Raw genomic sequence first — 72,089 nt, forward strand, 5'->3', positions numbered from 1 at the left:
TACAACATTTAATTTTGATACTATCGTACTGAAGAAAATTAAAGGAAGTCATGATAGTGATGAATAAAGCTTACAACACTATTATACGTTTTGAATATATATGATATTAAACGATTCCTTCTCGTTTTATTTTGGCCAGTGAAATATTGAAATGTATCAGTTTGGGAAAAGATTATATCATCACCGCAATGATAACATAATATTTATTATGTCAATATTAGTGATAATATTACATTTCCAGTGATGATATTACTTTTTATTGATGATAAAATTTTCGTACTTTTGACCAACGAAAGCAGTGTTCTCAATTCACTTCATTAAGAAATCACCGACTTTCATGTTTGGATGCAAATGAAGCGAAGGTTGAATGAACCACATATCTAAGGCCGATCCAAACATAAAAGAAGCCAGTGTGTTCAAATAGGAAAGTCTGCGTAATTCAATGACTCTGATTGGTCAAAACTGTTTAAGTTATATCTTTACTGTTAAAGTTATATATTACTGCAGTGATGATATACGTCTTTCATAAACTGATATAAAGTCCTACATTTCACGGTAAAAGAGTAAAACAATTATGCATTACTGTTTCTTTATCAATAACGAGAAATCATACCAATTTTTATGGCCGCCTGTTTTCATATAAACTTACATGATAACAACTGCAATATATAATGACCTTTTATGGGAATTCAGTTGGCACTTTTTCTAAACATAATGTGATACTTAGATTATCTTCAAAAACGAAATTTCAGACAGAAGTTTGTCACAAAAATACCTGTAATAATAATATTACAGGAGTGGAATAGTATATATATATTGCATGTCAGTTTTCAAAGCATTATAACACATACAGTTCACAATTTCTTTTGTAATCACTCATTTTTATCAGTTAGAAATCACAAAGAGACAGAAACATAAAAAGAATTTTTTTTCGAATTAGTTGTCATCTTGGTTTTCTATGTGTTCCTGTACAACAAAATACCAACAAATTCACGTTTAAAATTGTTCATGCACTTCTTCAAAGTTTTCAAAAGACAGTTAAAATTATATGATGATAAATCCTTGAACCATAATTTATCATAGGAAAAACTTAGATGTTCACAATAATTCTTTGTTAATCACATGCTTTGATAAAATTACAGATATCATATGACCGGTCTCAACTGGGTTGACCTTTCTAAAGCGTACCAGAAATGGCGTATGTAGAGTACGAGATGGTTCGGAATCAGCTGTGTTAAACACATTTTTCGCTACAACTACATTACATCTTGTGTACGTGTATCTATAATCCCTTTACCATTTTGTCACACTAGTTAAGCTTATATAAGATTAGGAAAGTCGATCTATTCACTACTATTTCATACACTGCACCAGGCATGGACGCTTTTCATCGCCCATTGGTGATGACAATGTGACCATCGAAACTTCAAACTTAATTTCTACTGGTTGTGTTATATCAGCTGCTATTTTGTTTACAATAAGGCGTAGTTTTCAATTGCAGTGTGAAATAAACAAAGGTAGTTTATATCAAGACACAGTATTAGATATAGTTGAGCCAAAGGATTAGACAAACTATATCATGTAGGTATTTCGTCTTTTCGGGACTCGTCTGTGATGCGAGTTTTGATACCTAGAAGGAAACTAAGGACCATCATAATTGGTCGCAAATCTAGATGTAGGGAAACATCAAATTAATCTATTACAGATTTTTAATGTTTTTAATTATTTTTCAAAAGAGCTTCAAGTACACGTATATATTCTGTACTAAGTAACTACGAGAATGATATAAAGACTGGCATGCAAGTTATCTGCATCAGAGGGTGGCAAGTTCCTGTATGGAACATGAACATTTTGTATGAACTAATGTTTTGACAATAAACTTGGAACTACATTTGGTGCAATAAGTTAACAATGACTTGTAAAGGCACAATGGTTGACAATATTGAGTGTAGTAATTTTAATACCAATCACAGTTGTTAACTAAATAGGGTACTGTAAAACACATTATATTTATATAGTACATACCAATATTCGGTCTGTGTATAAAATAATACACGATAATCCGATAGTTACTTATTTCACATACCTAAACAATGTCCAGAGTCTTTATTACAGAGGCTGTCTTTACAGTTCGTAGAACAATCCATGTCACAAGCACTGCCATACTTTTTCGGGAAACAGTCTTAAATGTAAAAGATATATAGTATCGATAAAGTAATAACGACAACACGGATCAATTAATTGTCATTTTTTGAGGCAGTACACACCCTTTATTAAGTTTGGATTATTTTTTCATTACGCCCTGCATGTATTAACAGTAAGAACCGCCCGGTGTAGGACGTGTCAGGTTTAAGTGGAATCTGCAACCCAGAGGGGATAATAATAAAGACGGTCAGACGCCTTAAACACTCGCCACTTCGGCCCCCTTTATAAAATACAAACTATTACCAAAATTTAACAAATACAGAGAACATAAAACAGAGACAAAATCCCATTGTCTAGATAGTATATAATACTAAGAATCAAAGAAAGAAAGGATCGAACGTGCTGCTATTGGGGCAACAGATCAATTCTGGTTTCAATGTTTTGTAAAAGAAAAATAAAGATGAAACCCCTTGATTGTGCAGGGGGCCTCATAATTCGTTTCCTCTTACGACATTCAGTCGGATACATCAATCATATAAGTCATCCGCATTCGCACATTTATCAGCAGTATGTGATACATAAAAAACTGTCTGTAACAGAATGACCTATAGAACTTTCAGAAGGAATCGCAAAATGAGATCAGCATATCTTTGAGAATTCATTACTGTACTGGTATGTTATTTTATAAACTTACAAAAGCAGGAGCCAGATTTCGGGTTACAGTTGCCTCCGTAACAAGTTTCTGGGCAATCCTTTTCACAGTTGCCATCACCGTAATGGCCTGCTGCACATCCTAAGGGTGAACATAATAAAACGTTTCGAATACAGGTTTGATTTTCAAACATATTTTTACACTATATGCCTAGAAAAGATTAGTAAATATTATTGTTTCCCTCCTATCTTTCTTTCTCTATTGCTTTCTTTCTTTCCTGCTTTCAAGCACTCAGAAGCTAAGATTCTTTTATGCTTTGGAATCTATTAACATCTCACATCATAAAAGAGTGTAAAAAGTAATTGGTGTTAACAGCAAAAAGGCATGGAAAAAATAGTTTTAAAAAAGTCACGCAATGGAATGGTAGAGAGTCAGACAATAATGTGGACTTGTGCTGACTACCTCCAGCCTCGAAGGGCACATCTAGAGTGTGACTTTGGTTAAGTACCAGTAAATAGCAAGAAATTAATGTCCAAGGGACATATATGGGAGTAGAAGAAACAGATAAGGAAGAGAGGTAAGATACATACAGAAAGGTAGAAACAGGATTTTAGCTATAGAGACGCCTAAAGAAAAACACAGATCGACACAGTCGGAGTAAGACGAGAAATAGGTAATTTAGAAGACAAAGGTGGACAGATAAACATACACACAAAACACGCTACACAGAGAACAGATAGAACTGCACAAAAAGACACATATAAACAAAGACAGACAGTGAGGGAGAAAACGAAATAGTGGTAATGACAAAGCAGAAATTTTTTGCTAGAAAATGCATTATAAAACGCTATTTAATTTTAGTTCTCATAGGACAAAGGAAAACGTCCTGGCATGGCATTTGTATATAATGAATTTTCTTCAGTATATCTAATGTAGATTTTTTTGTATTATTTTAATAATCTTTACTAAAAATAAAGATAATTTCGAAGGATTAACAGATGTACTTACCAAGAACTATAACCTCACATAACTCCAGCACAGCTACAGCATCATACCAGGTGTATCGTGGTGGAACGTTTCTGTAGTTGTATACAGTAACATACCGGCCAACATACGGGCACTGATGTATTATATTCAGTTGTACCGTTGCTTCAGTAGTACTCGTATCCTCATAACAGCGGACACCGTTTGTTGGGGAATCCGTGTTATTAGATATATAAAGGTGGTAACCTCCTAATCTTTCCCCAAATCCAGCTGAAAATATGTCAAATGTAAAATAGTAATTATTCAGTCTATACAACTGCGTTATTATGTTTTTGCCGCAGGTTGTTTTCTCGGAAGAAAATACTGCAATCTTTAGTTGACAGCAGTATCATCACTAACATCAGTATTATTTTCTTTGATGCCGACTCCAACATGAACAGGTTTGAAATAAGGGCACGGATAGGCTTTTCTACATCAACCCATCCCGCAACCCCCACCCCCGCGTATTTTAAAAATGTTTTCCTGCTTTACAATTTTCCAGTTTTCCAGTTTTCCAATGTATCTTCAAAACGACCTTCTATAATATCATGCTGTACAGTAAATATAATATATAAAGGCAATAAGGCAGGGAAGTCAACTCGAGATAAATTTTCAATCATATCATATTATTTAAGGATTTCTTGGAATTTAAGTGAATTGAAGTTTATTGTGTGATTTTTATCTAGTGACATGAGATGCGATTCGACGGAAGCCGTACGTTTAGCTAACAACTTTAAAATTAGGTACACATAACTATAGGCCATGAAGGCTAGGAACGTAAGCCAATAATATTTCGCAAATAACTGTAGTAGAACTGTCACATGAAAACGAGCGTACCTTCTGCAACTCATAGACATTATTTAATATTTAACATTTAATTACAATCTCCAAAAATTCGACCTCCAAGCATATCTCATCTCCATTAGAAAATGATTTTTGACTTTTAGCTACAATGTTATCATGGTGCGGTCAGATCAAGTGTTTTTTAAACTGTCTGCAAAGGCATGTTAAACAGCCTTTCCATGTTCTGCAATTGAAAAATATTTGTGACCATTCGAAAAAACAAGAATTTGAGTGACTGAAATGTTCGGAATTTCGTCAAAAAGTGTAACGTCAAATATAGAACTACCATAACGTATTTTCGTCACAAGATTACTCTTACAGCATTCAGTCTGGGAGACGTGAGATGTTTTATCCGTTCTGAGCCTAATTGCGTGTTAAAATGAGGTCTTATCATATTATTCAGCTTGTAAAAACAGTTGATAGTGTTAAAACTGCCAACAACAACCAATGACATTAATGGTCTGGTCATTGACAAAAAGATATATCGATATACCGAATGAAGATTCACACCAAAACATAAGTGGCAATCGATCAATATACCCTCGGCTATGAACAACATAAACAGGCAACTTGTACACCAAAAGACAAAACATCCCTCCCCTCCCATAAGCCAGACTAGCCACTCCTACAAATGGGCACCGTAACGAGTGGCAGTCATCACTGGGCCACTTGTGGAAAATAGAAAAAATTCAAATTACTTGTTTTCAGATTTGACTGACATCACTAGAAAGAATTCCTGTGAAATTATAGTCCTTTTAACAATCACGCCGGTTCATAAGACGATAAAGATCATACATGAGCGATTTCAACAAGACAAAACAAGGAAAAAACAGCGAGCCTACTTTGGATGTAGTCAGGAAAGAAAAGGAGAACAACCTTACATCTCACCAAAACCAGGTTAATACACCATAAATTTTACAATTGAAGAGGGGACAGAAAGAAAATTCCTTTCTTCGATTCATTGATCTTAAGAAGGTCGGGTACTGGTAAACAAGAAAATATAAACATATGAACATAATTCTAATCCAAAATCAAATTCAATAAAACTAGTGCATAATGTTAATTCATAGAAGATTTAGAGAGACTCCTGAAAAAAGCACGTGGAGAATGATACCATGTGTTCAGAAAGAGTAAGCGTCTTCTGCTTAATCGATGACTCCTCTCGTATCAAGCACTCAAATGGGAACTAAACGTTCAACAACAGAACCAACTGGAAAGCTAGCGACTGTCAAACATGTCCAGCTTGGTATCGAAAAGAGATCAATGGTGACCGTAAGACTTTCCCCTATTTTCCATCAACCTGCATCTTTTAAAAACCTTTATTATAAGTTTGTCATTTATCGTTCTGCACAAACACCGTGAAACTGAGAAAAGAGCTTTGAGTATCGAGTAAACTACCATGTACATCCCATAGGTTGGGGATATATGAATCTTGCTATCTAGATATAGAGAAATCACAATGGCAAAATTGAAATCATTACTATTATCTTACAGGATACTCGATAAGCGGTTAATGTAAGAGAGCCTGTCGGTTCTTCATCTTCAATTGTGTTGAGTATACCAGATAGAAGTGGTTAATAAATATCTTGTTATTTAAAGACAAGACCTCATCAATATGTCTGAACGTAAATCCTAAAGACCTTGCAATGCCTTATTTTGCCTGTTTTAATTAGCCTTTCGATAAATTTAGCCTCATATGAAAACCAAAGCAAGTCAGGCAACAGAGAGTCACAGTTACTCCTCAACATAGGTATGGTAATACTCTGTTTAAAGATAATCACTCTAAACTTCCCGACGATTGTTTCTCCCGGAAACTCGATCATTTCTGTTGATGTTGTTTTTTTTTTTATTTTATTTTCATTTTATTTTGGGGTATTGTTCATGAAATACATTTAAATATAGCCTACAGCGATACACGTATACCGCCCCTCGCCCTTTTTTGGAAAAGAAAGCCCTCATAACAAGAGAACGAAGGAATTGTTTTACTTTAGAATGGACCATGGTGGTGTACAGTGTGACAGCATCAAATTTAAATGTTCTCTTAGATGTTTTTGGAGAAGTATGTTGATGATTGAGTTTATTGGTCGGCATATTGATACCATTGAACAATATTCTATTTTTTGTATTACATTGGAGTTTTTGATTCTCGTTTGTATGTCTCGTTGTTGATTACAGAGTTCTATTAACTGACTCGAATTGTCCAAGATATACATGTTAGATGTCGACGGCGAAACAGAAGAAGCTTACCATCACCGAACATCTGAACGTATTCTCTTTGTATTTTTGCGACGGTCTCCGTGTTAGCCTCTCATGTATTCGTATTTGCCTCCGTTATATCGAATTTCATTTTAGATTAAGTCTGTTGGCAAGACATTACTTTCTTTGTTGTCTTGATAATCCTTTACATAGAAAGTATAAATGAAATATTTGTAGCATATTTCAATAATCAGGTGTATTGATATTAAAAATTTAACAGTGATACTGTATTTCTTACATTCTAGTTTCATCGGTAGGGGTTTGTCATAACAACATAACTATAGTTTTTAATCCAAAATGTCAAGCTGATAACGTGTGCAAAAATATTCATTCTGAACAGCAGACAGGAAAAAATAACAATTCGAAAGAATGTATTTTTGCAGACCACATGTAGGTGTACATTGTTAAAAAAAACTTAACATAATCCCAAGCCTAAATGGAGGTCAAAGTATTTAAAGTAATTACAGCGAATTTCCTCATCGACAACTCAATCAATTGGCTCATTCACCTGAGAAATGGAAAAGCTGTCAATGTGGAGAGCATTCCTTACCTTTCAGAAGGAAATAAACCTTTTTTTTTTTATTTTGCTTTGCAGTTTGGTACAGAGACAATTTTTAAAGAGTCTTATATCTTGAAATTCCTAATGCGATTTTTTAATAACAAATTTTGTCGATTGGTTTGTTGAAGCAATGACATCGTGATGCACTTATTATGTGATGTATTTTATTTCCAAATCAGAACATAAATTATTACCTATCTTACCAGGGACCCATTCCATCCCAACCCTTTTTCGAACATCGCTGATATCACAGTTTATCAATATTATACTTAATGTTACGTAAACTTACCTCTGTAAATTATTTGTATTGTGTCAATGGTGCTCATCTGTCCTAGATCTACACGCCACCAAACGGTTTCAGGATCCCCCGCTACAGACGTGTGTGTACAACAATCAGAGGCTATATCTGTATTTGTGCAAGTATCCACTGCCGCTCCTGCTAGCCATTTTCCCGTAAGTTGGTTGCTGCTTTGCTTGGCAGACTTTAAAGCAGCTATATTACCTGTAATTCAACACAATAAATATAGGTGATCAAGTAGGGCTTGTAATTCATCATGACAATGGTAAACTGATACTGCAATTTAAGGAGCGATTTTATCAGACTTAGAACACAACAGTTAAAACCGTATATGTGCTTAAATGAACAGATGTCAATTAATATCATGTGAAAACGCATGGTTTATCGTGGTATATCCTGAATGTATGTCTTCTTTAATTTGTCACATAACAAATATATGCCTGGTGTAGTCTAGATAATCATTATGACACCAGAAGAACAATTGTTAATCCTACTAATTCAATAAGATTTAAAATACTTGCACTACAGAAAAATGAATGCCGTGCACAAATGCTCACAGAATGTATCATTTAGCTTGAACAAATATACAAGTATCCAAACGACTAAACAACATGTAAAAACTTCTTGACGTGTACACTTTCTGGAGAACGCATGGAAATAAATCACTCGACTCTTGTCTATAAATGATGACTTGATCGGCTCGTAAAGGAAACATTTTTAAAATCCCCGTGATAAATACAGCCATATTACATTCCATATCAACAGAATAAACAACTTTAAGAGGTTCAATCGCTGATTTGATTAGATGCTGAACCTCTCAAAATTTGGTTGTCCACGATATACACGAGCTGCTGTGTTATATCGTACTGTGAAAACATAAAGTCATGTATATATTGACCAATTGAAAATATTATCACAATGTAAACCAAGACACAGCTAACATTAAAATGAAATACAATGATCTCATGGTTCACGTTTTCGCATTAATGCATTTTTCGGTTTAGTTAAGTTTTTAAAACCGACCACTGGTAAATTCAAGGAAAAAACATATGCCTCTGTGCCATGAAATGCTTCTATACTATAGCATCCCCAAGACTGTAGACCGAAAACCCAAAATGATATTTTGTAATCAGGAAGTACGTTGTATACGGTGAGATATTTATTCTGTCTATGTGTTTATGTTTAATGTTTTTGTTTTCTTACTTATAGTACATACGTTAATTACTTACCTTCTGGTCTGCAGGTGTTGAACATCAGGAACAAGACCAGATATACGCCTCTGTTTATTACTTCTCTTGTCGCCATTTCTGTGCCTAATGGCGAATGTTCAGCAACAAGGAAGTAGAATGCACAGTGTCGTGGATTATTTTTATACATATGTGAAGTGTGTATAAAGTCTGGTACGTGACCTGTTCTGGTAGAGTGAGATCCACTAAATGGCTATAATACCTATAAATACCTGTGTTCACCTTTAAACAGTCGGTGTGCGTTACAAACTGTGCACGGGTATCAACATCAACAAATACATATACACACATCAGTTTACGTCGTTGTATGCTATGTTACAGTATAATTGATGACTATATTATTTTTATGGACCTTTTTTTTTAATTTTTCATAAATTTAGTCCGTGGAAAATATAAGACTTACATAGAAATGATGAAAGTAAAAATGTAAACAATTGGGATTTTTAAATCACAGTCTTATTTGTTCAAATAAAACCACATCCAGCTCTGATAGTAAAAGATCATGTTCCTTTCCAAACAAGACATGAAAAGGAAGTTTAGTCTTTGAACACTATCAATACGTTGAGGCGTTATCGTAATAACGAGATAAATTTAGTCGCATTAACGAGATCACTAAACTTAACTCGGCATTACTTACATGGATTTATCAAGATTCAGAGGGCGGGTGCGTCGATGAAGCAGTCTTATTTTCCTTGTACTTTTTTCAGGATTTTCCATGTAAATATTTCTATTATTCATAGTTTGCACTAGTTTTATGTTGAGTTTGGATTCTGATTATTTTACACGTTGGTATTTTCTTGATGCCCTCATAACAACGAGATAACATAGGTCGTAATAGCCAAATAACAAAAGTCGTAATAATGAGATCATTATAACTTCGTATGTAGTACTAATCAGCTCCCTTAATATTCGCTAAGGTCAATTCGTCAATTTTAATGATAAACACGATATTGAAAGACACATTCAAACGGTAGTACGAGGAACAACAAACCGCCACACCCACCCAATCCTCCCGTAGTAAGAGCGACGTAAACACCATAACACGAGGTAAAATCACCCCCGTAGTACGAGGGACATCAACACGGTAAACCGAGGTAGAATCACCCCCGTAGTACGAGGGACATAAACACGGTAAACCGAGGTACAATAACCTCCGTAGTACGTGGGTCGTTAACACGGTAACACGTGATACAATCACCCCCGTAGTACGAGGGACATTAACACGGTAACACGTGATACAATCACCCCCGTAGAACGAGGGACATAAACACGGTAAACCGAGGTACAATCACCCCCGTAGTACCAGGGTCGTTAACACGGTAACACGAGGAACATTAACCCCCTAGTATGAGGGACATTAACACGGTAACATGAGAAACATTCACTCTCGAAAGACGAGGGTCATTAACACGGTAACACGAGAAACAATAACCCAAGTAGTACGAGGGCCATTAACACGGTAACACGAGGAACATTAACCCCCTAGTATGAGGGACATTAACACGGTAACATGAGAAACATTCACTCTCGAAGTACGAGGGTCATTAACACGATAACACGAGGAACATTAACCCCATAGTATGAGGGACATTAACACGGTAACACGTGATACAACCATCCCCGTAGTACGAGGGTCATTAACACGGTAACACGAGGAACATTAACCCCCTAGTATGAGGGACATTAACACGGTAACATGAAAAACATTCAATCTCGAAGTACGAGGGTCATTAACACGGTAACACGAGGAACATTAACCTCCGTAGTATGAGGGACGTTAACACAGTAACACGTGAAACAATCCTCCCCGTAGTACGAGGGTCATTAACACGGTAACACGAGGAACATTAACCCCGTAGTATGAGGGACATTAACACGGTAACATGAGAAACATTCACTCTCGAAGTACGAGGGTCATTAACACGGTAACTTGAGAAACATTCACTCTCGAAGTACGAGGGTCATTAACACGGTAACACGAGGAACAATCACCCCCGTAGTACCAGGGTCGTTAACACGGTAACACGAGGAACATTAACCCCCTAGTATGAGGGTCATTAACACGGTAACATGAGAAACATTCACTCTCGAAGTTTAGTCTTTGAACACTATCAATACGTTGAGGCGTTATCGTAATAACGAGATAAATTTAGTCGCATTAACGAGATCACTAAACTTAACGGCATTACTTACATGGATTTATCATTAACCTTTTTTCGATAGTATGAGGGACATTAACACGGTAACACAAGGTACAATCACTCCCGTAGTACGAGGGTCATTAACACGGTAACACGAGAAACATTAATCCCCTAGTATGAGGGACATTAACACGGTAACATGAGAAGCATTCACTCTCGAAGTACGAGGGTCATTAACACGGTACAACGAGGAACATTAACCCCCTAGTATGAGGGACATTAACACGGTAACACAAGGTACAATCACTCCCGTAGTACGAGGGTCATTAACACGGTAACACGAGGAACATTAACCCCCTAGTATGAGGGACATTAACACGGTAACATGAGAAACATTCACTCTCGAAGTACGAGGGTCATTAACACGGTAACATGAGAAACATTAACCCAAGTAGTACGAGGGCCATTAACACGGTAAGACGAGGAACATTCACTCTCGTAGTACGAGGGTCATTTACACGGTACAACGCGGAACATTAACCCCCGTAGTATAAGGGACATTAACACGGTAACACGTGATACAATCACCCCCGTAGTACGAGGGTCATTAACACGGTAACACGAGGAACATTAACCCCCTAGTATGAGGGACATTAACACGGTAACATGAGAAACATTCACTCTCGAGGTACGAGTGTCATTAACACGGTAACACGAGGAACATTCACTCTCATAATACGAGGGTCATTTACACGGTACAACGAGGAACATTAACCCCCGTAGTATGAGGGACATTAACAAACTAACACGTGATACAATCATCCCCGTAGTACCAGGGTCATTAACACGGTAACACGAGGAACAATAACCCCGTAGTATGAGGGACATTAACACGGTAACATGAGAAACATTCACTCTCGAAGTACGAGGGTCATTAACACGGTAACACGAGGAACAATCACACCCGCAGTACGAGGGTCGTTAACACGGTAACACGAGGAACATTAACCCCCTAGTATGAGGGACATTAACACGGTAACATGAGAAACATTCACTCTCGAAGTACGGGGGTCATTAACAAGGTACAACGAGAAACATTAACCCCCTAGTATGAGGGACATTAACACGGTAACACGTGATACAATCACCCCCGTAGTACGAGGGTCGTTAACACGGTAACACGAGGAACATTTACCCCCTAGTATGAGGGACATTAACACGGTAACATGAGAAACATTCAATCTGGAAGTACGAGGGTCATTAACACGGTAACACGAGGAACATTCACTCTCGTAGTACGAGGGTCATTTACACAGTACAACGAGGAACATAAACCCCCTTAGTACGAGGGTCGTTAACACGGTAACACGAGGAACATTAACCCCGTAGTATGAGGGACATTATCACAGTAACATGAGAAACATTCACTCTCGAAGTACGAGGGTCATTAACACGGTAACACGAGGAATAATCACCCCCGTAGTACGAGGGTCGTCAACACGGTAACACGAGGAACATTCACCCCCTAGTATGTGGAACATTAACTCGGTAACATGAGAAACATTCACTCTCGAAGTACGAGGGTCATAAACACGGTAACACGAGGAACATTAACCCCCTAGTATGAGGGACATTAACACGGTAACATGAGAAACATTCACTCTCGAAGTACGAGGGTCATTAACACGGTAACACGAGGAACATTCACTCTCGTAGTACGAGGGTCATTTACACGGTACAACCCGGAACATTAACCCCCGTAGTACGAGGGACATCAACACGGTCAACCGAGATACAATCACCCCCGTAGAACGAGGGTTTTTAACACGGTAACACGAGGAACATTAACCCCCTAGTATGAAGGACATTAACACGGTAACATGAGAAACATTCACTCTCGAAGTACGAGGGTCATTAACACGGTAACACGAGGAACATTCACTCTCGTAGTACGAGGGTCATTTACACGGTACAACCCGGAACATTAACCCCCGTAGTATAAGGGACATTAACACGGTAACACGTGATACAATCACCCCCGTAGTACGAGTGACATTAATACGGTAACACGGGAAACATTAACCCCCTAGTATAAGGGACATTATCACGGTAACATGAGAAACATTCACTTTCGAAGTACGAGGGTCATTAACACGGTAACACGAGGAACATTCACCCGTAGTACGAGGGTCATTAACACGGTAACACGAAGAACATAAACCCCCTAGTATGAAGGACATAAACACGTTAACATGAGAAACATTCAATCTGGAAGTACGAGGGTCATTAACACGGTAACACGAGGAACATTCACTCTCGTAGTACGAGGGTCATTTACACGGTACAACGAGGAACATTAACCCCCGTAGTATGAGGGACAATAACACGGTAACACGTGATACAATCACCCCCGTAGTACGAGGGTCATTAACACGGTAACACGAGGAACATTTACCCCCTAGTATGAGGGACATTAACACGGTAACATGAGAAACATTCAATCTGGAAGTACGAGGGTCATTAACACGGTAACACGAGGAACATTCACTCTCGTAGTACGAGGGTCATTTACACAGTAACATGAGAAACATTCACTCTCGAAGTACGAGGGTCATTAACACGGTAACACGAGGAATAATAACCCCCGTAGTACGAGGGTCGTCAACACGGTAACACGAGGAACATTAACCCCCTAGTATGTGGAACATTAACTCGGTAACATGAGAAACATTCACTCTCGTAGTACGAGGGTCATTAACACGGTAACACGAGGAACATTCACTCTCGTAGTACGAGGGTCATCTACACGGTACAACGAGGAACATTAACCCCCGTAGTATAAGGGACATTAACACGGTAACACGTGATTCAATTATCCCCGTAGTACGAGGGTCATTAACACGGTAACACGAGGAACATTAACCCCGTAGTATGAGGAACATTAACACGGTAACATGAGAAACATTCACTCTCGAAGTACGAGGGTCATTAACACGGTAACACGAGAATCATTAACCCCCGTAGTACGAGTGACATTAATACGGTAACACGGGAAACATTAACCCCCTAGTATAAGGGACATTATCACGGTAACATGAGAAACATTCACTTTCGAAGTACGAGGGTCATTAACACGGTAACACGAGGAACATTCACTCTCGTAGTACGAGGGTCATTTACACGGTAACACGAAGAACATAAACCCCCTAGTATGAAGGACATAAACACGTTAACATGAGAAACATTCACTCTGGAAGTACGAGGGTCATTAACATGGTAACACGAGGAACATTCACTCTCGTAGTACGAGGGTCATTTACACGGTACAACGAGGAACATTAACCCCCGTAGTATGAGGGACAATAACACGGTAACACGTGATACAATCACCCCCGTAGTACGAGGGTCATTAACACGGTAACACGAGGAACATTCACTCTCGTAGTACGAGGGTCATCTACACGGTACAACGCGGAACATTAACCCCCGTAGTATGAGGGACATTAACACGGTAACATGAGGAACATTAACCCCCGTAGTATGAGGGACATTAACACAGTAACATGAGAAACATTCACTCTCGAAGTACGAGGGTCATTAACACGGTAACATGAGAAACATTAACCCAAGTAGTACGAGGGCCATTAACACGGTAACACGAGGAACATTCACTCTCGTAGTACGAGGGTCATTTACACGGTACAACGCGGAACATTAACCCCCGTAGTATAAGGGACATTAACACAGTAACACGTGATACAATCACCCCCGTAGTACGAGGGTCATTAACACGGTAACACGAGGAACATTTACCCCCTAGTATGAGGGACATTAACACGGTAACATGAGAAACATTCAATCTGGAAGTACGAGGGTCATTAACACGGTAACACGAGGAACATTCACTCTCGTAGTACGAGGGTCATTTACACAGTACAACGAGGAACATTAACCCCCTTAGTACGAGGGTCGTTAACACGGTAACACGAGGAACATTAACCCCGTAGTATGAGGGACATTATCACAGTAACATGAGAAACATTCACTCTCGAAGTACGAGGGTCATTAACACGGTAACACGAGGAATAATCACCCCCGTAGTACGAGGGTCGTCAACACGGTAACACGAGGAACATTAACCCCCTAGTATGTGGAACATTAACTCGGTAACATGAGAAACATTCACTCCCGTAGTACGAGGGTCATTAACACGGTAACACGAGGAACATTCACTCTCGTAGTACGAGGGTCATCTACACGGTACAACGAGGAACATTAACCCCCGTAGTATAAGGGACATTAACACGGTAACACGTGATTCAATTATCCCCGTAGTACGAGGGTCATTAACACGGTAACACGAGGAACATTAACCCCGTAGTATGAGGAACATTAACACGGTAACATGAGAAACATTCACTCTCGAAGTACGAGGGTCATTAACACGGTAACACGAGAATCATTAACCCCCGTAGTACGAGTGACATTAATACGGTAACACGGGAAACATTAACCCCCTAGTATAAGGGACATTATCACGGTAACATGAGAAACATTCACTTTCGAAGTACGAGGGTCATTAACACGGTAACACGAGGAACATTCACTCTCGTAGTACGAGGGTCATTTACACGGTAACACGAAGAACATAAACCCCCTAGTATGAAGGACATAAACACGTTAACATGAGAAACATTCACTCTGGAAGTACGAGGGTCATTAACATGGTAACACGAGGAACATTCACTCTCGAAGTACGAGGGTCATTTACACGGTACAACGAGGAACATTAACCCCCGTAGTATGAGGGACAATAACACGGTAACACGTGATACAATCACCCCCGTAGTACGAGGGTCATTAACACGGTAACACGAGGAACATTCACTCTCGTAGTACGAGGGTCATCTACACGGTACAACGCGGAACATTAACCCCCGTAGTATGAGGGACATTAACACGGTAACATGAGGAACATTAACCCCCGTAGTATGAGGGACATTAACACGGTAACATGAGAAACATTCACTCTCGAAGTACGATGGTCATTAACACGGTAACACGAGGAACATTCACTCTCGTAGTACGAGGGTCATCTACACGGTACAACGCGGAACATTAACCCCCGTAGTATGAGGGACATTAACACGGTAACACGTGATACAATCACCCCCGTAGTACGAGGGTCATTAACACGGTAACACGAGGAACATTAACCCCCTAGTATGAGGGACATTAACACGGTAACATGAGAAACATTCACTCTCGAAGTACGAGGGTCATTAACACGGTAACATGAGAAACATTAACCCAAGTAGTACGAGGGCCATTAACACGGTAACACGAGGAACATTCACTCTCGTAGTACGAGGGTCAATTACACGGTACAACGAGGAACATGAACCCCCGTAGTATGAGGGACATTAACACGGTAACACGTGATACAATCACCCCCGTAGTACGAGGGTCATTAACACGGTAACACGAGGAACAATAACCTCCTAGTATGAGGGACATTAACACGGTAACATGAGAAACATTCACTCTCGAAGTACGAGTGTCATTAACACGGTAACACGAGGAACATTCACTCTCATAGTACGAGGGTCATTTACACGGTACAACGAGGAACATTAACCCCCGTAGTATGAGGGACATTAACACACTAACACGTGATACAATCATCCCCGTAGTACCAGGGTCATTAACACGGTAACATGAGAAACATTCACTCTCGAAGTACGAGGGTCATTAACACGGTAACAGGAGGAACAATCACCCCCGCAGTACCAGGGTCGTTAACACGGTAACACGAGGAACATTAACCCCCTAGTATGAGGGACATTAACACGGTAACATGAGAAACATTCACTCTCGAAGTACGGGGGTCATTAACACGGTAACACGAGAAACATTAACCAAAGTATTACGAGGGCCATTAACACGGTAACACGTGATACAATCACCCCCGTAGTACGAGGGTCGTTAACACGGTAACACGAGGAACATTTACCCCCTAGTATGAGGGACATTAACACGGTAACACGTGATACAATCACCCCCGTAGTACGAGGGTCGTTAACACGGTAACACGAGGAACATTTACCCCCTAGTATGAGGGACATTAACACGGTAACATGAGAAACATTCACTCTCGAAGTTCGAGGGTCATTAACACGGTAACACGAGGAACATTCACTCTCGTAGTACGAGGGTCATTACACTGTAACACAAAGTACAATCACCCCCGTAGAACGAGGGACATAAACAGGGTAACACGAGGTACAATCACCACCGGAATACGAGGTACATAAACACGGTAACACAAGGTACAATCACCCCCGTAGAACGAGGTACATAAACACGGTAACACAAGGTACAATCACCCCCGTAGAACGAGGGACATAAACACGGTAACACGAGGTACAATCACCCCCGTTGTACGAGGGACTTAAACACGGTAACACGAGGTACAATCACCCCCGTAGATGGAGGGGCATAAACAGGGTAACACGAGGAACATTAACCCCCGTAGTACGGGGGACATTAACACGGTAACACGAGGTACAATCACCCCCGTAGTACGAGGGACATTAACACGGTAACACGAGGTACAATCACCCCTGTAGTACGAGGGACATAAACAGGGTAACACGAGGTACAATCACCCCCTAGTACGAGGGTCATTAACACGGTAACACGAGGTACAATCACCCCCGTAGTACGTGGAACATTAACACGATAACACGAAAAGCATTCATTCTCGTAGTACGAGGGCCATTAACACGGTAATACTTTAACTTTAATCTCCATAGTACGGTTGACATCGATGGACAGATGTTATAATTTTAACCTGGCTAAGCTTCAAATCCATTGACGGTTGATAATAAACATATCGACCTATATTTTCAATTAGCATAGTTTTAAGTCCATTTTGAAAATTGCAGCCATTACAAAACCTTGCAAGATTCGTCGTTATGGACCTACCGAAAAGGAAACTATCACAAGATCGGCGATAGTCGGAACCATTGTCTGTTCACGTGGAGATAAAACCGGAAGAATTCATTGGTGGTTTTTTGTTGGAAATCGAATACAACTGTTTCTCATATGACCACGCGACATCACTTAGTTGGAATGACTTGTGTTTCTGATATAAATGACATGTCCAATTTGCACAAAAATTAATAAACATGTTAGAACAAAGAAAAGAGACAATTATAAAACTCTCTGTCCATCCTTTATATATTTTTCCGCTTTCGTAACACAACAGGAGACCAGATAATATATATATATATGTATATCACACAATATATCTGTTATCCAGTAAACTCACCTATGTTATATTTTTGCGTATATATCACAAGTTTGATATAGCCTGATATTTTTCATCGCCATTCAGACATGTGATATCATAATAAAGATAATGACATCACGTGATGAACTGAAAACTGTGCAACAACACTGCGTCCTCTTTTTAAATTTTCTTCTCCACATTGTTTACTTTAAAATCTTCAGTAAGGAAACTTTTCTGAATTACTTGACGACTCTTTATATTTATTTTGCGAGCCTCAGACACCCATATAAATATACCAAACATCTGATATGAACACAAGCATTAACCAACGACACGTTTTGGCATTGTATTTATTCGTTAATTAAATTTATTAATTTATTTAATTTAATTAAAACAAGATAAACGTGACCGATAAAGAATCACGTGTTTGATGTTCGTTCGTATTCCAGTTGGTTCCTTGTTTGTATGTCTTGTTCACGTTTGAGAACGTGACATTACGTACTTTGAATAACCAAAATTTACATGTGTTACGTGAATAACAATTATAAAAAACAACACACAAACGTTTCGTTTATATGGTTTTGCAGTATTGATTTATTAGTGGACATTAGGACTATCTCTTTCTGTCTCTCTATTACATCTGTGATAGCATGCTACCTTTAAGAACGTATTCGGTGAGTACTTACGAAAGAAGCGGATGCGTTCTTTCAGACAGGTGTCATAATCAGTAACATGAATTAAGGCTTGGCAATACCATAGTGTATCTTTATGTATATCGTTGTGAGTCTGACATACATTAAGACTACCAAACCATGAAAACCTTGAATTCATGGTTCAAGGTTATACGAATTTCAAATTATCTAACTTACAAGAACAAATCTCCGGCTGGTATTCATGTCAAAGCAGAGCAATGAAAGTTATTTTGAAGAATGAACAAAAATTGTTCAAACGACATCGCAAAATTTGATAAGGAACTATCAATGGCAGGATGATGAACATTTCTGGGCGATACCAAAGTCCTTTTCTAGGGTAGCTTAACCCGCACGATATACAAATAGCTATATCAATTTAAATTAAGCTCTTACCAGCTTAGAAAATAGTTAACTTCGTATAAGTTGAGTAAATACATACAATGCTGTTTCTTACATACACGTGTGTTTTTCGGTCAGATAAACGCCTCCTGTGGTGTTGAGGTAATGGTTGTTTAATACATTTAAAATAAGTTAAAATATACTTCAGTTTTAAGGTACCCTCGGATATATTACATATAATTAACATTTTGAATAATACATTTACACACCCCATGGTAATGTTATTTAACACTGGTACTAGTGCTGTAGTGTCACTTATATAAACGTCTGTGATATCCAAGTGATGTTTGTTATGTAACACTGGTCCTAGTTCTGTAATGTCAGTTATATACACGACTTTGATATCCAGATGATGCCCATTAAATAACTCTGGTGTCGGTTCTATAGTGTCAGTTCATGTACACATCTGTGGCATCAAGGTAATCCCTAATGACGTTGTAGCAGCAGTGGTACTGTTCCTACGATGTAATAAATTTTGTTCATTAGTAACTATTTCATCTTTGCAGGCAAAAACTTCCTCAATAGATACAAAAATGGAACAGGCCACATAATTAGTTTTATCGCTATATCAATATCAATATTAAAACGGTCATTGGTCTGAACAAAACTATCGTTAGCAATTTTTGCATTAATATCAATTTATTATGAAAAGCGTGGTTTGACATACAATCTTCATGTATTTGTCGAAGGGACCAGGGAACTATTAATTGATTTTTAGCGGTTATATAATGGTCTTCATCATGGTATCAAAGATAAGTGTAGAAATGGGAAAGTTATCATATAACAGTGTATAATACACTCTGCAGTACTGCATATTTTAACTCAGAATTATTCTACTTACGAAGCTGATAATAAATTCTGGACGTCTAGTTAGCAGCTGACGAGAAATCTGAAATATATCCACCTCGTCATCAATCTTCATTTGGTCTCTAGCACTGCTGATACAGCAGAACAGACCGCTCTGTGTATACCCATCTCTAAAATGTTAAGGAAACAAGTATATCATTGATATTTTCAATATATGAAGACTTTTTTCTAACTTGGAACCTTAAACTTAATAAAAGTTACCATGAAATTGACACTTTCATTTTTCTCAAGACAAAACCTGTTCATGCAAACGTTTTTTGACATTCATGACACTAAAAACATTGATATATGCAATAGAACTTACACAAATGTACAAACACTTTCTCAACTATCTAATCATAATTGTTGATCTTATAGTAAAACGAAATTATAATATAACGTACCGACACATGACAACTGTCGTCTTAGTATCATCCGATTTACGTCTACTGTCTACAAGTTCAAGTAGCTGCAGTAAGGTTGACGAATCCTGAGGGACTGGTGACTCTTGATTCCACCCGGATAGGTGAAACACTCGAATATTAGTGCTTAATTCACTGCTCTAAAATCAGTACCAAATTTTATTTATTCATTACTTGTGTACCATAATACGAAAAGTTATATTGAAATGTGATTCCAGTATAAAATGCACTAGATGTGTTCATCTTTTATGAAACGATTTCTTTTGGCATTACTGACAGCATAGAATGACGAAACAGCTGTGTGGTGCAGTAATTCGTTATTTGGCTCTACTGTATCTAGCTCTATGTTATTAAAAGGTGCTATTCACTTGCGTGTCTCTTGCACAAACTTTTAGATTGTTTAGCTCTACTGTACGTAACCCTATATTATTACTACCCTATAGTTCTTTGTAATGTAGAACATTTTACCTGATCCGTGATTGTTATTTCAAGCATATCAGTATTTGATATCGTTGACGATTTTCCCTTGTTCTCTAGTTGATAATCACCAATGACTTTACCTTCACCCTGCTCTGGAAGCCAGTCCTAGATAGAGAATAAAATTATGTCTGTATGGAATTTCAACATTGACTAAAAAACTGAGGTTTGAAAATACTATCCGTATATACGGATACGTTTCTGTTTATTTTACTTTAGTCTTTTATCTTATGATATTGTTGGGAAAAAACCCAGATTTTTGACACTTAATACGTAACTCTTTTAGTTACAGGTAGTAACATTAAGACATACATGAAAATTAGTTATAAAGTTGATAACGAAATTGATCTATACTTTCAAGTATAAATAATTACACAAGATGGAATTTGACTACCAAATAAAGTTTGCCCTCAACTTGGATAACTGCACGTTGATATGTTACACATTAGATTTTCAATGATCTATACACAAGTATGCTTCTGTATACTTACAATAGTGTACACAAGTATGTTTCTGTATACTTAACATAGTGTACACAAGTATGTTTCTGTATGCTCACCATGGTGTATACAAGTACGTTTCTGTAGACTTACCAGTGCACACAAGTATGTTTTTGTATGCTCACCATGGTGTATACAAGTACGTTTCTGTATACTTACAATAGTGTACACAAATACGTTTCTGTATACTTTCCATAGTGTACACAAGTATGTTTCTGTATACTTAACATAGTGTACACAAGTATGTTTCTGTATGCTCACCATGGTGTATACAAGTACGTTTCTGTAGACTTACCAGTGTACACAAGTATGTTTTTGTATGCTCACCATGGTGTATACAAGTACGTTTCTGTATACTTACAATAGTGTACACAAATACGTTTCTGTATACTTTCCATAGTGTACACAAATACGTTTCTGTATACTTACCACAGTGTACATAAATACGTTTCTGTATACTTACAATAGTGTACACAAATATGTTTCTGTATACTTACCATAGTGTACACAAATACGTTTCTGTATACTTACAATAGTGTACACAAGTATGTTTCTGTATACTTAACATAGTGTACACAAGCATGTTTCTGTATGCTCACCATGGTGTATACAAGTACGTTTCTGTAGACTTACCAGTGTACACAAGTATGTTTCTGTATGCTCACCATGGTGTATACAAGTACGTTTATGTATACTTACCAGTGTACACAAGTATGTTTTTGTATACTTACCATGGTGTATACAAGTACGTTTCTGTATACTTACAATAGTGTACACAAATACGTTTCTGTATACTTACCATAGTGTACGCAGGTACGTTTCTGTATACTTACAATAGTGTACACAAATACGTTTCTGCATACTTACCATAGTGTACGCAGGTATGTTTCTGTATACTTACAATAGTGTACACAAGTATGTTTCTGTATACTTACAATAGTGTACACAAATACGTTTCTGTATACTTAACATAGTGTTCACAAGTATGTTTCTGTATACTTACAATTGTGTCAGTATCTATGATGACAATAGTGGTACAGTCATGGTCCATTATCATTGTCAGTAGATCTACCACGGTGTCTTCCATAGGAGTCTGGGTGACGATATACCCAGTTTTGGACGTGTAGGACTGGAGAAAATTAGAATATTAACATTATTTCGAACTTTTCTTTGACATGATCATCTTTGGAACATTGTAAAGTCGCAAACTTCCGAATTGAAAACAATTGCCGATTTTTTTTTCTGTTGCTTTGATTGATTACTTTTGCCCACATTGGGGCCTTCTGGTTGTTTGCATTGATTGAACTAAGAACATTTGTATGATGATTATATTTGCACCTAAAATTTAAAAATTCAATAACCCTACTTTGTCCTTAGCACACAATCATAGTAAAGTATAGTACATTTTTGGTCGTTATGAAATATGGTAAAAGAAAAAGACATTTAGAACTGATATGATTCTTTGTTTCCATCATGCTCTTATTAATTCATGTGTTACCTTCCCTACACATATTGCCGTCGGATGTCGATGAATTAGACAAAATGTATCATATCGTCACAATTATACTCTCTACAATTATGTCGTTTCAATGATCACATTGTCACAGATACACAACAGATTAAGAAGAAAATCATATCTTCCTGATAAGTGTCCACGCTTTGTCCAAATGATACATATTTATGTACAAATGGCAGGCTATACAATATATAGATAATAGAATATTACTTACTGGTACCTCTACAGCATTAATGTAGTCTGTCCTGTTACTAGCCTGTGATAGGAGATACGCCCTGAACTTATCCACTAGACAAAGGAGAAAATAAAATAGTTTCAATATTACACAAACCGTCGCTGCGATAGTTCGAACAAAAGGGCGGGTAATAGAGCTGTTTTAAATGCTTATGTAACGTGAAATACATTATGCTAGGAAATGTATTTGGTACCTGCATATTTGCACAATTTCATGTTGATAATGGTATTAATATTATTAGTAACGTACCTGCTAGGACTGATAAGGTCTTATTCTTCGTCTTGTTGATAGGTAATAATGCAGCTTTACAATCAGTGTCATCGTACTTTGGCTTCATGACTTGTGTCAACTACATCCAAACAACAGGAAATAAAGCGTGATCGTAAAATTCACAAACAATGCAAGATTGTTTTTTTTTTGTTTTTTTTTTTTTTTTTTTTTTTTTTTTTTTTTTTTTTTTTTTGTTGTTTTGTTTTTTTTTTTTTTTTTTTTTGTTTTTGTTTTTTTATTGTTTTGTTTTTTGTTTTGTGTTGTCATGTATATAATTACGTTTAATATGTAGATCTAAGAGTTGAATTTATCTCCCTTTCTCTATCTATTTAACTCTCCTCTTTATTTAGTTCAAATAATATTATATATCATCTTTTTTCTCTATTCGTTTTATTTTTCAATCCGTATATGTGATCGTGGCCGGATTCGACCTTTAGATGAATACTCTATCTGATCTTGCTCACTTGGACGCTCCTTATTCTTCAAATACGCTTTTTAACGTTGGTAAGACGTCGATTTTTCCATTATTTTTATTATGGTAACTTCCGGTCAGAAATGTAGGAGTACGCTGAGTGTTGTTTTTGTTTTGGTGAGCGGTAGTCGTATTTTATTTCACCTAAGGATAAGTTTTTATACTCTTGCTGAAAAATTCAGGGTTTACATTTTCTTTTTCTATCGATGATTTAACGTGAGTAACATAACTGTTTTCGGCAAACAGTCTGGGTCTAAGGGATAGAATCAAAAGGGCTGATGTTTTTCTTATATAAAATATAGACGCTATCATATATATTGTTTTCATGTTACACATTTTACAACGCAACAGGAAAACGTTGTTAAAAGTGAATGGGTTTCAATTATAGCTTTAGTTCCTTTACATCCAGTGAAGTGGTGCTGCGATTTTTCTAAATAATAAAAGAAGGTGTGAGCAAAAAAAAGGGGTGACTTTTTTATTTAGCTTTGTAATTGTTTCAGGTCAGAATTATGACCATATCGTGGTTACAAACACTTTTTTTAATATAACTGGAATGTAGATAAGTGCAAAGGTTATTCCAGTAATTTGAAAATCTTGATATTCTACTTATTGCATTCTCTTGCAATAAAAAATTCTCTCTACTTGGAATCATATCAACACATGCCAACTTAGTTGATAATGAAATCTTCATTCTAATTCTACATTATACTTATCGAACTAGATTTTTCATCAAAGCTTTAAATCTTGTTGTTCAAAAGTTGTATAAAAATAGTTTTTGACATGAATTGGGAGTGGAATCCTTTAACAGACTAGAAGTGTGTATATGTGAAGGTTGTCATCATCATCATCATCATCATCATCATAAGCAGCAGCAACATCAGGAGCAACAGCATCAGCATCATCCGCATCCTCATCATCATAAGCATCATCATCATAAGGATTGCATGCAGGTGATGTTTTTGTGATTATCATGAATAACATAATGATGGTAATTATGATGATGAGGAGGAGGAGGAATAGGAGGAGGAGGATTGCATGATGAGTTTGGTTGATTTGATGATGATGATCTTGATGTTTGCATGATAATGACAAAATTATGAAGGTGTTTCATCATCATCAATATTCATTCATTCATTCATTGAGGATAGTGATATTGATAACTACAATGATGATGATGTTGATGATCATCATCATCATTAGCATTGATTGATTGATGATGATGATATTGATATTAGCATGACGATGACAGACTTTTAAGAAATAAACAATCATTACCTCATACTCTTTACGTAGTTTTGTTTGGTTCGTTGGGCCGCCATTGACGAGAGAGTTTAGTGTTGCATGGTACTTCATTCTAGGAATAAGTGCATCCGGCATATCAAAGGCTTCAACAAGGAGCTGATGTATAGCTATGTATTGATCCTATAAATATAAAGGTATAAACATTGCTTGCAAGTTTGGTGAAATTCAGAGAAAAGTTTGTGCAAATGATACTATAAACTGTCACGCTATCTACTGAGCAGAGAGTTCATTTAAGGACGTAACAATATCAGGAATAACAAAAAGTAGATTTGAACATTCACAACTGAAAAATCGATATTCACATTGTTTGTTGATTTAATGTTTGCATTCACTTTTTACATTTTACATATAAATCTTTCCACGTGTATAGCTTAATAAAAGTAATAGTCCAAGGTTTAGGAAGTGTAGAGCTACTATGTATCATTTGCGAAAAGGGGGATATTTAATTTATGGATGACGTCATTATTAAACTCACGGCTGTTTGAACCATATTTATCCTGTCCTTTCGCATGGTATTAACGTATTGCATAACGTCGATTCGTCCGAACTCTTTCCCGTAATCCAGAAGAGCATCGAGGGCAAGGAATGTTCCTGTTCTGCCTATACCAGCGCTGCGCATAAATTTATCTTTTATGAAATGTTCATTCTATATTTTGATAAAAAAAAAATACATCGGGCCGAACGAAATTGAAATTAAACATCTTTCTGAGCCACGAAACTGAAACAAATTACGCTTGTTTGAGGCGATAAAAGACAAAATTAGCGAAAAAATAGTCGACAATTACTGAATAACGCCATCGTCGATGCGAAAAACCTTTTACATGACTAAAATATTCCCCATATCACAGGATAATTAAGACATACATCTTTATCCAAACAAACAAAAATTATCAAACCTATGATAAACAGTTTATTTTTATGAATACTGTGTCAACACAATAACAAGATGTATATAGACTTCAGAATACATGGACAAGATTAAAAATAGAATAGTTTAAGAAGTCGACCCTTAAACATAAATCATTTTAGAAAACATCTTCTAAATACCAAAATCGTGTATAAGTATAGGAAGATAAGTGAACTTTCAATTTTCATGTTTACCTGCAATGAACCACCAACTTTCCTGTTAAGACATTCTGATATTGCTTTACGCGGCGATGGAATACGACAAGTTCATTAGGGTCCGGAGTACCATGGTCGGGCCACGTGATGTAATGGAACTGATGTATTTGTCGTGCTGATTTCGTCTGAATATATTGATTGTTGGTTACACATTAATATATAAACAAGTGGTGGTACTAGTTATTAATGGATCAAAGAACATGCAATTTAACATGGCTATTTTGATATATGTGTTATAACTTTCAATATGTAAGAACGGTGCAATGCTTTCTACATTTATGATTAGTACATACTAATTAATATCTCTTGCAATTAAAGTGACTTCTGATACTTATTCAGATGACCTCTTCGATGACCTGTTTACCATCTTTTACCATTTGTTTTATTCATTTATTTATTTATTATAATTATTGTTTATTTTAGTACAGTTGTTACCTTCTTTTCTGTTACTGTAAGATCTCGGATGACATAAAAGGCATAAGATCGTTCCCTATCCAGGATAATGTTGAAATGTGTTGTCGACAATGGTTGTCCCTCATCAGGCCAGTATTTATCACACTTGTGCTGAAAATATATTATAAATAATGCAAATGACTCAGCATGACTGAATACATTATAAATGTATTATGATAGTTTTTTAAGAACATATTTTTGGATTGAAATATTTAGCGATGTTCCTTTTTTATGAAAACTTATATATTAAATTATGATTTTGAAATACTACAGCGATCAGACCTTAACTGCTAACTGTACTGTGATGCTTTTATGCGGATTATGACTCTGTATGATACCTTTGCTCCTTCTATTAGGTTGGTCAACATGACAATTTTGTTAGTCTTAAGTTGCCAAACCATACGCCAGAAATCGTTGACTGTCCCAGGCCTTGGACCTGCACAATAGGATTAATAAGCGTCAGAGAAAATAATTGTCACATCTTATTGGAGTATCATCATTATTATTGAACAAGTTTTTTAAACTGTATCAGATTGTTTTCAGTGTTGTGAAAGTAATATGTCACTGTTTTACATAAATAGTACATGGTATCGAAAACCCTTATTTGTGAATTTTTGCGATTATAAAGTAAACGTTTTTTGTATTATTTCATTTCATAAACTTACCTTGTGTCGCGACATATTCTGCAGTTTTTGTGACACTCTGTAAGAAAGAACATTAAATATTAATATAAATATTGTGATATTATTACCGTTTCATTTCGAACATTTCATTTTTAAACATGAACAAATAATCAATGAAGCATGTAAATGGATCTATAATTATAAATAAAATGCAACAAAACTTGTTTTCATGAAAACAATTTCAAAATCCATGTTTAACTGGCGATTAATATTAAAACGTATTACTGACATCAATATAATTGGCATTGATGTAGTCCGAGTGCGGATCCTTTCCAACAGAATCAAGAACCACTCGAGAATGGTCATCTGTGAAAAGAAATCGTTAAATAATATAAATATAACAAGAGACCTTCTAATACGCACATAATACACATTTCTTTCTGTTACAGTACGTGTACCAATATACATGTACTTAATCTTGAAATAAGGTATAATGAGTTAATCGTTAAAAATCTGAAAGTCATAACTGAAATTAATTTGTACTTACAGGGAAACGTGGTCTTAAATCGATTTTTGGTTTTATTTTGTGGAAGCATTCCAATCTTATGCTCGTGCAAATCCCCAAATGGTATTGACTAGAGTAAACATAAAATATATGTTTTAAGATTCCTCAATAATCTAGGTCAAGTGACAATGGTAATATCATTTAAATTTTAAAAATGGATAAGAAGATTAAGAAAAGAAGAATAACAGTGTATTCCCAATTTGAATCTTCAGTGAGTAAATTCATATACATTTTTATTCATTTTGTCAACAAATATCGACTGTGACTATATGTACATATATTATCATTATTATTATCTATAATTTTTTTCATTATCTTTTATTTTTTTAATGTATGAACAACATCTTACCTTGTATTCATTCTCAAACGCTTTCGACTTATTTTGCATCTTAGTAAGTACCAAAGATTTCAGTTCAGAGACAGGAAATCCAATAGGACCAGAATTATAGTAGATGTTTTCATCAGTATCTGATTTCATGGTTACTTCTTCGGCATTGACATATACGTTGGCGGAGTCTTTTGGTGGTTCGACTGGTTCATCGTCAGGCACTATAAATATAGTTTCATTAGTCTTATCTTCTTGTTGTAATTTGTTTTAAAATGAATATCGAGTTATCTTTATATTTTGTTATCCATTACTTGATGACAGAAATGTGAGAATAAGAAATATCACCTATGGAATTGTTGACGTTTTTATCTGGAATGTCACGGCCAGCACGTGAGTTCATCTGCTCTAAGGGTTGGTCGTACACCTTTTTATCGTAGTCTTTGTGATGCCTTATATCATCAAAGGAGTCCCGTTTACTGGCACTCAATCGACGCCTGTAACAGATAATATTTGTTAAAAAAAATTTTCCCCGGAAATGTGGTCGGTTGTTTTTGCTTGTGATATATTACTTCATATAACTATCATTAACACAAACATGATATAATATAAAATATTTCAAATTCACTGAAATAATGTCAAATATTGGTATATGTTATGAAGACGTATGACATGTAAATAATAGACAGTAATACAGTATTAAAATCAACGACGTAACAAAAGAAAGCTTTATAAATAAAGTATTGTAAAAAGCACAAAGAAAATATGCTAAGTTATTATGAAAGTAATGTCAGCATTTTCAGCAGAATATGAAACTTTTATAATTTTATTCAACTTTGATAACTCCAGAAGAAACAACAAACATTGTTGATATGAATATGAACTGTAATTCCATAAATACCTGTCACTCTATACCAAATTACTAATTTATAAGACATTACTTCCTAAATTCTGCAGTTTTGCTATATATATAGTTTTCTGAACGTGATTAGTAATATGTTTTACCACCTTCTGATGAAGATGACAATAACAATGCCGATGACAAGGACAGCAATCACGCCTGCTATAGGTCCGACGATCGCCCCTACATCTGTAGTCGGCGCATTACCTTCCGACCTCTGGGCTTGTTCTGGTGAATATGAAGATAAATTGCACAATGCTAGGATACCTTCTTTGTTCATATTTTGCACTAGTTATATGGAATTTGAGTTTGAGTTATGATCATGTTATCATGTTGGTATTTGATATTTTTTCTTAGCAAGTATACCTAGTTCTTTTTGTATACAGGAAATGCAGGTAAAATGTTTGCTGACATGAATCAAGTCATTGGTTGCCTGACCTACAGGCACAATGATATGCCTGTCATTTAATTCTTGAAGTTTGGATTTGATGTCAGGATCAAAGAACACTGACCTGTGTCTCGTTTCCATAGAATGAGGGAAAACCAATTAGTAGTTGCTGACAGTGAACGAAAGTTAACGTTAGGTTAACCATTGTTAATATAATGGATAATTATGCTTCAAATCAGTCTGCCTATCAGATTTAGGTCTCTAGAGTCACAAACTGTCGCTAAACCGTTGGGTTTTATAACTTAAACTGGATATAAAATTATAAGAATTACTTGTTTCACAGAAACTTCCTTGGTATCCAGGATCACACGCAGTCACACACAGACCGGAGACTTGTTGACAACTACTACAGTGGCCACACGACATATTGCAACTCGTTCCGTAAAGTCCCAGCTTGCATTCTTTTGTGAAACAAAACAATCAAAAGTTTTTATTTCTGAGAAAATGGGATGATGATTTAAAACAAATACATTTTATTACATTATTAAAGGAAAATTTTGCGAAGAAAAAAATGTATCAATACATTCATTCAGGTTTTACAAAAAATGCTTACGTGTACATTCGCCGCTTTCTTGGTGACATTCAGAACAATTGGTGTTGCACGGTATCGAACAGTTCGTCCCGTAAAATCCACCAACACAACCTGCTGTTATAATGAATTTCCATTAAACATCAAGACATGGATATTACTGTTTGATGTGCTGCTGTACGAATTGAGATTTTAATTTCAACCAATTTTATTGACAGAAAGCAAATGTCAGTTGAATTGGACATCGGGTATATCCTATCTTAGTCATCGTCTTTTAGTTACAACAGGTAGTACAGAAAAAGGAAAGTAAGAACGAAATATGTTACATACATGTATATGCATTTATGTGATAGAGTTAAGGGGGAGTTACTCCTTGATGTTTATTCATTAGATAAACTACATACACATAAGTAACGCATCGACTAGGGATATTTAATTTGATCAATTTATTTAGACCATAACATGAGTGATATTAGAAATTGTACAACGTTTTACTGTTACTCATACATGGTTAACTGGTAAATATAAACATTTGGTAATACTGGATTTATCCTCCAAGAATATACAGATCATAAACAGTCCATACACTTATACACACCGGCCATACACTAATGAGGACAAGAAGCCAGTTTTATCAAATAAATATTTATGATTTAATGATTGAGAACCTGAAGGTACGTACTGTAAATGATTAGGTCAATTTGAATTCTGCAAATAGGAATAAAGCACTTGTTTTGAGGTCAAACTAGTGCAACAGAATGAATACAATATGGCTTTCAGTTTGTTCTCAAAATGTCATGGTAACGAAATAAACAGTAAAAGCGTATAAAATGCATATGAATAACATTCATGTAAGAAATATATATATTAGATATTCCATCAACATCACTTCATGTTATAGTATAGCTATTCAAATACAACGAAGGAAGAATATTTTATAACTTGTGAATGACACGTTTCCCTTTGATTTTATAGCGGTTGACATACTATATACGTCATTCACTTGTGTTTGTATTTTTTGTTTTTTATCCACACCTCCCACATCTGACATGTATTGGAGACGTATTTAAAGCAATGTCATTACAGATATTTATGTAAAAGAGCAAACAAAGACGCCTTTTGTGTAACAGCTTATAGAATTAAACAGAACTGTCTGATATACTTACCTGAACAGGATGCTGAGTTCTTATCACATACTCCGTTTAAGCAGTTTGAGGGACAATCCAATTCACATGTAGCACCACGCTTTGTAGGAATACAGGCTGTAATATCGTTAGAGGTATGTAAAATTAGATACAGTTTTATACATATCGAATTAATCTCAATGGACCATATTATATTATATTATAAAATGTAGTTGTATATTATTTTTACATGATCAAGCATATTTGTTAAGACTGGTAAAGGATGCAAGGAGACGAATCCCTGATAAAAAATAGAACTATTTTGTTGAAACATGCGTATCGACGAGTTCATACATGGTGGTTCTGCAACTCATATTGCTTCTACTGACAAAGAAAGGTCAGTATTTTTTCATGTCCTATTGATCAAAGTAATCTAGAACATCTTTGGATAAGTAGGTAAAGCAAATGGCCATAGTCTGTCATTAAACTACATTTAGACTATCAGTTCTCCTCTCTCTAAGAGGCATAAAATGAGTAAATGAAATACATTACGTTACTAACTGGAAAACTGATATTTATTTATCCGCCATAATGTGATGATGTAAGTTAGATAGAGTTCATGACCTTGGGATTTATCATGTTTGTTTAGTTCATGGCACACGTACAAGTTATCAATTTTACACTAACACCAGTGTAACTAGACATATATGTAGTAATACGATACATAGGGTAGATTACCTAGAATAAGTTATAGTCGAAATGATTCTAAGCAATATGTAAATAAAGGTCATAACCTCCACATGTAAACTATATACAGCCAAGTGTAAAAGCTACTTGCCAATACAGAGACCTGTGTCTCGAGTACACACATTGTCTTGACAATTCATCGGACAATTTTCATCACAAGTGTTTCTATATTTTCCAGCAATACATTCTGTAAACAAGACATGAATAGCTGAATGACTTTTTATTCGATAGTACATAAATCTGAACCTGCATCGACCAAACACAACGATGCTGAAGTTATGCACTCAATATTTTTCTTAACAATGGAAAGTCCACTGGTATTTTCATTAACCCCAACAGTTGATATTGATATATTTTGTTTTTCACTACTTCTTGGCACTGTTTGTAAGAACCCGTCGGTGATATTGTTAGTTCTGCATGCAACAATGTATGGTCGTAATTGTAAAAGTCAGTATTTAACATACGCGTACAAATCAAAATAAATGTTCCAATCTACATAAAATGAGTTTTGTATTGTTTTTTTTTCGTTATATCCAAAAACAAAAACATCTCTTTTTCAAATCTTAAACTCATTCACTTTTAGAAAGGTGTGAAAATGATATCAACACAAAGTACAGGCATGTTAACGGAATCATATTCCATACCTAAATTCAATAAGACTATGTCAAACCATGAACAAAAGAAAGAATTACAGACCGCGTATACCTACGGTGTAAGCGAAAACATTATCAACTTGCATCATTCAAAACCATGCATTGTGTCTGTCATTTACTGACACCATATATACCACAAAAATGGTATAATATAATCACTTGAACCTTATCGATGACGAGGCTGTCATGAAAAAAACCGACGAAATATCAGACAAAGGCAGCTGCAACCCGATAAATGTTTACAATTCTTGATACATTTCCGGATGGTTTGTGAGAAATCTGTACTCCTCTTTTTCCCTCTATATATGATGTGGTTTGATTAAAAACATTGATATATCTACTCGGAGTATGCCTGGGCTCGTTATTCGTGAATTCATTCAATGTATAGATCATTAGGTAACTTTTACAACGATACTGAAATGCACATTGAGTAGACTATTAGTAGATTACTATTAGTTTTTTTCTCTATATATGCTTCTCGTTTTCAAGGTTGACTACACATGTAATTACGATCGCAATTAATTCTTATGTCATTAATGATTGCCTTTCTTCCTCCTTCATTTGGATTATCATAAACTGTTAATAAATTTTTCCTGAAAAATTTCATTATGATATTCGGAGCCCCCGTTTTGTGTATTTGGATAATGGCAGTCATTGCAAAGATTTCTCTTACTGGAAATGAGTTTTTAAAGTTTCCTTTTACCACAAACAATTTTTTATCCAAATATTTGATTTGGAGCTATCTACTTACCACCACAAAACCCTGTGTCTCTAGCACATAACATGTCCTTACAGGTAATAGAGCATTCCAATTCACATGTTATACCATGCCGTCCAGCAACACAATCTGGGTAAATGGAAGACATTCAGCATTGCCTTTAACTTCATTATATAACGTCTTTATAATATTAAATATTCCAACATCTTTGGATAAACGTGTTATCTCCCGATAATTTAGTAAGGTTTTAAGAAGTATATCCGTACTAAGTGAGTCTGCAACGCTATGGTCAATGGTTAAAATGTTGTAAGGGAAAATCGGAGAAAACTAGCCACCCGTCGCCTGTGTAGAATGCATTCAATATATCTGCATTCGCCTTTCCGTGTCTGATGATTCAGTTAAGTGTCTATATCATAAACAAGTGTAGTTATAGGATCACTATCGTGTTTACGATACTACACATGACTTTTGATCCGTGGACGCATAAAAGGTCTAATGATACCACTATCCACTGGTTCATTGCTACAACTGTACGTTAACATTCCAATGTACATGAAATATGAAGTGATTACTGTAAACGAGGATATTTACACGTGGGTGAAATTTACACTAAATACGCGGAAGTCATTCAGCCACGAAAATTTCACCAACGCATATGAATTTGTGACTTATTTAACACATATGTTATATATATATTTAAACAGGCAAAAGTTCGTCAATTACAAATAGTGTAGATTGTCTCTTGAAATCATGACCCCACTCCATCCCCAGCGGAAATAACCATATTTACCGTGTGACAGTATGCTATATTTATGCGTTATCATTGTTAAAATAATAGGGAAATGTCATTCACCTGTACAGTATCCCGTGTCCTTGGCACACAACCTGTCCTTACAGTTTACAGAACAGTCCAGAGAACATATCAAGCCATATTTCCCATTGACGCAGTCTGTAAACATAGAACAAAGCAGCAGCGAGTTATAGTCAACATAAAACACCGACTTGTACATCCCGCAAAATCAACGTGGTAGACTTATGCAAGAAGTGATAAAGAAATCGCCATTTCACCTCGTAGTTGTGGAAAGGCACTCACCGGTACAGAATCCGGTGTCCTCGGCACACAACCTGTCCTTACAGTTTACGGAACAGTCCAGAGAACATAAAATGCCATACTTCCCATTAACGCAGTCTGTAAACAGGACAAAGTGGAAATGTGTTATAGTCAACATAAAGTCACCTTCTTGTAAATCCTGTCACATAAAATGAACAGACTTACAGAGAAGTAAAAAGGAATGAACCGTGTTTTGTGAATTGCATGAAACATGTATCCCAATCCATTTCACTGCACGTTGAGGGGAATTTACTCACCAGTACAGAACCCAGTGTCCTTGGCACACAACCTGTCCTTACAGTTTACGGAACATTCTTGATCACACGTATCGCCGTGCCTTCCAGAATAACATTCTAGAATTATAGAGAGTATATTAAATCTTCTTTATCATATTATGTAATTGTGATTTTAACATTTATATAATGCATGTTTTGATATCTGTTGAGACATTCTTCGCTATCTGGATGATTAAACAAAAGACACAGAAGTCAGTTGTCGATTTAAGATGTAGAGTAAGACACAGTAGAGTCAAATAATGTTGGACCAGTATGCCACTTTCAGAATCCACCTATTATATTAAGTTTCAAATTTTGATTTGATAGTTAGTTCTGACACTAGTAAGGACACGGAAGGCAATACCGACTAAAATCTACATTTATTTACGATGTTTGTTCCTGTCTACGTTTGCAAACTATATCACAAAATTATATACACCTATTTCATATTTACAATGTATGTTCCTGTCTAAGTTTGTAAACTATATTACAAAATTATATACACCTATTTCATATTTACAATATATGTTCCTGTCTAAGTTTGTGAACTATATTACAAAATTATATGATCTCGGATTGTGAAACTATACATCCCACAGAGTAATGATACAAAAGCATTGATTTCAGATCTATCCAAACTGGCATCAATAAGAGAGGTGTGAAAAAGGTATTAAATAGAATAAGACTTCTCTCTTGTTGAATCAAAGTTCTTGTGTTGCTGAGTGAGAGAAATCTCCCATTCATCTCTTTGAAATAAAACTGTTATTCATTGAGAAACAAGGAGTGTCTCTATGTCATTTACACTAGTGAATGAAATAATATAAATACCAAAACAACTTCCAGAATCCTTATCACACAGGCTATTTTTACAGTTCGTTGAGCAGTTTCTGTCGCATACAACGCCATATTTACCAGGGGAACAGTCTAGAAAGTAAAGCATAAGAATTTTTCAGTTTTATACGAATGATAAAATGTGTTCTATTTCATATGTTTAGTAACTAAAATTTAAGAATTTTTCAGTTTTATACGAATGATAAAATGTGTTCTATTTCATATGTTTAGTAACTAAAATTTCTAGGAGAATGTGTAGCATCGATAGTAAGAACTTACTGTTATAAATAACAAATGCGTGGTTGGATGTCGATGACCTTATATAAAATCAAAGAATGGCAGTTGATAGTAAATCTCTGATCAGATGTACACTTTACAAGACATATTTGTAGTTTATCCCGAAGAAACTATTTTGAAACGCTTGCGGTACTGCCGAAAGAGCAAATACTTAATATATACTCGGCGCCAATGAAAACGCAACACTAAAATTTTAGACATAATATATTCTTCACAACAAGGATTAGATTCTTATTCTGCTGTATTTAGCCACAACACAATGCACTACAAAACTAACGAAATAATGGTCGAGTAATATCAACTCCTTGTCGTACCACAGGGCATTGTCGTAAAAGCATGAGTTTGCACGTCGGCGCTCTAAAGTGCGTTATATCCTTGCTCACTCACTACTAGTGAACACTGTAGTTACAGGCAGACATTTTTCCGTCATCAATTTTTTTAAATTGTCATCATTATTTGCTACAAATGCCTCGACTGACAGACAATGAAAGACACGAAGCTCGGGGTATGCTGACAGGAGGGCTATCTCAGAGGGAAGTTGCCAGGAGAATGGGTTGTTCTGCTTCCACAATCAATCGACTGGCAGAACGAGTGCGACAAACCGGATCCGTGAGAGATCGACCTCGTCCGGGGCGACAGAGAGTGACGACGCCAAACCAGGACCGTTACATTCGACTTACATTCGACTAAGTCACCTGCGAGATCGTTTTCAAACCGCGACAAGAACGGCTAGACAGACGATAGGAAGTCATGGCAGACGTTTGTCAGCCTTCGCACAGCCGGATTAGCGTCGCGCCGTCCATTTAGAGGAAACGAATTGACTCAAATTCGCCGTCAAAATCGTCTAAATTGGACAAGACAGCGCCGATGATGGACCCAACGTCGGTGGGCTGGCGTCCTGTTTACTGACGAATCGAGATTCCGCCTCAGAGGAAATGACGGTAGAATTCGAGTGTGGCGACGTCGAGGTGAAAGGTTTTTGGACTGCTGTGTAACGGAAACGGATAGGTGGGGAGGTATCTCTTTTGCATACCGTACCCCTCTAGTAATTATTGACGGCAATCTAACAGCACAGCGCTACATCAACGAAGTCTTAACTCCTGCTGTTCCATTCTTTGCTGGACACCCAAACGTAGCGTTATTACAACAGGACAATGCACGACGACATACCGCTCGTATCACTACATACTACCTTCAACATCAGAACATCGCAACCCTCCCGTGGCCCGCGTTTTCCCCGGATCTTAGTCCGATCGAGCATCTTTGGGACCAATTGGGTAGGGCTGTGAGAGAGCGACCACAACAGCCCCAGACGCGTCGGCAGCTTGAAATCGCTCTTCAGGAAGAGTGGAGGAACATTCCTCAAATCAAAATTCAACGCCTTATTCGGTCAATGCCTCGAAGATGCCGCGCTTGTGTCGCTGCAAATGGTGGCCACATTAGAACGTGGTAATTTTGATTTTGGGGGTATGGACATTAGTCACTGGAAATCAAAGTATTCCCATGATGTAGTGCTGATTGCATTGAGTGAATTTTGTTATGGACATAATCAACTTTTAGGTATTTTATTAAATATTGTATTCAAAACTATAATTGGTAAATTTTGACAGTAATTTAAAGGTGTTGCGTTTTCATTGACGCCGAGTATACTTCTGTAAAAGTTCAAGCACTTACTACTGAGACTAAAAGAACTTTGAAAGCACACAAAGAAACAGAATAGAATAAAGTCGTCTTACATTTAAAAATGGCAAAAAGTGCTTGTGCATACCATATATAGTTGTTACATGTAATCAGCAGACTTGAAAGTGACTTACATAGACAAGAACCAGTTATCGGGTTACAGTTTCCGCCGTAACAGCTTCCCGGGCACACTTCATTACAGTTACCGTTTCCGTAAAAACCTGTTGCACATCCTTGGACAGAAAATATTTAAGAAAGATGAGAAAGTTACAAAAAGAAGGAACTAAAATAGACAAGGACAATTCCACTTTACTTTCAACTATTATTATCATATCATTCTGTCGTTGCGATAAAGGATAATTGAAAGTCACACAACAGTAGTTACTATAGTGTCTCATAAGCCGATATCGGCTGGGTATCACTTTTATTAATAACTGTTCAATATTGTTTTTATTACTATGTACTGTGATATGTGACACTCAAATAAAATATATTGATTGATTGATTGATTGATTGATTGATTGATTGATTGATTGATTGATTGATTGATTGATTGACTATTGATACTGGCATTGACTTTACTAAAATATTCATTCATTCATTCATTTATTAATTTATTTTTATTAACTATTCGTGTATTCATTTATTATTATCTATTCTTTCGTGTATTTATTTTTATTCTAATATTCGAAAACTGTTAACTTGGCCCTTAAATGCATTTAAACATACAAATCAGTCGTGATATTAAACAATCAAACATCTGTTGATCTTTAGTTATCGGCATTATAACAATAGTGTATAACGGGCGAAAGTTACACTTAAACGAAATAAAAAAAATAAAACAGGATCAAACTTAATTAGATTGACCAGTAAGGACTCTTTTTAATCTATAAATAAATAAAATTATTTTTATCGGTTTTAACTGTTAATCGATATTCATATTTATTACGGTAAGGAAATCGGAAACTAAATCAAGCTAGATAATTCCAAGTCTTTTCAAGGAAAAACTTACCAAGCACTGTTACCTCGCACAGCTCCAGTACAGCGCTATTTTCATACCATTCGTAACGTTTTGGGGTACTTCTGTAGTTGTAGATAGTTACATACCGACCTACATACGGACATGAATGAATCACCCCCAACGATACGGCTTCTCTAGTGCTGCTTTTGTCCTCAAAACAGAGGACACCCTGTGTTGGAGAATCGGTGGTATTGGATACATAAAGATGGTATCCTGCCAACCGCTGCTGAAAGTTTGCTATAAGCAAAAATTTGAAATGAAATCAACATGTTTATATGTAATTTTATCTTCAATGGGTTTCAGTTTAAAATGCCATTTTCGTGTATGCTATCATAGTAATCCACTTTCCTTCTTATTTTTTTCGAAATTCGGCAGTACCAACCGTCATGGCCATCTATATTGAAATTATGTTTATACACATTCGGTGTTACCTCTTTAAACGAAAACCTATACGATGCCAAATGGATTTCATTAAAAAGTAGGTGAAATAGAAGTAACATTTTACTGTGTGGAGACGACCTACAGTCACCGATGAAACTATGACGTATTATCGAAATCTTTAATAACAACAGCTTGGATCAATAAGGGAAATTAAAAACATACATAATCATCAATTTCCTGCTTCCTCAAGGATGGTATTGATGAAATTCAAAACACTTTAATACTCTTTTTACTTTAAACCATGAATTACTCTGTTAATCATCTGAGTATGAAAATAGTGTGATGAAAAGTGATGTATAACAAACAATTAGCAATATATGTGTATATTGATGAAGAAACTACTACCAAATCAACCACTTATATGGGTCTATGATTTACTCCGGACAACATGACACATTAATCCCCGACGGAAGGAGGGCTTATTTAGAAATCCATGTCGTATTTACATTTGTATTGTTTAGAATATGACCTAGCTGACAATGGCTTTCTACTTCGTCCTTGTTTGCTTATAAATAAATGAAGTGCATATGATTGATTTCCAAAATACAACGCAGTTTCAAGTGATGTAGATGAGGAAAGAAATCCAATTTTCTAAAAGAAAAATGGTCAATCGCTCTCAAACTTTTGAACTCATTAATTTAGAGCAACACTGCTTTCTGTAATATGTGGTATAACTTACCTCTGTAAATTATTTCGATAGTGGTGATGGTGCTTATCTGACCCAAATCAACTCGCCACCATACTGTTTTTGGACCAGGAGAAGCCGTGTGTGTACAGCAGCCCGAAGTTATTAATGTATTTCGACAAGTGTCTACAGCCGCACTTGCCAGCCATTGATTGCTGAACAAATTACTACTTTGTGCCGCTGACTTAAAAGCCGACAGATCTCCTGGAAGATAAAATAATGATACATATTCTTCTTTATTTATTGTAATATGGATCTTTGCTGAGGTTAATACGTATTAACAGACCACGATCATTATGTCATCTACAGCAATGTAAGTATATAAGATATGTGACATGGATTATAGAAATGTAAGAATAATAAATAGATAAAAAGGAGTTAGCGTTTGGATATGTACAATGCTAATACGAATTATTTTTTGGAAATGTATCATATCTTATTTTCTGATATTATTATTATCTTTGCATTTACCCTACCTCCGCATGTCATTCGAATGGTTGCGGAATGTTCACTGCCTACAATATTAAGCTTTATTAGTTTTAACTTATCATTCTTCCAGCACATCAGGGTGAAGGAAAGAAGTGGTTTACCTTTTGGCTTTGATTTGACAATTGAAAAAGGTATAGAATAAGGCCATGATTTAGACAACTAGAGGGAACTGAAACGAAATGTTGACACCAAATTAATATCATGTAATTAATGTGTGGTTATAAATAACTGGATACTTAATGCATGAAGTTACTTAAATGTTATTTAAATTTTCACAATATGGAATCACACAATCATCTCAATCGAAATCTTTATATGATACTATATAGAAAACCCATACGCTTAACCTGCAAATATCTATGATTCAATTCATCCCATGTCCATAATTAATATTGCTTGGAATGTACCTTACAATTGAGATTTTAATTCATCTATGTAAATGTTTATTTATCCATACATATTTTAGTGAACAAATAGCATTTCAAGTTATTTAGAACGAAATATTTCATAACAATATATTAATTGGTCAGAAATTATTATACGGTATTTTAATGAGTAACCATTTCATTTGAGATTAAAGAAAGCAAGTCTTATAAGTTATTATGTTTGCAAGCCTTGGCAAGCCAGAACTAAAATTTCGCGTTGGTACATTAAAAAGTGACATTTCGACAGGTTTTAAAGTAAACAATTTTTGGACAAAGTCAAACGGAGGTGTGCATTTTGTCCAATCTCAATTCATGACTTAATTTCTTCATATTGACATTACAAACGATTTCTGACTAACGCGTTCAGTGTGCAAAAGATCCAGGGTGTTTGATACATACAAACATATATTAAAAGGGCGAATTGATGGGATTACGGACCCGCCGCTGTATATTTAATTACCGCATCCGGTTACCACAGAAGCATTTCTAGCCAGGACATAACATACATTGTTTTCATATATTCTGACAACAATGCATATACATAGTTATAAGATTATGTTGCAGATGAAAACTTCTCCTAGCTAAAGACTGTGAATACCTCCAGTCATTTCCTGACATAAACATTTCTTAGACAAAATTAGAAATTAAGGAAAACAAATTAAGTAATATTGAACAGTATTTTTCAAAAACATTATCGTTGTTTAGACAGGAAATAATTTTGAAAATGTCGAACTTAATCCTAGATAAAACCGCCGAATATTGTACATTCAAGAGCAATTACTATAAGCATTGTATTTTAATTACAACACCATAAGATCTCAACTATTTTCTCCAACCAGGAAGTAAATTCTACTGTATGATTGCACTTCATATCAACTATAAACCTGATGTCTGATAGTTTTTGTTTAGTGAAAATGTTTAAATCACTCACCTTCAGACCTGCTTGTGCTGAATATAAAAGAAAGAATAAAACAGACATCTTTACTTAGCACGACTCTTCTTGTCCACATTTCTAAGTTTAATGGCGACTGGATTTTTGTCACGGATGTATACACAAACAAGATTTCAATACATGTGTGAGGTGTATTTAAAGGTTTCTACTACACTCACTGGCCCGGAAAGTTGACCTTAATATAAAAGCTTCACATAACCCTTCAATAACGTGTACTGTGTATACGTACAACAAAAGAGGTCTTGGTCATATGTCTATACGTGTGTGGTACATGTACTGGTAGAAACACTGTCTGCAAACACCCGTATTTGTAAAGACGGACTGGTTGGAATAAACTTATCTGAAATTCCCTAATCTGATAAGAATATTTCAGATACTTTTTACCCTATACATGAGTAAAATAATCGAAGTGTGTGTCAAAGAAACTAGGGTAGGTGAACACGCATTGATACGTGTCCAAACAACGAAATGTTAACAAGTCCATGTCATACCACTGTCAGTTTCCCATTTTTTTGTATAACTTTTTCAAGCACGTCAAGAGCAAAATGTATACACATACATATATATACTGAACATTGTAACAGATTTGACGGAGGAAGACAATTTTAGACCTCGTGCCCTGTTCGGGCCTCGAACTCAAACTGCCTAACCATTACAACACCATGACATCCTCAAAACAATATTTGGAAGATGAACGGTAGACAGCTGTTGTTTTATAGCATCACATATCTCTCCATGAAGTACACACTTGTCAACTTATCTTAGAGTATCACATATCTCACCATGTAGTACAAATTTTTTGTCAACTTTTCAACCTGTCATCACAATCCACAGCTCATTTAACCATGTTTCATGGTTAGTAACTGTGATATTCACAATGATTCTCATTAGTTTGTCATTATGTTCTTCAGGTTTCTCATCACAGATATTTTAATTGTTATTATCATTATGTATGACATACTTTTTACTTTTCATTAGCTTTGTTACGTTCTGTCAATTTTACGAAAGTTATTCCCTTCCTGATTCAATATTTCTCTATTTGCAACCATATTAAGTATCCCCTGCCTTCACGCCTGGATCAAAATCTTCATATTAATATATTGAATAGTTGATTCATTATTTCTTCTCAATATTCCGTGTTTTAACACTCATTTCATTCACTAATCACTTTACTTAAGAAATAGTCTCATGTCCATTGGATGGGTAATATTTCTGCTTAAAAGAATATATAAGGATGTTAAGAGGACTGATATGTTCACTAATAATTCTACATTTTTAATTATCTACCGTCCTGTGGTGTATGTATGATAAATGTATTAAATAAATTATACTTACAATTCTGACCGAGTCTTATCATAATACGTCGGAGATGTTCCGCGGTCGATCCCTGACTCTCATTTAGATAGAGGTTAAGAGAATCGATACCAACCCTTGAGTAGTAACAAAATGAAAACGCTGTGTTGAATAACACATGACAGCACTTGTTTTGTTTCTGACTTTCATACTACGCAATCTATAAAAAAAAAACATTGTTTACAGATCCTATACATTTCATGCCCAGCATACTCAGCATATATTGCCAAGTTAAGCTGTCATCAACAATCCAACCATGCACCTATGGTCCTGAATTGCATAACAACTATTGTGTATGATGAAACCATTATTTCATGCATAGCATACTTTTAACAAAATGGTTGCAAAACAACCACGTACCTTTTCTAAAGAAAACATCTCGGCGAGAATTGTTTCAGGCAAGGTTTACATTTCACAAACCTGTGAATGTTTTTTTTTTTTTTTTCTCCTGGTATGATAGCTTTTTTCACTGAACATACTACGGCTGGGTCATAAACTGAAACATGAGTTTCTTGAATATCACTGAAATATGACCCTTCCGCGGAAAGACACGAGCGGATGAGCTGACCAATCAAACCTTTACAACGCACAACAACACTTCTTATGTGATAAACATATAAGTCAAGTACAGTCAAACTTCGGTATTTCGAACTTCAAGGGACCAAGCCAAAAAATTTGATATAGCGGGACTGCGATATGTGAATATGGATTTAAATTTCATAGAATGAAATTTTACTCGGATGTATATGTGCATTACGCATTAAATATACACGGTATAAAATCCATGTCCTTTACCGATGTTTGATATATATGTATTTGGATTATTATTTAGTGTACCGATCATATATTTCTCTACAATATATTGTTTGATATGATCCCTTTTTAGTTGCTATATTTATTCTTCATCCCTTTCATTTATTTCCATGGTCCGAGAAGCTGCAGTGTGTCTACGTCCATTACCTTCGTGGTCAGACGTAACAGGATTACGGCTGATCATGAAGATAACACTCCTTTCATTTGAACGATTGATTTAACTACCTTGACAAACTGAACAAAGACAGATATACAGCTTAAATATTTAATAAGTAATAACAACAAACAATAAAACAATACATACGATTAGATGTTTTAAATCTCACACGGTGTTAACACGAGGTTAACAGCAACACGTTTTTTTTCATTATACAGATTTAGCGTTTTATAACGAAACGACACAAGCTTGGGAAATAATGATAACTGTATTCCAGCATTATCGTTAACCATTTAAATGATTGAATCAAAGCACCAAAGTCTGTTTTAAATAACTATTTTTCTCGAGTTGTGTTCATGAAGAAGTCTTGCATCGTTGTTTGTCTTCTGTCAACACCCCGCACAAAATGTTTTTCTAAAGTAGCACTAATGTCACCGAGTTTCACACTAAGACTGTCGGTGTCGTTACCGATTAAACAATTAACGGGATAACCACTTGCCGTAAAGTAAACATCACAGCTTGGTCCGTGTTGTTTTTTTAATTAATCACTCTTGTAAACAACGTTGACCGACTCATAGCATATACACACACTCCGCGTGCATTCATACACGCCGGTAGCGCGGCATGGTCTGAAGGTCTGAAAACCGCCGAAGGGTTACATGTCAGTGTTCGTACAGGTAAATTTTCAAAACTTCGAAATAAGACGTGTATGTTCCTATGTTTTAATTGCAATCGGACTAGAAAAAAGCTCGAAATAGCGAAAAATTCTATATGTAAAAGTTCGAAATAAGTATGGTAAAATTACTATAGTTATATAGTAAAAAAATTCGGGACTTTTTTAAAAGTTAGAAATACCGAGAAATTCAAAATATTGAAGTTCGAAATACCGAAGTTTGTATATATCCACCAAACGACTGTTGACAAAATTGTTTATGATTAAGCTATATATAATTTTTGTAAGCATCGTGGTTGGTTGTTGAAATTGTTTACACGTTTAGAATATAGTATGTCATATTTGTTAACAATAAAAAAATCTTAATATTATACGGCAAAATGACCATAATTTGGGAGAAAAAGAAGTGCAAAAAAGTTTGTATGGTCTACTATTTATCAACAAAATGCCCGTCTTGTTACAACATGCAATACATGGGTTAATTTAAGGAGGTATGCAGAAGTAAAAATTAAGTAAAAAAAATAAGTAATTACATTTTTCAGTGACCTGGAAACAATTACTGTATATTGTTTCATAAAGATATATCTATAAGGATCATTGACGAAAACACTTCAAAAGTCTTCATATGTCGATAGATGGTATCCGTATATCTAAATTCCTTTTTCAAAATACCAGTGTTCAAATAACGTTTTGCATTTATACAAGTAATCGAAATAAGTTCTGTATTTAAAAGTAGTATTACTCGACCACCAAATTTATTGACGATGATAACTATTTATATTGTTGCGTGTGATTAGTTATGGGTCTCCGCATATTTCTTCTTTAATCTAGACGGATTTTTTACGAAACGCGCTTTGAAATTTATCAATAATTTATCGATTACTTCTGACGATCAACGAAACGTTTGATGTCATTAGAATGTACTGAGTAAAGTACTCAAAGGTAAATATAAATTAGGTTATTTGTTTTGTACATTAGTTGTTATGAAACCATTGCGAACCAGTTCCGTTTTGAAAGAAGACTTCGACACAGTTTCCTTTGGAATATTGCAGAAAGATGACTTGGATATATCGACATAAAATACATTTTATGTTCTTGAATACCGGTGCATATGCATGCATATCTCCAGTGACAACATCATATTTGCAAATCACTGAATTTTGTTTTGTTTTTTTTTTTTTTCGATCTGATCTTATTTTCCACATTTTCAATGGTTGGTTAAAGACAGTTAAACAAAGAGCTTTGTATCATTGCCTGTGATAGCTTTTATTACCATATATTGGAATGACATTTGGACGAAGTCGTTCTTTCTTTTATTTTTTTTTTTTAATATTGAAATATCAGGGTTCTCTCCCAACATGACTGTCGATGATAATAACTAACCTTTTATATGATCTTATGAGAATCCTATAGTCTATTGGTCGGTATTCTACTATTTATCATAACCCTAGAAATGGAACTTGGTATAGTATTGATGTCTTACCTGGTATTGAACATTATGTAATTGAATTGACCAAGATCTACATGGACGTTGTCGTCTATGAAGAAGGTGTTACTTTTCTGTAACATCTTATGAGTCTTAGTCTAAATCTTTCTTTTGTTCATATTTTGTCATACTTTCTCTGAATTTGAGTTTGAATTAAGATTAAGTTTCTGCTAACATATCAGTATTTTCTTTATAGTTCTTGTAAACAGTACGTCTTTTAGGCTGTCTGTCGTATATGCCTTCCAGAATCGGAAATTAAAGTCCCGACAAGCAATGCCGTCTCAATAGTGATAACGTTCAACTAAGCTGCACAACTGTAATATTTAGGTTTCCATGTCTAGAATTTTCCGTTTTCAAATAACATAAATTTGTATTCAAATGGGTTGATTTAGAGCCTTAAAATTGTCCTTAATAATGCAATGGTATATTTTTTAATGAAACCACTACATTCTAGAAAGGCTTATATATACCTGACGTATTGAAATTTCAGCGTAAATTTTTGTTTCATTAGTTATTCTTGTATCAATGTTGAGTTGGATTTTGACCCTTGTTATTATTAGATGATAAAATATTTTAATTAAGATATTAAAAACAAGCTGAAAAGAGAACTTCTTATATCTCTACAGATGAACATACCGATTGTCACTTAGGAAAAAATAACATTTTTTACAGATTTCTTCTTATAAATAATAGGATTATCCCATGTTGTTTCAATATTATAATACCATGCGATTATGTTATATTTGTATGTGTTATATGTGTAAAGACGCCTCCAGATTATTACTTTCGACTGTTCGGGGGCCATCAACGCGGACAGGTGTATTTGAACGAATCACTTTTGTACACATTAAAATAAGAAGCTCATAAATAACACTCTCTATGAGTAACACATGCCCAAAATACATATATGACACGTGATCCAGGAGATATCCAATCAATAATGAATTTAAACCAGAACCGAAACATGATGTTACAATGAAATATGCAGCAATTCTACCAGAAACTGGGAACAAATGTTTCTCTGTCAAAGTAAAAAGACATGGTGACAAAACAGATACACCAAACCCTGAAAGGAAACTGCTGATCCAAATGCCATAATCTATATTGTAAATCCCGCTCATGATTATTCCCAAGTGACCTATTACAAGCAGTAGTCCATACAATGTTATCAGCTTTATAGAACCGAACGACGCCGCCGCTAGTAGTATACCCGTAACACGACCAACAGCAATAGACACTCCAGGAATTGTTAAATTTAGTACATCCTTCACAGGAATCGCCATATTTAGTACATCCTTCACAGGAATCGTTATATTTAGTGCTTCATTCAGGAGAATCGACAAATAAAACAAGAGTCAGGTTTTGGAATCAGTAGTGGCATGTAAACTTCCCAAGTTAGGTACATATACATAAGTCACTATCGTGGTAAGTGAATGGTATGAGATCTCGCTCATAGCCTCGATTTCAGGTTATTGAGGTTATGCAAATATGACATGGTCAACAGAGTTCTTGTTATTGGAGGAAAGACAACATAATTATTTCTAAATTGAATAGGATATGGCAAGCTGGTGCTCTCTTCCAACTATCATTTTCTCATTGAAACAACAAAAATCACAAGCTGGCATGGAATGGGGAATATATATCCTTTCGTCTTATGGATGTGTCATGAACAGAGCGCCAGTTAGCTTTAACACGTAAAACGCATTGGATAACCGACCATATATTGGTGATATTGAATTGATATCTGTGATGAAAATAAGTTATTTTTTTTGTTAGAAATTTTGATACTACATACAATAACACAAGTTATTTTAATCGAATTCCTCTGATCTATTGAGGACCTCGCAACCATCTACGGCTAAAACAAATGAATACAATGAACTACTTGTTTTCATGTTTTATTATTAATATATATATATATATATATATATAGTATTTTCTTTATACTTATCTGTATTGAATATTGTCAATAAAATACAATAGATATATAAATGAGTTCTGTCGTCTCTGATTAGTAATATATTAGTAATTAATATTGGACAAAAGACACACAAATCAATACCACATGTAAGAGATAATTTAATAAAATATCAAAAACAACATTGCGACAATGTTTGAAATAAAATACAATAGATATATAAATGAGTTCTGTCGTCTCTGATTAGTAGTATATCAGTAGGTTAATATTGGACAAAAGACACAAACATTAATACTACATGTAAGAGGTAATTTAATAAAATATGAAAAACAGCATTGCGACAATGTTTAAAATACACATACATCCAAGTCGGCGGCAATGATTGCATTTCGTGTTAACTATTTATAAAGCCAATTTCGTGATCAGTTTAAACCTTCAGAATTTTTATTAATCCTTCCTTCTTCCGGTCTCTATGGAACGTGTGTTTATTGATTGAAATATGCCTAATTCAAGTTGATAAAAGTATTTTCATATTTAAAATATAGTTTCAATTTATTTTATACAGACATCTTTATAAGGTTATGTATCAAAAGTCTCTCGGTTACAACTGAATCATGTCTGGATGAACTTTCAAGGTGACGAACTATCCGATAACTCTCCCAAAATATATTAGCATTTTTCAATCTTAAAATATTTTTAAATAAAAGAAACTCACTTTTGGTATTTGATGGCAGCTTTTCCATCGTTACCACATATATAGAATAATGCATAAACACTTGAAAATCCCTGCTACTTACTATCGACAGACCGGGTATGCCTTCGGCTATCAAAATTGTAAAGTCATTTGACTTTAGTAACTACAATTCAATGAAACATCGATTTTGGGATCTTACTCGAAGTGCAGTTTTTGATTAAGTAACATAATACTTAATCATCTAAATATTTCCTAAAAATTCATAACTGATCAATTAATAAAATTGAATGTTATTTGATACATATACAAATGTTTTATACAATAATTTATAAATTGAGCGAGTAAGTGAGTGATTGAGTGAGTGAGTGTGTTTTACTAAAAAACTAAAAAAAAATAATCATACTTAAAACGTTAAGTCGAAACTGCTGCGTGTCATTTTGGTCTTCAAACATTGAAATGTGAGCTTTTACGACGTTAATGTTTAAAAGACAAGTTCTATGTAAGTTAGTTTAAAACAAAATAGATTATGTTGTATAAAAATCTGACACAAAAAACAACAATGGATAAATGCATTTGTGATTGTTTTCAATTAACATGTTGTTTATATGACCGTTATAGAAAGTTATATAACACATTTTTGCTTCAACATTTGACCTCAGACAGAGAGAAGTGCTAGGACAGGAAAGGTTGAAAAATATGAAAACAAACTAGGGTAATAGATAGATATGCCGTGTAGTGACACAAAGAAAGGGGGGTTATATTGGTATTGCAAAAATAATAAAGGTAAAAAAGTAAGTTATGGTAACTGAGAAAACAAACTAAAATTAATGCCAAAATCAAGGGAGGTAACACAGAAACAAAATGTGATAATTAAAGCAGATTAAAAAGGTAAGTTGGGTTACAGAGACAGATTTGATAACTAAGGGAGGTTACACAGTAAAAGTGATAACATGGAAAGATAACATAGAAATATATGACAACAACGGCAAGATGAACATTGATAGATGTTATAACCAAGAATTGGTGATACTGCTGTATAAAACAAAGGTAGGTAAAACAGATGTGTAATATAACGAAGGGAATGCATTGATGACTCATGGAGATAGTTATGATGACTAGGAAAGTTGATATTAGATAGAGACAGTGAATTACAAAGGATGGTGACATAGATATGTGAGATAACAAAGGGAGGTAGGTCATTTGTATCGATGATTAAGGAAGATAACACGGGTACATGAGTAGGCTAGAGAGGTAGAGTAGGAAACTGCGGTCATTTGGAGAAGTACTGAGTTAAGAAGGAATGGGATAGGTAAAATAAATATATAAACTAGCGGGCTTTTATTGTGTGTGAATTTAACAAATAAATTGAATATTTGAAATTTGCATTGTGATTTTGAATCTAAATTTGTAAACTGGGTAAGAAACAGCTTTCAGATATTGTATATAATAACATGTGCTTATATATCATCAGATACATATATTTATGTATAGATATAGGTCCAATGGAGCTTTTAATATATATAAATTAACTTGTAGTGTGAAATATTAATGTATTAATGTAAATTTAGAGATTTATGAACAACGAAAGCGATATCCTCGTTTTAAATGAAGTAATGAAGCGAATACTGACCAAGGATTTAGCTGTACTGGAGAGGAGGATAATCACAGGTATACTTTTGAGAAAACAAAACAATTAAACTATCTGTAAATTATCTTATTTTCATAACTGAACTGCGCTTAATAAGAATCATCTTGTAAGACTTTTGGGACAATATAAATTCTTCAACAGGGAACTATTTACCTATTTTTTTTAAAAATCTCGTCTGATATACATGCATATAGTTCCCATCATAGTTTCAATTCATTTGTTTTATTTTCCAGCTAGACATCGTCAATCAATTTTTCACGTGTAAATACAAAAGTACATGCATTGTGTATCAATGCTTCTATATAATGTACAGTTAAGGAACACCGTAACATAACTGCATTAGATAAGCTATGAGTCGACGATCATCACATACGCCTCAGTAGTCACTGTAGATCCCCTTGCTGACATTGTGATCTCCTCCTGTCATAAGAGAACAAAAATACCATCATATTGACTAACATTAAATATGTGGTTAGAATTATTAAGTTGGAAATTGTCATAACAGATATCAATGGATGGTTAAGTATTGAGTTATTGACATGACATTGAAGTTCTAATTTAGATCACAAGGAAGGTAGTATAATGTGATATATACTTGATAAAACCTTCACATAGTACAAACTTGTCTGTCTCCATTGTCACGTGTTTTTTATCATTGTTTTTCAAAGCGGTAAATCACTACAATATCAACGACCTGGTCACTTCCTTGCTAAAACTAATACTTATTCAATGTAATCTTCATCACATGCCTCAAGTCATAGCATTGCACCAAATGATTATCGATAACTAAGTATAAAAGGTTTAGCAGACTTACGTTAACTAACGGCTGTTCATTATCCCTTTCAGGTAACTGCTCACATATAGAATGTAAAATCATCCCAAGATTTACACAGCAATAATGATATTGTATATAAATCAAAATATTCAATATATATATATTTTCAGTACAATTAAAGAATAATGATTAACTTTAAATCATTACTGTTTCCGAATGTAAAAATGCAGTCATTCATCCTAAACACTCGTACATACCGTTTTACGTGAATGGAAGGTTCAAAACACTACAGCTTATCAATGGCAAAACATCATATGACACTTTTTCAAATATGAAATCATGTCTGAATTTAGCAAGATATTAGTTTACATTTATAAACATTTGAACTTTGTATTCACGTTTGTAATGAAAACATATATTTTATCATGAGAAAAGCATTGTTTATCTTGTTTCTTAAGAAAAAGGCCATAATTTTACAACTGTTTATATGACGAGATCTGGTAACCTATCATATGGCTATCAGCAAACAGGTAATGAAGGATGATGTTTACTAGGGAGGACGTGTTTTTCATTAACCGATTTACCAGACAAAATTCAAGAACAAAAAGATGAAGTATAATTAATTTATTGTTTCCCATGGAACAGAAAATGCGCAGTGCAAACATAAATATTACTACGCTTTATTTTGTAGAAATATTAAGTAAAGCAATAGACACAACAATCTAACAAGTAAGAAATGCAGTTACACAAGTGTCAAGAAAAACTGAAAATAAGTCAATAAAATTTGTTAACAATGTTTAACCTGAATAATAAAAGGTACCTTTGACTTTGAAGAATGCATTGATCTCTAGAAGTGAAGATAATATGAGTCATGTCAGATTGTAATTTTAGACATTGTTGATGTGAGGAAACAAAAAATAAAAGGAATAAAAACATGGCATGAAGAAAGACTACATATGTTACGTTCGTTTTAAAGTCTTACCTCTGGAAGTTGGACATTTGTTGTCTTTCTCCACCATTTCATTGCGTAGCTATAGGTAAATAAAACAGAGTAAGGAAGATAATAGACACATTGGATAGAATAGTTATTTGAACCCAAACATGAAATAAGTGAAATGTCTTCCAAATAAATCCCCCTAAAATCCATCATAAAAAGATACTTACACAAAAATGGCCACTGCTATAACGACTAGAACAACACCTGACAAACTGACAAGGGAAACAAGCACAACTTGCCAGGGATACCAGGTATCTGTTAATACAAAGATATATGTCATTAAAACAGACAGTAATGCATTTCTATAATTGGCTGTGATAAAAACGTTTCTTAAATGTCAAGGATTTTTATGAAACTCTTATCGAAGCTTTTTTCCCGTCCATGTTCATTAAATATATTATATATCAAGTACTTAAAATACTCCTAAGAAACTTGGAAGCTATAGTGGTACAAGTTAACAACAAGTTATTTCACAAATTAATAGTTTTCAGTAATGCACAACATTTGAAATACAACCTGATGCCAAGAGAAAGCATTGCATTGGTTGACGCTAGATTGGCAGTGTTTTTACTTAATCATATCACGCCAAAATTGCGTCTTATAAATTACAATAAACCATCCTAATGTAATTCAGTCACATTCTGAATTGGACGGGCGCACTTTCTTTGCATATGTTTTACGTATAACAGAAATGAAAAGCTGTATAACGATACTATATACGTTCCTACCTTGTAAGGACTGTGTGTAACAACGTGAGGCGCTCGGTGGTCCAGACGTTGTATTTAGGCGTACCGCTATAGACACACACACATGTTGTCCGGCGGCGATTGAGAATAAATCAACATAGAGTTGTTTGGCTTTTACTGTGAATTCTGGGTAACATATAAATAATGAAAATCTTTATACGACTTCATTTAGCGAATACATTCACTTATAGTTAGCTGAAGGGATTTGTCGTCAATTTATCGTCCTTTTTCAGAGTTTTGATATCCATTACATTACATGTAATATATAAAGATGTAACCATGCCATGTTTACCACGTCATTTTGAAATGTTAGAAAAAAACACCATCTATAAAAAGTACAAAAATTGCCCTGGTGACCTCCTCATATCACACCTACCATTTATCGATCGAATGGATAATCAAAAGTGTATATTCTAGTAATAAGAAAATTCGTTATAAATAAAAACAGTAGATATCTCAGCTATATCAAATTTTGAATCCAGATAAAACTGACCAACGCTAAAGCCATCATACCCTTACCGTTACAATTGTCCATCAAACAGCTAGTGACATCGAAATGTGTAATATAACTCTTTCTTATTATCGTTTCAGCACAATTCATGTATATCCAAGTAACTCGAACTCTCTGTTCGGAGGGAAATCCTTGAAATGATATTTTTGGTTGCTTCAAATTATCTGGAATTAAATCAATCATGAGGTAAAAAGAAGAATATAAAATCAATATCAGCTTATTTACAAACTACCAAACCCTAGAGAAAGCAATGAAAATAACAACTAACAAAAGTAAAAGAACATAGAGAATTAGGTTCGTTCCGAGGAAGTTACTGGTGGCAACACTTAAAGGACACGAAAAAAGCATCGAAGAATCCGTCCTAACAAAGTTACTGGGGCTTTCATTTTTATCTCGGAATATCATTGAATCATCATGCGTTCGCACATTATTTTTGCCAATGCGAAAATATTTCTGCTGACGACAGCCCTTAGTTAAAGATTGTGAAATCCGTCCGTACCACAACAATATTAACAGTTAATCTCACCTGAAGAAAGCAATGAGCAATCCGTCCAAGCAAACCCGCTGCTAACAATAGTTCCGTTAATCATTCCATCAGTTGATACCCCGTATATATACGTGACGTTCGGATAGCCATCCATTTTAACATTTGTCCTGAAGTATCCGTCCGTATATGGAACGGGAGAGTCGACTGTTCTACTTTTGAAAGACCCCTGTCAAAAAGGTCACATGCTTATGAAAGAAATACGAATAAATGTGAACACCCTCAAACTCTTAATAGATATACAGCAGCATCATATATATGTATATATATATATATATATATATGTATATGAAGACTATTCTTTGATGGATGCATTGTACAATGTGAACCGCTGTACATATATAAACAACAACAGAACGAATCCTGACATGTTATATTCAATGTTTGATTTCCTTTTCAAACAAACCTCGCATGACAGTCTTGGTGATTGTGGGCACCAGTATACGGTATATGTTAGAAATGTGGTCGAACTGATGTCGTTTGGTTCCAGCCAAGTGATATTCATAATATCTTGTCTGTATCCCTCTGTCATAAACAGTTCCCGGGGACGCGGCAAGACTATCAGCAACAACAAAATGTCATTTAAAGTAATTTCAAGCTTAAATTCACTACAGTGAGACAACGACTACGTAATGACTACTAAATAACTTTGCCTGGCCTTCTAATCATTGCAGGTGCACGTTGAATTGCGACCTATGTACCCAGCATTGATATATAATTTCTCCCTACCTATATGACGATAATATTTTACTTTCCCTACATACTTAATATGCTTAGCTAACGTAAGTCACAACGAACAGGAAATGAACGCTATTTCCAACCAACAACGAAGGTGTTTTATTGTTAAGTCGCCGTCCAAGTGTAAATATCAGGTAATTGTACAGAACAATATTAATTGCATTTTCAGTTGTCTTTCCAAATACTCATCATATTGCCATTCGATCCAACACGCTTATGGATAGGAACAAAACTGTGTCTTTTTGTGGCAATTAAACAAAAAGCAAACCATATTTTGATGGACTCTAGCATTCATCAAGAATATATCGATATTTATCAACGTAAATTATATGATTTCTGTTGCATTACTGCATATAGCTATATAGCAAACTGTAACGAAATGATAATTTGCACCTAAAAGTTATTTTGAAGGTGTATTCACTTTAATGTTTTTTCTTTGAAATATATAGTCACAGTCTTCTGCAGCATTGTATATTGTATTATATCTGACGAGTCAAACTCTTTTTAAAAAACCTTTACATATACATTTTATAATGTGAAATTGAGTGAGTAGAATAAATAATGATGAGAAAGAATTACTTAACAATATCTGTATCTAACAGATAAGGAAAGACCTATTCACAAAAATCTTAGGCAGCGATGTGTAACTCGAAGATTTTACTGATTGTATTTTTTATCAATTTATTTTGATTCTGTCAACCTCCAACTGAAAAATACATGGTTCTTACAAAATCTACATAATTACCGTGTTGTTGCAGACTAAGAAAACCTGATTCTTTTGACCTCCCTCTTTCATTCCTTGTCCACACTCTGATATTATAGTTGCATGTGTACAAAATATCGAATTCCGCCCATGTTTCGATAACACTCAGTCGCATGGTCCGTGATCCACACCCATCGATTGGAAGAGCTTCAAATTCATACGTTTTATTTTCTCCATTCCATTTGTAATTAGGAAGTGCCTGTATATGATTTTATACTTAGTATCTACATGTTTATTATTTTATTCATTTTTAACGACTGGTGTTTTTGTTTCGTATATGAACAATGGAAGTATTCTTCTTTTCATATAAAAAGGTCTTTCTTTCTTAAATGTCTACAAATTCAATTTAATTATTATCACTTCTGTAAAGACCTGAAGTTGTCATTCGTTTGACATAGAAATAGTGCACTTATTAACACGTTAGTTAATCTGTATACCTCCCAATAAACTCTGACCATTCTATACCCTTCACTATTCACAGCAGACAATGTATACCCTCCTGGATGCAGGTATGGTGGACCCGATGGAACTGTAATGCAAAGTCAAAGAACAAAATAAGTGTTTAGTTGATTTTATTGAATAATAATAATAATACAAAGAATTATCTACAAATATTTTCAGTTTCTGTTGAAAACAAAACAAAATAGTTTAATGACCTCACCCGATTTCATCGTCACTACATTGGTGAATAGCGGATCACTTTGGTAACCAATTTCCTTGAGGTCATCATCCAAAGCGCTGACTGTCACGGATACTGTGTAGTTGACGTAGTACAATAGATTACATATGGTAAAGTTAGTTCCACTCTCAAACTCTGGCGAATCATAGTAGTCATAAAATGATTCCTCTTGCAAATTCTGAAGAAAAATATGTGTAGGATAATCAGGGTATACATGATGCATCACATCATAATACTGATGAATATATTTTATTACCTCTATTTATTGTCCTAATCAGGTCTATGTAAAATCTAAAGGTTGTACTCCTGAAAATGATTCCATTAACACAAAAATATTATAAATACATAATGTTCATTTGCGGTCAAGTTCTCTCAGGTCCCAATTACGGTTTCAATTCCTATCGGATAATTGCGATAATTATGACGATCACGTAAGTATCCTATTCCTACACAGTCGAAAGTGAAAAAAGAAACAGTTTCTGTGTTATGTTTGTCGGTAACTCTCGTTATAACGAATGCACAAGTATACATGAACAACTACTATTAAAAAGTTGTGAGATGAAATTAATTTTTACCACATCTTCAATAAAGAACAAAATCGAAACGATATCGTTTATTTATAACAATACTATTGCTGTTTCTCTTTATTTTAAAGATGCTTAATCAATCACTTTGTCTTTGAGGTGCGAATTTAGATAGCAGTTTACACATTACATATCTCAGAGGACCAGACTTTAAGAAGTACTGGTATATTACACACATCTTGCATTTAGTGTGAAAAGATAATATGGACTAGATGTTATCTAGTCAGATATGATATAGTGTTATCAACACAGACATTACAGCGTTATTAGCACAGATATTACAGCGTTATGAACACAGACATTACAATGTTATTAACACAGACGTTACAGTGTTATTAACACAAACATTACAGCGTTATTAACACAGACGTCACAGCGTTATTAACACATACGTTGAATATTATGAACACAAATTTTAAATAATGAATAACATTTCAGCATGATTAACACAATCATTACAGTATTATTTACATAAACATTACATTATGATTAACAGCATATTACATTATCAGTAACAAAAACATTACATTATGATTAACACAGTCATTACAGTATTATTTACATAAACATTACATTATGATTAACACCATATTACATTATCAGTAACTAAAACATTACATTATTATTAAAAAAGAATTACAGTGTTATTTACATAAACATTACATTTTGATTTACACGAGTAGTATGAACGTTTTTTGAGATCGCAGGTGATAAATGCTCTGGGGTAAACCTTGCCCGCCATTACTAGACGTGACATCCGTCAATGCATGTCCAAGACAGCGTGTAAAATTCAACGATACAAGATAAATAAGTATATAGATATATACATAAATGAAGGAATTACCTTTTTTATAGTGCTAAGTCCTGCCGATGATATTTCTATATAGTACTTTTTAGTGCGCTCTACTTCTTCGTGTGTCCATTGAGCAAAAATGCAGTTTGGGTGTTGGGGTATCACTATTAAATCAGTGACCGTAGCAGGTTTAACTGTCACAGAAAATTACATGTTTATCCAAAACAAGCTTTGTATATAACAGCTAAAATAGTATCGTAAGATTTATCGCCCCTGACTATACAATGCTCCAACAAATTTTCAAATAACTTTGCAATAATGTATAAAATTTTAATAAAAGAAGTGCTTGATGTGGCGCATGTGAAATATCATATATTGATGGCTTAGTACATGTCTAAACAATAAATAAGATACCTACATTTAAATAGGATTTTAATTCAAACTCAGATTTGATGTATGTAAATTCAAAACATAATCGTGAGAGTGATTTCACCTATAACAGAATTTATTTTAAATTCAATTAATGTAGTTTTAAAACTTATTTAATATTTGCAAAACATATGAAAGAAAACGATATCTTTGAATTTTATTACCACTCACTGCCATTTGTTATCACATACCCTCTGACTTTGTTGCGAGTGGAGGTATGATTATCAAAAATATCTATATTTAAGATATATCTAAAGATATAATTTACATTATAAAAGTTTGCGTCATATCTTCCATATAAATACAGAATAGAAATTGGCATTGAAGCATTATCTTGCCGTCGAAATGCCAGCATCTTCTAGCAAATTTGTAAATTTAAACATTTCCTGTAAAAAAGAAGAGCAATCCAATCTTGCTTTATAGTTACTGTAATGAAAAGCCCTGTTTATGGAAAAATGTACCACCTTCATCAGTGATCAATTAGAGAACATTCTAAGTCACATAATTAAAGTATTTTTTATGCTCTTTGAGAAAGTTTACTATTTGTTGAGATAAGTTGCCAATATTGAATAGCTACCCTTTCTAGCTTATGATGGCCTTCATACTGCACCTGCCGAGGACCATGTTCAAGCTTAAACCAGTCAAACACTTCAGTGAGAAGATTCAGAGCATACGAATTTTCCAAGAAGAAATAGCCAGGACAATAAGCATTTGGTTGTAATCACTTGTGATTCATCCTATCGAAGATGTTCAGAACGTCGGTATACAATATATGTGAAAGTAATGAATAGCCGAGGATAATTAAGTGTGCATTAATTCAGAATATTCATCATTCTTTACATTTGTATGATGTTTCAAGGTGTGTTCGTAACTGGTACATTACCACACGCAGTTTAGTGGCATAGTTCTATGCAGTGTTCTTTATTACTTGCATGCTAAGATGTAATCTCGATTGTTCTAGCCATTACCTCGATGTGACCAAGAAAAATACATTTGCGGACTTAATTTCTCTCTTATCTGATTCATAATAAGTGTTGCTGTTTCAGGTAGACACAAAGTGATTTATTTACACTCATAAAGAAAATTACCGCTGTGCCAGTATTGCGATTCGCTCACCTTTGTTCTCAATGCTGACATTATGACACTCTGATGATACCGTCGCATTGTCTTTCTTAAGAATAAGACAGACACGTATGGATTGGTGCGGATCCACATCCATCGTCCTGCCATTCCCTCCCAAGGACCACGTACAAGTGTTTGAGGTCAGTTTCGGACAAAAATACCAAGCAAATGGAGGCAATCGCCTTTCAAACAAACACAAAAATATTTGTGATATTTCAGAGGCAAATGTAGAGAAACAATTGTCAATTTTTATTGGGTGTTTAAAAAAGAGGATTGCTGTTTAATTTCTTTTTGAAAATTGTCAGAAAGGAACAGAGTTGAAGCTTTTGTATGCATTGGTACAACATGTTTGTATTCTGTAAATTGTATCACTCACAAAGTGTAATCTGACATTTAACACACATATGTTATAAAAACCATTATCTACAACCAAACAATTTCTTCAAATATGTACTTTTATACAAGCTTGCCTAAACTCAATTGGATCTGATGCTTCATTCATCACCTGTTTTCTGTTTCTTTTGTCTGTTAATTTTCTAAGTGCGTCACGTCGGTTTTGTTATGTGAATGCAGAAGTTTGTATAAATGTTAATGTTATGAAATACTGACATTTTGATAGGACAAATAGATAGCTATACACACCATGTGACTGTTGTATAGTAGGCTGGGTGGTGATACGATGATGATACGGTCCATGAGCATGTAATATATTCGTCCCAGTTGAAGGTAACACACGTAAAGTTTCTGTATACATCACCTGCATATATATATGTGTGTGGATATAAAGTGTCATGATTTAGCGATTTCTACATAAGATTGCACAGTACACCTGTAATGTTACCGTAGGTTCAATGATCATTCGTTGAATATATTTGCACTCTGCACTTGAAGTTAAAATACAGTTATTGAAAATGTATTTGATTATTCTATCTGATGAATACACCAAAAAAGATAACGGTAATATGTGCATTACAAATTATTGCATATATTTACCTTTACAATTTCCAATAAAATGATAGCACCACAATGTGAAGAGCAGACGTAGGTGTAACAGTGATATGGTAGCCATTCGGGTGCACCGTCAAGCTCTAAAACATAGAATCAGACAAATAGACACAGGATATGACGACATATTAAAATACAATGATACATATGTCGCAACAGCACCAGTAAGTAGGGACGTAGTAACCTTTATTGAGACAGGAAACAGAGAAGCAACGACTAATAGCGACGGGTAGCGGGATCCGGAAGAAATGTCACATGGCCATCACTGGCGCTACCCTTTTTCTTTGCAAACCAAAAATACCTTTTACAAAACTTCAGATGACACTTTAGACGACACTGAACAAGTCTGACTTCCTGTCATTAAAAGACAAAAACCAAGTCAAATTTTCAAACATCAATACAAAACATAGTCTTCAAATGCTGTAGGTGCCCGTTTTGCACGCCTCGATCGACGTACAGCATTGTCACTGGACTGCGAAACAATGTCCTCAACTGCTGCAGGAGTATCAAGTAATGGTACTGGGTTGACTGGAATGTCCGTGATAACTGATGGAATATCGGGCTCTGGCGGTGGATCTAGCACTATTGTAGACTGCGGGACTGGAATGTCCGTGATAACTGATGGAATATCAGGCTCTGGCGGTGGATCTAGCACTAATGTAGATTGCGGAGTGTCACCGTCCTCGTCTTCAGATTCCTCACCATGTAAGAGTGGCTGGGGAAAGCCTTCTTGTCCCATTACCTTAAAACAATCAGAAAGGCGTACTCGGTAGGATCCTTTTCTATGCTGGTTACCTGCAAACTGTCGGATATTACACCACGAGCCCTCAATGCTTTCGACTAAGTATCGGTCTCTAGATTTGGCCTTATTGCGATCACCGTGGAGGTAGACTAAGTCTCCAGGCACTACTGCAGATGAGAGTTGGGTGCGGCCAGATGGCGTCTTGCACTTTTCGCTGTGAGGGTGGTTTTTCAATCGGGCGGAATTCTGTTGGAGAATGATATCCTGATCTGCTAGAGGGATTTGTTTGTTGAAAAACTTATCTCTTTGTGTCATCATTTCACGAGCAGATAATCCTCGCCCACGTATGCGTGTGTTTAGACGAGCTGTAGCCAAAGACAGAAGAAGAGGAGTCACAGCACGACATCCTGGCTCTAAACGTAATATCTCTTCCTCCAGCTCCTGAATAGCCCTTTCTGCGATGGGGTTTTTGTTGATGTTTTTAGCATTACCCAGTTCTATTGCAAGACGATACTTTTCCAGAGATTCATCATTGATCAATGCTTTAAATCCTGGAGCATGGTCGGTTCTTATGACGGCAAACGGGCCGTCAAGCGGATGGTGCTCAATACATGGCATCCCACCGAATCTGATGGTGGGCCCGTTGTCTGTTCCTGCAGAAATTTAGGTGTCTTCTTTAAGGCTGCACATTGGTGACAAGAGTCCGATACGCGATGTAGCGCAGTGTCCACATCCAGGGCATAGAAAGAACGACAGAGGGTTGCTCGCAGCTGATGAAACGTCGGGTGATCGAGCTTGATATGCAGGGAGGTTAGTAGGCCATCAAGGGCATGCCTAGGTACAACGATACAATCAGTTGATTTCGCCAAAGGTGTGTGGCGTCGTACAACTAAGAGGCCGTCTTTAGAGAGCATAGCTGCGTTGATGTATCGTTTCACATCACGTATGTCAGTTTGTTTTTTTGATGGACGTGTTCCCTGACGAAGGTGGGGTTTTGTTCGACGTAGGTCTGCACATTCAGACTGAATGGATAACCATGCTGCATGGCTGGCAAAGGGTACACCTGAGGAACTGTCCAGAGTATCTGTTGGTGATACACTACGGACAACAGAGTCAATCGAACAATTGACAAACGTGCAAATTTGGCAAGTGGGCTCCTTACACTCTGGTGCATTGCGACTCGCAAAATCCGAGGGAAGAATTGCAGAACCAGCGACATGTCTTATACTAACCTGGTATCAGCTAGCAGTGGATAGAAAGGTGGTCACACGCGGACTAGCAGAGAACTCGCCCCGACAAAACTTCCCGAATGCCTGTACACACGGCTTGCTGTCCGTTAAGACGCACACAGTGGAACAACTCTGAACGATGTAAGGACTGAAGTGCTTAATGGCGGCTGCAATGGAAAGTGCCTCAATCTCGCATGGAAGCCATGTGCTCTGGTTTTTCCTCAGCTTAGCACTGAAGTAGCCTGCAAGTTCAACTTTATCATCACGTGATAAATAGAGTGTGGCATCAAGTCCAGGGTTTCTCAGTGCGCCGTCAGTTACAATCCAGAGATGATCCTCTGAACGTGGAAGTGTAACAGATTTGCATGTAGATAGGGCAGACTGAGCACGAGAGAAAGAATTTGACAGTGCATCGGACCAAGCAACAACCTCTTTCGAATCACGGCCTGCAACAGCATCATCCAGCGGGGCGAGGAGACAGGCGGTACTTTTCAGGACTCGCGCAAGAACTTTGTAAGCACCGATGAAGGAGCGGAGTCCCGCGACATTTGATGGCTGAGCACAAGTGGACAGGACAGCTATGCGATGAGAACTAGCTTGTATGCAACCAAGACGCCAGATCCAACCAAGGATGGTTGTTTGCCGAGGGGCAATGACTGTCTTGTGGGCCCACAGGCGCAGGTTGCAATGCCGCAACGATCTCAAAACGCTCTCCCAGATAGTAAGCAGATCTTCCAATGTATTTGCCCCACAATACAAATCGTCAGCTACTTAAGCAACCTTACCCTGTTGGACAAGATCTCCTAGAACACGGCAGGTGAGCTCTTCTAGGGCTGTTTCGGAGCCAGGCATACCCATTTCTGTACGTGTGTACACTCGTACACCCTTGAAAGGCGTAACAACTCCACAGTACTTCATTGAGTCACGGCTCAGCGGTATTTGGTAGAATGCCTGGCTGAAGTCAGTGGTGATAATATACTGCCACTGGGCTATTTGTCGAAGAGTAGAATCAACATCAGGCAACAACGATGGTTGGGGTTTGCTGTAGCGTCCTACATCAGCAAATGCAGTTACCAGACGAAAGCCACCTTTCGGTTTCCTGACCAAAAATGAAGGATTAATATACTCCACCGCAATGTGTCCTCAGGACGTGCAAAAACACCAAGAGACTCAAGTTCGTCAAACTTTGCTTGTAATTCCTGTAACTGACTTCTTGCATACTGGGGTACCCTGCTCTTGCGTTGAGGTGGTTGAACTGGTCCCATATTCACGCGACTCTGGAAGGGGCCAACCGCACCAATGTATCCCGGGAAAAGAGGGTCGAAAACCTCATCATACTCACGAAGAATGGCAGTGAACTTGTTATGCATTTCAAATGACATGATATTATCTGGGTCAAGACTAACAGCGTGCGAATGAAGAGAACTAACTCCTTGGCGACGACGCGCTGGCACAGAGTTGGGGGATTGAACGACGTCATCCGGAACGACAGTATAGCGGACCTCACATATGTGGTCATTTTTCCGCACATAAAGCGGATCACGGGTCAGGTTAGGTACTCGGATCTTGCTTGCAACTGTCTGTACGATTGCGGGATCAGGCCACGTTTGAGGCTTGTTAGTAAGATAGTCGGCGTGAGGTTCGATGGCAACCTCTTGACACGTAAACTCCTCCTGTAGGTCAAGTTCAATGAATTCACCTGGCCAAATCACTGCCTTTTCCGTTGCGCGTATGACGCAGGCCCTACGTACTGGTAGACGATCTACTGTAATTTGGTTGGACCCATACGTGTAGGTGTCCGAATTCTTTAGGATCACTTCCTGCCTGGCTGTTCGTACGGCCACATCATTACGTTCCATGAATGGTCAAAGTTTTCTACGACTAGTCCCTCGAAGAATAAATTTTGACCATCGCGGGAAAAGTATGTTCGCGTTTCACCAACCACACGCAACAGTGATGAGCCGTCAGCCTTGTGGGCGGACTGAGTACTTCTGGTAACCGTAACTCCTAGACGTGTAGCACACGTAGACTTTATCATATTGCCAGTCGCGCCGCTGTCGATTGTGAGTCTGACTGGATTATGCCCATGAAATGTATCTAGGTAGAGGGACTGTTTGATCATAACACGTTGTATGAGGCTAGGCTCTTCTGTAATCTCTGGAACCTCATTAAGGTTGTCATCGATGTCGTAGTCTGAACTGAGGACCTGCCGGGCTTTGGCAAAGAATGATTTGTCTTGTTGGGGTAAAAAGGGACACTTGCTGAGGAAATGGCTGTCTGGACGACGCGCTTCTTTGCAGAGAGGACAAACTCGCCTATTTCTCACGGTTGTAGGAGTCGGATTAGGATACCTTTTTGGAGTGTGCACGGCTGCTCTCATTGCTTTGGCATCTTCGCAAGATTGTAATTTCTCACAAAGGGAGTCAAGAGCCTGCGAAATCTCAGGCTTAATTGAAGCGAGGGTGCGAGCCCTCAAATCAGTACCATACCGTTGCTTGACAAGTTTCGGTAAGTCTGGGTTAATAAGGCGAAGCCACGTGAGTACAATAAAGGCGACAATTCCTCGTCCTCATCAATGGCACCTCCGTGATGTGTGATACCGGAATCTCGTCGTAAGAGGTTATCCTCGACAAACGCCATAAGACGTTGGTACAGATCTTCCGGGCGCTCGTTCACTTCTAACTTTATTGATGAGAAATCGATGAAATGAGCACCAGTTGATTGGAAGCCGTAGTGAAGGCGAATAGATTGCCAAATCTGGTCAGTAGATGTAGAGTTTTTAACAATTGTGTTACGTGAAATCACGGGGCAGTAGTTGGCTATCTGGCCCAGCATCAACTCCAGCATGTTTACTTTCCGTTCACGTGTACGACGATTCGCCGCGGTGACAGTATCGTCATCATCCACGAAACCCCGATATGGCGATGTACGGGACTTTTTTTCCCAGCGGGCGCCATCGACTAGGAATGGTGCAAAGTTTGTGTTCAAAGACAATGTATACAATAAATTCTGACTCCAGTTCTCAAAAGAATTCACTGACTCAATTTTGGTCAAACACCACTGCTTTGGCGCCCTATGTGTAGTCGCCATGATTACGATCACGTCCCTTTGTGTACCGGAGCTATCCACAGTAGACTTCACTACGATGTGACACTGTGTAACAGTTTAGAATGGGTAAGCGATTCACTTAAGCTTGAGTAACTGCACTTTTCAGTAGGCTTGTGAGTCCGTAATCGCTGCCACCACGCCAGTATTAAAATACAATGATACATATGTCGCAACAGCACCAGTAAGTAGGGACGTAGTAACCTTTATTGAGACAGGAAACAGAGAAGCAACGACTAATAGCATGGCGCGGATACCGGATAGCGAGATCCGGAAGAAATGTCACATGGCCATCACTGACGCTGATTGTACCGCCACCTTCTATAAAAACATAGAATCAGAGTATTAGACGCGGGTTCAAAGCAATAGTCTATTATACATTATCATTTGAAGATAAATTCTATTACTTGCATGTCAACAAATGGGTGTTGGATTACCTAGAACAAACAACAACACGGAAATACCAGCAGTTTGATATATTCATAATCCAAACTAAACATCAATAAAAATAGTGCAAAATATAGCCAAAAGATATTAACATGGAGACTCAAGAAAAAGTACAGGGAGAATAAGCGTCTTCAGTAAACCTTGGTCAATGGAAGAAAGTAATGTCATGTTCTGAAATGAGAACAAGAAATACAACAACGGAACCAAAAGGCAAACAAACGAATATTTCCTGATGAACCTGTGTATAATCAGAATTCGAATGATAAAGATGATAGTATACGCCCTGTGTAAAATAACAGGAACAAAATGACAGAATGAACATGTAAATAGCAATATGAATAACACAAATCGTGAATAAGTCGTTTTGTATAATCTAGATATTCAGTCGAGAAATAAATATGAAATACCCAGTTGCAATTGCTATATCAACGTTCTTTACTTAACTTTGGTTTAACCACATTAATGGAAAGACATTACTTCACAAGCATAGCGGATTATTTATGAGAAAAGATACAATTAAGATGGCAATTGTTAATTTATGAGAAAAGATGCAATATAGATGACAATGGTACAAGCGTTTGCCTCATCGACGACACACTTAAAGTTAATAAAAAATGTATTGTCACAAAATTGATTATATACACGTAATACCATGGTTGTGGCACTAGGATGGAATATTATCTTCATTCCCAATGCCGTCATTGACTAACTTACCTGATACCTCGCACATGGTGTCAGCCCGTACAAAACATAACTTGCCTGTTAAATATCCCCACATGCTTGGGTCCTTTATTTCTTTAACGGAATTTCAAAGGAACACAATGATCATACGATGTAATTGGATACTATGCGATTCCATCAAATTCTAAAACGAGCACCTGTAAAATGTGCTTGTCCCCTGATCCATATGTAACTCTCGGTATTAAAGCTTATTTATCAAAAACAAGATACTTTAACAAGCCTTCTCATACATTGTATCACTTTACCTCTTTATCATTATTCATTTCTTTTTTAAATTTTTACCTTTTAAATTCTTGCTGCTTATTTCAAAATCAATAGGGAAGCAAAAAAAACAGATATATTTACAGTTTCTGTCTATTAAAGTAATGTCATTAAGTACTATAACTTGCATGTGCATGTATATATAATGTTAATCCCGATAATAAAGGTTCGAGTGCCTTTTAGTTTGAAGGAATATAGAGGCGTGTTCTCAAATGGTAGCCATTATAAATGTCTGTTAAAAAATGTATGATGAAAATGTCTTTTAATTGTCATAAGCATTAAGAGTTTATATTTTAAACCTATTTATTATATGGTTAAGACTAACTTATTGAAATAAGAATAATTCATGAAATAGCGAAAAATTCAAAATAGGCATACACATACTGATGATATGCTATTGAATACAAATTGTAACCATATTGACAGGGAATCCTTCATTTATCATTTTGAAAAGCCAATTATCTGTAAATTTATAGGATATAAAATGTAGAAGAAAAAATAGGAAATTAAAGAATACTGAATTAAATTTTTATACATTGATACACACATATATATGTATATATATAATCTGATGTAAAGCCAATAGATGTAGGGTTTAAGTAAAAACCAAAACCATTATATGAGTTTAGCTATGCTCAATTGAAAATGTATCGATGTTTTGCTACCAACAGTTGTTGTTTCATTCATTGATTGCAATCAAAATATTTGAGAAGCAGTTCCTGAAGAAAGTAGAAACTATTTCTTTCTTAATGAGCATTTTAGCAATGCGTTTTCTCTACAAATGACACAATACATTTTTTTAAATGCAAACATTTCAAATTTAAGGTCTGTCGATACTTTCAAATAACGAATGACATAGTGATAAAAATAATGCATTTTATAAATAAATGAATACTAATGTTTGATTAACACCTAACAGAGGTTTTATTATTTTTTCTGTGGTGCATTTCCTTTACTAAATAGTCGCTATTTAGTAAAGGAAATGCTATGAAATTCCTTAACCCACAATAATAGACAGCATATGTAAACAGCTGCATATCTATTACGTGTGGTAGCCACGGTTTGAATATGCAAACCACTTAAAGCGACAAAAGTACAATTTGATATATATTTATCTTCCTTTCTTTTTCCTTATATCCATACCATAAAATCATCGTGTGCTAAAATGAAATTGACCAGATTCTGCAAATGGCATTGCCATCTCAACTATTGTTTCATTTTTCTTAGTGCCAGGCTATCGGAAGATCATAAGATGTCCCCATTATTTGTACTATGTAATACTTTGGTAGTATTTATACTACGAAATTCAACATAAACAATTTTATTTACCATTGAAACATAATATACTGTTCTAGTCAACTGAACCGACTAAATATAAGGTATGTTACATAAAGGCTAGGTTCAAAAGACTCGTTTTTTTCTGGATTATTTCATTTCAATTCAATGGAAGTGTCGTTTGCTTGATATCTACCGCCAGTTAACATCCATGAAGTTTTCACATGCGTCTTTAAACTGTAGAATTTTGCTCAAGATAATTACTTGTACATTCCTTGCTCTTTGAAATATATTCTCCACAACCCGACATGAGGTTATAGATATTTTTCCTAAAACGAACGATTGAATGTCGTTATTGCAGATCTTTCGAACTGTCAATAAGTTAAAAGAACCAACGGCGGTGTAGTGACATTCAGTGCATATCGCTTTTGTTGAAAGGGTAATTCTATAGCTTAGACAAACATCGACCGTTATAATGGGAGGTTTTCAGACATGGACTCTTCTATTAGTATTTGTGGAGTATGATTGTAAATAGTTTGACATATTCGTAATTTGTTTTCAATGCACGCAATTGGATTGATTTAATTTCCAAACAGCAAGAGAATCGACCATCTCGTAAGGGGCAAAAAATATTTGTCATGTATTATTATTTATCCTCTATTGGAGCTATTTGAAAGTGGACTTGAACTTGACCTTTGCTGGATAGGTAAACATAGATCGGAATAGGTCTTAGTTGTGAAATGTGTCCTATGTCCAATTTTGATTATAACAAATTACTAATTAAAGAGAAAATATTTTTGTAATGTTTTTCTAAACGTAATGAAGAAAGAATGTTTTACAGCAAAATGGCATTTAGAGCTAAAATGGTACTGCGTTTGGATACGAGTTTGTAATCTTTAACTTTCTTATCTGAGAGTCCGTTGGAATCATCTTAAACGATAAGGCATGTTTGTCACAGAGCAGTGCAGTCAATAAAATTATTACAAATAACAGACATAGAAATATCATCTTAAGGAATTAATTTAATTTTGGAAGCAGCCAACATTATCAAATGGCTAACAGTTTTGTCAGCTTTAGCGACGCTAGGGGTCCTAGGTCAAGGAATCTTGGATGGAAGAGTAAATCCACCTAATCAAACTGTAACTGTTATATATATCTATATATGATCAAATTCCAATATGCAAAATATTTCTATTCTGTTTCGGAATTTCTTCCACATGTTCCTATAGGTCTAAATAAGTAGAATTCATTGTCCCATATAGATGCATTCTAGTCAGTCAGCTATTATGTTTTTGTGTCATGACGCTTTCACCTAAAAGCAATTTTTCAGTAATGCTTGGTAGCGATGTGCGTCTGAAGCACTATCCTACCATAACCTAGGAAACATTTGTGCCTTTCAGCTAAAATATTATTATCATGTCCAACTTTAGATATTGTAGCAGATTTTAGTTTCATAGCTTTAGGTCTTCTAGCTATTGAAAGAAATCGGGTAGAAATTGGGTGTGACCAGTATTCAACCACATCAAACTTTTCTCATATATACGGTCTGTGTGTATTTTTGATACGGTCGACGATTGATGATAATAGCATTTCCTTGCGTATTGATATATTAACATGTTCTTAACCACAGCATTCCTTAATTACAATCCGGGTTGACGTATGAGACGGTTTTGATATGTTTAAGTCCTCAGGTTCTCTGAAGGATTGCACAAAAGAGACACAAGTGAAGTTGCACACAGTACACATATCTCGATAAGTGTTTTTTCCGAATGAATAAGTACGGTTGATTTAAGTGACAGCCATCCTAAATAAAAAATGTTCTAACTGCATCTCATTAGTGTCTTCAAGTAAGTATGCTTGAATAAGCATCATATTACGAGCATATACCTCACTAGCTAAATATCCGGTTACAATATCATAGTCTATAGAGTGTATTTGTTTAAGCTGTTTAATCAGGTTACTATAACTGCTAATGCCTTGGTATGTCGTAAGGTCTTAACGCCTGAGTAAATTCTTATAAAGGAAAATATTCTACATGGGTCTCATCCCAAAATAACAGTGTGCCATTTCCTTCTTTTCTTTTATATTCGAAATTGAAACAAGAATTCCCGTCACTTGCGTTTCATGGTAAAAGTATGTTTAACTGTGTTTAAGGCAGATACGAATGGCCAATAGTGATCACGATGACAATTCTATAAACACTATCAACGTTAAGTTTAACCATAAAACTATGATCGTTTATCGATCGATCATGTCACACGTAATCTGTTGACCTCATTTTATAAACTAATATTTCTATCAGATTTCAGAAGGTTTTAGGTGGAAACGAACATAAAAAATACTAACTTTCATTTTGTAATATGTTTCAAATTTCACTAGTAAATATGGCTTGGAAAGCCGATGATATACTATACATTAAGGAAGCACACACGTCGCTACTTTCAACTATACACCACAGCTGAACTGCGTCTCCCATACCATGACCGTGTTTATGGGAGATCAGTCATGATTGACTCTGCGCGTAACCGATTACGTCTGCCTTTAAAAAGTAGCATTCAAAATATTTACACATTACAGTCCATAAAAACTCCCTAAATCGCAAATTTTATCTACAACACTGAAACCAACGAAGGAGAATACCATATATCGACGTTCATGTGTACCTGTCTCTCTAGTCAGATATTATAATTTGAACACACATGTAATTCATAAAGATTTAAGAGAGATGTGGTGTTATTTTGGTATGCCTTACCTGTATATATCCAGCCGTGACTATTCCCCAGCTCCCTATACGATTACCGTATCCGGTTATGATCGTACGGTTTTCTGACAAACATTGTCAATAGCTTACATACAATGGAAGTGTTTTAAATTGACTTCGAGGCTGCAGGAACGAATTCGATCATGAATACAGCACATTCTCACCTTTAAATGTGATTCTATAGGGATTAAAAAAACAGAATTAATGAGATATACAAAAATAAGGAAGAAAGAATCAACTTTTATCAATTGTTGTAGTTTCTGTTACCGTTTAGAATCCGTCATTCTATAATCATTTCCCGCTATGATAAGCTTCAGGTTCAAACTGAATTAAGTATTATAGCCGATATAACTCGATGTTGTTGGGGTTTTTTTTTACAAAGACAAAACATGGCTAGAATGTAAGAAATTATATAATATAGTAAATATTCAATTAATCAGCAAAAGACAAACGATATTGTAACATAGAAAGGATATTAAATGAGTTTTCATTTATGAAGACTGTACAAGAGATACAGAAGTGAATAGCACCTTTTCATAATTTAGAGTGAGTTGCAGTCGAGCAAAAACGATTAATTAAACTGCATCATACAGTTGTTTCGTCCTTCTAGGACTCGTCAGTGAAAGTGTTGCTCAAGATTCGCAAGTAAAACTCAAAACCTCGAGACGGGTCTCGTAAAATCTCTTATAAAAGGAATGAAATGAAAACAAATTTAAGATGATTCTTTTCACTTAATTCAGAAAAGTTACATTTAAAGTAGAAATAAAATACCAACATGTCAACATTAGCATAATCTAAACTCAAATTCAATACAAGTGGAACAAAATATGAATAAAAGAATGATGATGACACCCCCATGTAAACCTTGGTCAACGCGTTTAATATCACACGAAGAAAGAGTATACCTCAATTAGCTCACTTTAACGACCGTTACACTTCCCAAATATTTTCATTAATCTGCAATGTTTGAAACCTTGTGTTTATCAGTCAGTTGACGACTTCCAAAATAGTGATAAAGGGACCATGCCCTTGATTATCGTTATAACTGCCACATGTAAACGTCATATGTTAGTGATGCAGGAATGTTGCTATTCAG

The 72,089-nt window shown here is 35.7% G+C and overlaps 3 protein-coding genes across 3 annotated transcripts; all 3 read right to left on the bottom strand.

The window, feature by feature from the left end:
• Nucleotides 1-2,086: 2,086 nt before the first annotated feature.
• On the bottom strand, nt 2,087-9,081 carry LOC132553476 (uncharacterized; the record flags this gene model as incomplete). Its single annotated transcript, XM_060217725.1, has 5 exons — nt 9,006-9,081; nt 7,768-7,980; nt 3,806-4,051; nt 2,840-2,938; nt 2,087-2,182 (listed from the first exon to the last, which is right to left on the bottom strand). Coding segments are annotated over exons 1-5 (730 nt in total), but the record flags the coding sequence as incomplete, so codon positions are not given.
• Nucleotides 9,082-19,042: 9,961 nt separating this feature from the next.
• LOC132553460 (receptor-type tyrosine-protein phosphatase kappa-like) lies at nt 19,043-42,062 on the bottom strand. Its single transcript, XM_060217707.1, has 30 exons — nt 41,984-42,062; nt 40,133-40,342; nt 39,004-39,249; nt 38,126-38,224; nt 36,012-36,107; nt 35,166-35,261; nt 34,891-34,986; nt 34,651-34,746; nt 33,831-33,926; nt 32,518-32,613; nt 30,580-30,669; nt 30,299-30,427; nt 29,686-29,806; nt 29,026-29,174; nt 28,702-28,901; nt 28,335-28,422; nt 28,077-28,153; nt 27,830-27,866; nt 27,503-27,600; nt 27,147-27,275; nt 26,691-26,836; nt 26,065-26,200; nt 25,563-25,709; nt 23,795-23,894; nt 23,525-23,598; nt 22,798-22,923; nt 21,286-21,402; nt 20,800-20,957; nt 20,391-20,526; nt 19,043-20,007 (listed from the first exon to the last, which is right to left on the bottom strand). Exons 1-30 carry the CDS (start codon nt 42,060-42,062, stop codon nt 19,939-19,941), a joined length of 3,537 nt encoding a protein of 1,178 aa, XP_060073690.1. The 3' UTR covers nt 19,043-19,938.
• A 9,032-nt stretch (nt 42,063-51,094) lies between these two features.
• On the bottom strand, nt 51,095-60,496 carry LOC132553477 (uncharacterized). The gene is made up of 14 exons (XM_060217726.1): nt 60,421-60,496; nt 60,070-60,184; nt 59,422-59,609; nt 57,928-58,070; nt 56,482-56,677; nt 56,258-56,349; nt 55,803-56,019; nt 54,726-54,877; nt 54,302-54,488; nt 53,784-53,939; nt 53,247-53,390; nt 52,686-52,773; nt 52,504-52,552; nt 51,095-51,166 (listed from the first exon to the last, which is right to left on the bottom strand). Exons 1-14 carry the CDS (start codon nt 60,494-60,496, stop codon nt 51,095-51,097), a joined length of 1,875 nt encoding a protein of 624 aa, XP_060073709.1.
• Between the last annotated feature and the right edge of the window lie 11,593 nt (nt 60,497-72,089).

The sequence above is a fragment of the Ylistrum balloti genome, unplaced genomic scaffold (genome assembly GCF_031769215.1).
Source record: "Ylistrum balloti isolate Yb309-2 unplaced genomic scaffold, AGI_CSIRO_Ybal_v1 Utg370330, whole genome shotgun sequence".
Taxonomy (NCBI): Eukaryota; Metazoa; Mollusca; class Bivalvia; order Pectinida; family Pectinidae; genus Ylistrum; species Ylistrum balloti.

Excerpts from the sequence above, each read along its gene's own strand:
- LOC132553460 (XM_060217707.1), bottom strand. The coding sequence starts at position 42,062 with ATGTGGACAAGAAGAGTCGTGCTAAGTAAAGATGTCTGTTTTATTCTT. Across the intron at positions 34,987-35,165 it reads GGACACTGGGTTCTGTACTG|ACTGCGTTAATGGGAAGTAT; the intron begins GTGAGTAAATTC and ends TCCTGTTTACAG. Across the intron at positions 22,924-23,524 it reads TTAATGCTGTAGAGGTACCA|TCCTACACGTCCAAAACTGG; the intron begins GTAAGTAATATT and ends AATTTTCTCCAG.
- LOC132553477 (XM_060217726.1), bottom strand. The coding sequence starts at position 60,496 with ATGGCTACCATATCACTGTTACACCTACGTCTGCTCTTCACATTGTGG. Across the intron at positions 58,071-59,421 it reads TGTCAGCATTGAGAACAAAG|TTAAACCTGCTACGGTCACT; the intron begins GTGAGCGAATCG and ends TTTCTGTGACAG. Across the intron at positions 56,020-56,257 it reads TGGTCAGAGTTTATTGGGAG|GCACTTCCTAATTACAAATG; the intron begins GTATACAGATTA and ends AATCATATACAG.